Source organism: Ceratotherium simum, chromosome 10 (assembly GCF_057802395.1).
Source record: "Ceratotherium simum simum isolate JZ-2026a chromosome 10, ASM5780239v1, whole genome shotgun sequence".
NCBI classification, from domain to species: Eukaryota; Metazoa; Chordata; class Mammalia; order Perissodactyla; family Rhinocerotidae; genus Ceratotherium; species Ceratotherium simum.
The window spans coordinates 32,316,813-32,388,901 of NC_141909.1; positions in this window are offsets into that span (position 1 = coordinate 32,316,813).

Below are 72,089 nucleotides of genomic sequence, written 5' to 3' on the forward strand. Positions count from 1 at the left end.
TTTTTCCTCAAGGCAGAGGATAGCACTTCATAAACATTAGCTCATTAATCTTTACAACACCTCTATGACACAAGTTTGATGAAAGAAACCAATATCTGCCCCAACTTCATAGAGAAAGATTGAAGCAAAGCATTTCTTTTCGACAAGGAAAACTGTCTTGACCACACTACGGCCCCAGAGGGAACTGGTATTTATAAAAACAAGAACAAAGAATTTATGTTTTCCTCCAGGGAGTAACACCCCTCCTGTGGAGACAGATGTAGCCTTTATCCTTAGTCCTGCAGCATACCGGCTAGAAAATGTCATGTAGGCAGTTTAGAGAGAAGATTGTACTAAAAAAATATTTTAGGAGAATCCAATGAGAAGTTGTGAGTAGAAGCCTGTGGATCCAGTAGGGACAGGACATAATTCTTTTCTTTGTTCTCCTTTTGTAGAATATCAAATGAGCAAACAGGAAGAGATTGGGGGTCATCCCAGGACAACCGGTAGGTCATACCTTGCATGCTAACTCTGAGTGGTAGAAACCTGCTGCCTGAAAGAGTGTGACAAGTACTCCAGGCCACAACTTGACTCAACAGGAACAGCAATGCTACCACTGGAAAAGGAGAGTGGAGTCAACACACATAAGCTTCTCTTGATTTTTCCAAGTACTTCTTTTAAAGACAGATGAAGGAGCTTGCCCCAGGACACTAGCTGGGAAAATCTGGGTCTTCTGGTTTCTAATCTAGCATTCTTCCAAATCAGCCACTTGAAAGTAAGAAATCTGTGTAAAAAATTAATGGCTTAACTATGTTTACAAACATACATCAATTGCACATCCACAGAACAGAATTTACTAAAGCACAAGGAAGGTTCTGCTCTCTTTTACCATTTAGGATGACAGGAGCTGGGTAATAATAACAAGGCTACAAATACAAATAACACTATCACCACTCAGAATAGCAGAGCAACTATTAAGATGTTAATAACCACCAACAACGAGCAACATTTACTAGGCATGTGTTTGCTGTGCAGAATTCTAAGTATTTTACGCATATCACCACAATAAATATGGTGAATAAATAAAATATATAGTACGTTAAATGGTGACAGGTGCTGAGCAGAAATGTCAGGCGAGGATGGGGCAGTGCTTGTGTGTGTGTGTGTGTGTGTGTGCGTGCGTGTGTGTGTGTTGGGTGTTTTCAATTTAGACAGGGTGGCCTGGTCAGGCCCATATTTATTATTTTGAAATGAGCAACTTTAGAGAGACTATTAAGACAAGATATTAACACCAAAAGAATGATTAAACCATATGCCTCCCCACAAGGAAGTCACAGTCTTATGGAAAACCAGAAACACAACATCATAATCATAATCTGATATGGAAAGTGCTAGATAGAGCATTTAAAAAGTGTGGCTGGGAGCAGACAGGACAGAGTATTTAACTGAGGGAGTAAAGATGAGAGAGAAGATTGGAGGAAGGTTTTGAAGTAAAAGATTTTATCTCAGAACTGAGATATGTACAAGGAAGCAGAAAGTCATTTCAGGCAGAGAGAACAGCGTGTGGGCATGATAAAGCCAGGTTTTCTGGAAACAGCAAGAAAGACAACATGGCAAAACACTGGGTGATGGAGGGAGGGGAGTGTAGGAGAGATGAGGCAGGAAAGGTAGGTTGGAGCCAAATCATGAACCATAATAATATCTAGGATTTTCTGAATACTTAATGATATTTAAATAAAGGTACATGTATCAATTCATTTAACTTTCTCAACATCCATATAAGTTTAGTATTATAACTACCCCCTTTTTAAAGATGAGGAAACTGAGGCACAGGGAGTTAAGTTACTTTCCCAGGTGTCTCTTTTAGGAAGGGGGAGGGCCTGGATTCAACCTAAAGCTAGCTGGCTCCAGAGCCCTATCTCTTAGCTTCACTGGCCATGCTAAATCCTTATATGATCTTGCCATCATTCAGCCTCAATGAAAGTGCAGTGTGGAGGAGAAGATGGAATCCTAGCTCATAGGTTCAGCTTTTCCATAACATATAAGAACATTTGTGGTACTCAGTTCCGCTGTCTACAAAGTAGAAAGGTGCTAAGGCTCTTTCCATTCTAGGTTATATGACCCCTATATCAAAAGTCTCACTTGTTCTTGGCTTCAAAATAAAGAAATGCCTTTCTTCTGTATTATATTATTAAGGCACCAGCTCTAAGTGGTGAAAGGATGGGAATTTGCCCTCCCTGCAAAGCGCCCCGCACCCTGCCCCAGGGCGCTCTGTGAGTTTCCCACTCGGTGGCCGTGCCTCCATCTTCAGTCCCCTCAGGTGATCACAGCTCGGCTGACCCCGTGCTGCACTGTCCTTCAGTGGAGACAGGCTCAGAGCCCTACTCTAGCCTCAGGGAGGGAGCCCCTGCCTTCCTTATTCCCTGTGGCAGAGCAAAAATCAGTCTGTGGTTTTTTAAGACACTTTACTGAAGGTTTAGAGTTAAGGAGAGCATAACATGGGGAGTAGCCTTCATTGGATAGCAGAGCCCAAACCCAGTCCCCAAATGGGCCTCTGGACCTTCAGTCCAGGTCAGAAACTCCCGACCCGACCACAGGGGCATCAGTTCCCTCTCACCCCGGTTCCTGTGGGTATCTTTTCTTTGGAGCTCAAATATGTAATTTTCATTACTTTACTCAATATAATATTCTTGGAGGGAAGCTTCAGCTCAGCCTGCCGTGTTTTGACAATCCCTGAATATCTGCGGGGGATATGTTCCAAGACCCCCAGTGGATGCCTGAAACTGCAAATAGTACTGAACATTATATATACTGTTTTTTCCTATACATACAAATCTATGAAAAAGTTTAATTTATAAATTAGGCATGGTAAGGGATTAACAACAATAACTAATAATAAAATAGAACAATTATAACAATATATTGTAACAATAGTTATGTCAATGTGGTCTCTTCCTCTCTCAAAATATCTTACTGTATTGTACTCACCCTTCTTCTTGTGATGATGTGAGATGATACAATGCCTGCGTGAGGAGATGCAGTGAGGTGGGTGACGTAGGCATTATGACGTGGCCTTAGGCTACTATTGACCTTCTGACGATACATCAGAAGGAGGAGCCTCTGCTTCCGGGGTGGTTGACCTGGGGTAACTGAAATCATGGAAAGCAAAACTGCGGATAAGTGGGGACTACTGTATGGTTTTAAGTTCAACCCCACACTCCGAATACTGTTTATTGTAGTTCAGGGGTTAGCAGCTTTATTTTTATTTCATTTCAAATTTTACTGTTTTTTACTTCATTTTAAATTCTACTGCATTAAATGCCAATTCTTTTCACGTAGATAAAGTTATTCTAAATCTATTGAAATACTTTTAAATTATATTCTGCCATACTTTTCTTCCTTCCCCTACCCTCATCCTTAGATGTTCCTGATTTAAGATAATCAGAAAAAATAACAAGAGAAACTTAAATGGTCTCTCCAAGTCAACCAGTCGTGGTGACACTAGCTCTTCTCTCATACCCGGTCTGCTGCAAATTCATCCTTGTGTGTCAGTGACATCTGGACCTTTCCACACAATGTCCAGAGAGCTGGGATGGGGCGCTGTCTTACTGGACCTTGACTGAATCCAACTGGTCATCACAAATGGATCAGACAATGACTATGAGCTTGGAATGTGCTTTTGAGGTTGCTGCTTTGGGCTTGGTTGGAAATAAATGGTTCATGGGTTGAAAAAGTGAATATGTAAGTAAAATGGAGGTATTCTTTGAACTTGGTCTGAGAGCAGAAGTTTGTGAAAATTTTGACAGAGTTTTAGCAGAGGAAGAATGAGAGAAAGAAAACAATTCTAGTGTCAGCTTGTTGAACCTTCCTCTGATTCACAACAAGGAAAACCACCAGCCCTTTGTCAGTGTTCAGAAGACTCAAGCATCTGAGCTCTGTGCAATGCTGAGGGCAAGCAAGCACTCAAAACTAATATTTATTAAATAATTGCATTCCATGAATTCTCACTGAGTGTCTTTTATGTTCTAGACCCTGTGTGAGTTGCTGAGAAAACTGTGGTAAGAAAAAGAGCCATGCTTCCTGCCCTCATGGAGTTTGAGTCCAGTGTGAGAAACAGACATGGACAAAATGACCATACAGATGTATAACTCACCCAGGAGTTAATTCTCACAATTTGGTGACTATCAGAGAAAGGCATCATCCCGTGTTCAGATCCAAAGACGACTCTACATTTCTCAAGAGAAAAATTTAAATTTAGTTTTTAAATATTAAATTCTGAGTATACAAATATAAATGGAGAAAAAGAGAAAGCCAGAGTAGCACAAAGGGCACTCTATTAAGTAGACTGATTTTCAAAGCACATTTACAAAAGATGGAAAGAGAAGTCCACACCCAAGAACAAATACACAGGAGTATTGTGATACTCTGAGCTCAGTCTGAGGAATGTTAAAACCCAGAATGAACTAAGTCTTCAAAAGAATGACAGAGAACTAGAAGGGCTTTATTTTAACTATGTTTTGGATAAGAAGAATAAAAAAGGAATAGCTTCAGTGTTTGGAACAGATGGTCTAATGCTAACAGAGGGTAAAGAGAAGACAAAACAATTCTACTTTTCTCTAAGAGAAATATCTTCAATGGAAATGACAAACCAAATAAAATAAAGTGGGGAACAGAACAGTTAAATGGCAAGACTGTCTAGATATTTTAGATGAATTTGTATCGATAGGCCAATTACATTTCAAACTGTATCTAATGGTAATATGAAAGTAATCAAGTCAAGTGTAAGAATATGAGCAAGTGCTATCCCTATTTTGAAAAAGAGGAAATGAAATTTAAGGGAAAAAATCTCTTTTCAACATCAGGCAATATTCTGGAATAGGTTATCAGTGAGTAACCAGATGAGTTGTGTTACTAAGACAAGAATATATTGGTAATTAGGGGTATTAATATTAGTTTAGGAGGAACAAGTTATGTCAAAATAACCACATTATTTTTTTCACATAGTTATAACACTGGTAAATCAGAGAAAGAGATTAGCAATCTCCTTGTTAAATACAGGAAGTAAGAAAAAAGTGGGGAAAAAAAGAAGAGAAGGAGGAAAGGAAAGAGAAAGGAAGGAGGAACAAAGCCTCCTATTTGTGGATCCAGAAGACAGAACTAAAAGTAATCGGTAGAAGTTACCATGAGGGACACTTCGAATACGAAAAGAGAAGGAAACAGCATTTAAGTTTTGACTCCTTACGAGGTGTTACACTGGGCAATTACATAACTTATTTCAATCAGCCCCCACAACTTTATGAGGTAGGCATTTTATGTCTTTTTTCTAGATGAATGATTTGAAGCCCTACAAATTTGCCACACATGCCAAGTTTACACATGCAGAAAGGGACAGAACAGATTAGTAACCATGTCTCTCCAACTTCGAAGTCCCAGCATTTGCACGTCATCACTGTGCCTCAGAGCAAGAAAGTCTTCTCACAATGAGAGATGGCCACCAGAATCAACAGGATCTGGTCACACATTTGATGTGATAGGTAAAGGAGAGAGGGTTCAAAATGACTCCCAGGTTTCTGACTTGGTGACAAGTCTGGTCATCCTTCACAACTAAAAAAAAGATATATCACCATAATCATTTTGCCATACATACGTGTATCAAATCATCACGTTGTATATCTTAAACTTACACAATGTTATGTATTGATTATATCTCAATAAAGCTGAAAAAGGAAAAGAGATGGCCACCAGTGGAGTGGTCAGCTTTCTCAGGAAAGGAACTTACTGGGAGCATTTTGCCTGGACAGCCACCATTCAAAGAAACAAGGAGGAGGGGCCGGCCTGGTGGTGTAGTGGTTAAGTTCACATGCTCCACTTTGGTGGCCCAGGGTTCACAAGTTCAGATCCTGGGCATGGACCTAACATACCACACATCAAGCCATGCTGTGGCGGCATCCCACATACAAAATAGAGGAAGATTGACACAAATGTTAGCTAAGGAACAATCGTCCTCAAGCAAAAAGACAAAGATTGGCAATAGATGTTAGCTCAGGGCCCATCTTCCTCGCCAAAAGCAAAAAAAGAAACAAGGAGGGGCTTTAAGGATTGGGTAAGGAACTGAATTAAATAACATGAAAGAATTTTCTAACTATAAGGTATTACATTTCTATGATTCTGCTTTTATTAAGGTCTATTAGCTTCTTTACTGTCATAACCCTTCTAGAATATTTACAGTTTTAAGATTAGCTTGTTAACCAAAAGAAGTGATACCATTTCAGTAGAGATATTTTAGGGAAGAAAAATCTCACCATCAAATTACACCATGTAGGCTTCTACCTACATTGCCTTCGTTGAGAATGCGTGTTCTGCCATGTTTCTCTGTGTGACTAATGGCAACTTGCTGTATGTCTATTTATGTACCCTCCTCATAAAGTTTGTTACTGACTTCAGAAGGATAAACTAATAATTTAATTTGCAATTTAAAAAAGAAGTCTTAGCGTACAATAGATTTTCTAAACCTTTCTCCCTACGTATAAAATATTATTTAACATATAAACCTATACCATCTACTGTATGCTTAATTTATAAGTGAAGCTGTAAGTTGCTGAGTGCTAGAACACAAAGAAATATCAGAATTTCCCAAAAGAAAGAAAAGAAAAGGTCAATAAAAGTTAAGCAGCTACAACTAGTGTGTCTTAAAAATCTGAACTTATTTTTCAACTGTGAATTATACTTACCACCTCTTTTTACTAAAGTAACAATTAATCTTCAAATGAAATGAACTCCACATATGTCTATTTGTTCAGCCCAACTCATCGGCTTTCCCCTACCATACTAGGAAAGAAAGGGTTGTTATCAGAGCAAGAAGGTATCAGTTTTGTAATGGCACAACAAGGTGCAAGAGAAAATGAGCTTTGAAGAATGATCCAGGAATGTGACCCACTTCTAAGGCACGTCAATATGAAAATCTGAAGTCAAGATGGAGGTAAATCTTATGTGTGTGTGTTTGGAGGAGGGTGGAGGTTAAGGAGGGAGGCATTGGCTCTAAAATCAGAGCTAAGGCCAAAATAAAATCTATTCCAAATTTACTCTTAGGAAATCCTTTAAATCACCCATGATATATAGTGATACTTAAACATTATAAGTCCTAGACTCACTAAACTACATTAGAAGAGAAAGGAACATTCAGTAATTGGAACTAGACAAAAGTATTCTTGTTTGTCTTTACAATTTATTCAATTTGTTTTCATTTTAACCTCCAGTGATTTTAAAATATGGTAACAGATTTGTTGGTTGTTGAAGGAATTAAATGTGAATGTAGTGTTACATCTATCCTTGTATTGAAGTCTTAAATTTTAAGTCAAATATGTTACTTGTGGTATTGCATCAATATGTCAAGACTGGCTCAGAGACAGATGTGTTGGTGACTTGTGGGAGCTGTCAGGTGAATAGTCTTCAAGGAGCTAGCTGAGGATGGCTATAACATGGAAGATGAGAAGTTCCTGAAAAGGGTGGATGCTAGATCAAATTTGTGGTGATAAAATTCGGTCACGATCTCTTTGAAGCAAGTAGGGAGTCTTTTGGCAAAAAAGTCTCTGAATCAAGAAGCAGTTCCCTGTAGTAATAATCATAGGATGCATCACTCTAGATATATTTGTTCTCCAATAATTATGTCATCTACCAATTTCTCATGATAGACATATATAAAAATAAGACTATAAAGTAATGGTAATAGGTGAGTTAATTAAATGCCAAAAGATGCACCGTCCAAATGAACATAATAACATGATAGAAAACGTACAAGTTTTTTTTTAATGTCATATTTCATTAGAGAACTACTTAGTTTTTAACCAAAAACATTATAATGGCTGATATAATCAATATTTGGTTCAGGTGGATTTTAGTTAAGAAAAAAAATCAATCTTCTTTCAAAGATTAAAGATATGGCATCAATTAGGATAGTCCAAAAATGTGTGAAGGCATTTCCAAAAGAGGAGTCCCAAAAATGATCATCGGAATTGATGCTCTCAAGGAGAATACTTTTACAGAGCCCTGCTTCCTATCTTAAGAAACAAATATATGATTTTATAAAACACTGTTATGATGGCAAGTAGCAAAACTTCCAAAAGCTTTCTCAGATCAAACCACAGGTGAATTACTTTCTTTCCTTCATTCAAGTCCTGCTACAGGATTTTGAACGCTGGGAACGATACACTTCCAACTTCTAGCAGCGATTGGACTCAATGGCTGTCAAATCACCACCTTCGGCCAACCACAATGGGCAGACAGAGATGAAATCATCCTTTCCCTTTCTGTCCCCTTCTGCTCTCTTCACTTTCTTTGCACCATTCTTCATAAGGTCCTGTCCCATGTGCCACTGTGAATGGGATTACTTCTTTTTCTGAATTCCTACTTCATTGTTTACATTCATTTGACTTTTAGCTTATTCTGCTTTACATTAGAGGTGGATTTTAATTTTCTTTCTACTTGATCATATACCCTAGAGAGCAGGATATAGAACTAATAACAATAGCCATCATTTGTTGAGTGCCTACTATGTACTAGTCATGATGCAGAGCAGATCATGTGAATTATCTTCTCCTTTCATCCTCTTAACAAGCTGATAAGATGGTATTACTATTATTTCTTTTCACGTGTGGAAACTGATACTTGGTTAACTCTCTTGTCCAAGTTTACATAGATGGTCAGGAGGAGCAGCGGTTGGAACTAGGACTTCTGTCTGGAATAAATGCACAAATGATAGAAAATTTCCCTCTCTTCCAACCTCGCCTTAGGGAGACACTGTGAATATATTAGATAATAAAATGTGATTACTGTAGAAATCTACCTTTCCTTGCTTTTTATGAACAATTTCAGCTAGAACCAGCTATGTGATAATGGAACAAGACCAGAGTCTGGATTTTGTCTGAGACAATCAGACACCTTCAATAGTTAAGCTCTATATTTTATAACAGTATTCTATTTCCAATTTTTAGGTATTTTAAATAAATCTTTTAAGGCATTGAGTCTTTTTCACAGACCGCTGCACTCAAATATATGGTTCTTGGTTCATTTCTTTCTTCCTTTACTCTCTGAGGATTTTCTAGGCTTTTGGCAATTCTGAAATTCTGGCTTGGCTTTGCTCATGCTGGCCTGGTATAATTTTTCTTTCCAATTTGCAAGTGGTGGCTGTGTGATGGTGAGTGGGCATGCTGACACCCTCCATTCCTACTTTATAGCTCTAATTAGCACACCAAAAGCTATCCATCATTCATACAGAGTGATCCCATTTCCATACCCTGGCCCCTGTACACACACTTAAAATTAATTGAGTTACTTTAAGATAACTGCAATCACGGACTTGGTATTTATCAAAGTCTTAAGATAAATCTTTTAAGATCTAAATGACATAATCCTTATTACTGCTTAGACTTATCAAAGATCAAGTAAAAATACATTACGATATACTGTATTCACTGCTTAGAACATTAGTCCACATTTCCAATCACACTTTTTTTAATATATTTTCTATTTGATGATCTAAAAAAGACTTTAAATTTAGTACTTGGCCATCATATTAATGACACTCCCTAGTGCAGTATAGTGGCTAAGACTATAGCCTTTTGTACTTCTCAACATAAGAGATCAGAGCCTTACCCTGTTCAACTACGATATATCTAAATAGCATTTTGAGGGTTTGCATGAGACAATGAAGCCAAAAGACCCAGTGCTTGGAGTGCTCCAGGGCTATTTCTTCATCCTTCACTTTTCCATGTCTATATATCTCTCCCAGACCTGTGGCATTATCATTTGACTGCTGTTGGCCCTAGAATTTATATCTCTTGCCTGAGTTCAAGGTTCACATATTTGCCACCTACTTGACACTCTGGTGTTAAAGGGACATCTCAAATTAAATATCAAAACAGAACTGATTTCCAACCTCGACTCCCCTTTGTGAATCCCCTTCCCCCAAATCTGCTCTCTAACTTACCTCCTCATCTCAGCAAATTACGTCATTCACCACTGCTCAGGCCCAACCCCTAGAAATTACCCGCAGTTTCTCTTTTTCCTTCTACCCCTCCTTCAATTCCCCGGTAAATCCTGTGGACAATACCTCTAATATATCCCTAATCCTGACCACTTCCCACTTTTTCTGTTGCCAACATTTGTTGCCTTGGAGAGCTGTGACAACTACATAACCATTCTCCCCGCTTCTCCACAGAAGAAAACAGAAGAAATCTGCAATGTCACTAAGCTGAAGCAAAGAGAACAACAACCTCATTGCTATGGCTTAGGCCAGTGATGCTCAGAGTGAGAAATGCTATATTTAAAGGTCCTGGACTCACAGTATCAGCATCTCCTGGGCACTGAATAGAAATGTAAATTCCAGAGCCTATCCCAGACCTACCAAATGAGAAACTCTGAAGGTGGGGCCCAGCAGTCTGAGTTTTAACAAAGCTTGCAGGTAATTCTGATGCATACTCCAGTTCGAGAACAGCCAGCTTACACTACAGTGATGAGTCCCACTACCACACGAGAACAATGCCACAGAGGAGGTGAGCACCCCGGAGTCCAAGTCAGCCTCCATGCAGTGGACCGTGTGCAGCGTAATGAAGGATGTGCCACAGAGCTCCCACCCAGCTTTATGTCCTGTGTGGTAGAGTCTCAGATCTAGTGCCCAGGCCACAGGGACAGAGACCACAGAAAGGGGCAATGCCTTGCACTGGGGACACAGAGATCACCAGCTTCCCACTGTCCCATCATTAGCAGTTCCAAAGGGGGAGGCAAACTGGCAGGTTGGAAGAGAGTCATGTGGTGGAAACAGGAACAATGTGCAGCTATCAGCTCACAGCTGTGAAGAAAGTGGTTGGCAAGGTTGACAGCTGCCTCAGGAACAATTCCTGAGCCCCACAAGAAGCCCACTGGAGACAAAATTGTCTTGGGCAAGGCAAGAGTTTCACCGATTACTCTGATTGAGGCTGAAAGAGTAAGTTATTTACCCAAGGAAATAGCTTTCAAATGTTTCCCAAGTGCCCCTATGTATGCTAGCTCAAGCATCTGCAACCTTCTTCCCATTCTTCCTTTACTGTCTCTCTTTCCTTTCCATCCTCCTCTTCGTTTCATTGCTCTTTTTCCTTCTCTCCTGACATTATAAAGTTGAATGTCAGGCAGAGAAAATGAATGCTTGGTATTAAATGATTCCGTTTGGCGTTGCTAGGAGATGGTCTCAAAACTTCCTTTCCTTGAAGGGTCTCAGGTGGTCTTACAACAGCACCACCAGCAGACATCAGTGCTGCTTATAAACCTGATCTGACAGCTCTGTTTATAAATCTGATCTGTTATCAAGGTGAGATCTTTCCTCCAGGCCAATAAAACAACTTATTGAAGATTTCTCTTCTACCACATCCTCAGTTGTTTTTATGGATGGAGAAGGAAACACCAAGAGTTGAAAGAGCAAGTTATTCTTGATATTTAAGGGATGGGGGGAACCTCACGATAACCCTGAAACCACAAGGATCATTTCCTATAGGCTTAATGGGAGAATGTTTAATCTACACTCCTTTTTTTTTTTTTTTTTTTTACTGTGGTAAGAATATTTCAAGTTGCTTTTTTCAATATACTTCTATCCTAACACTTAATTGCATAGTCTATTGCAATGGTCCGAAAGAAGCCTGCAGGTGCTCTAAAGGTGCCTCTGTTTGACCCCACAGATCATGTGGTTATCCCCTGATTCTCTCACTCCTCCACTAGAATCTTCTGGGAAATGGACCACGTCTTGCTTATCTTTGAATCTTTAGCCCGGTTCCTGGCAAATAGTAATTGGTCAATAAATATTTAAACTTAGAGGTGGTTTTTTATAAATTGCAAAAGTGGTTGAGTGCCTGGAGGCAGACTATTTGACTTTGTCATCATTTTGTAACTTCTACCCTAGACAGGTTGACATCCACCCTACTCAACAAACATGATGCTCATTTTCACATCCTGACGTTCCCTCATATTTTTACCCCTATGAAAAGGATTGTGTAAGGAATTTTATAATTAATTCCCTAGTCAGCTATTTTACTTATAAAGTAATTTTGCAAAGAAGGACTTTATATACGTACTTAAATTTAAGGTAATCTATACGATTTTTTTTACCATTTGAATTTGTTAAAACAAAATCAGTAAGATCATAGTAATGAGGGAAATTTTTACATTGGTTATACTTTATTAAAATTAAACCCCTATGGCAAAAATAATATGGTGTATTATTTACCTATTTTTTGCATTATGAATTATCTCAAAACTTAGCAGATTAAAACAATAACCATTTGTTATCTCACACAGTTTCTGAAAGTAAGGAATCTGGGAGTGAGGGTTTCTGGCCCAGGGTCTCATGTGAAGTTACAGTCAACATGGTTGCCAAGACTGCAATCATCTGAAGGCTTGACTGGGGCTGGAGGATATGCTTCCCCAGAATATTCCCTCATTGTGGCTGGAGACCTCATTTTTTGCTGACTATTGGCAGGAGGTCTCAGTTCCCTATCAGGTGGACCTCTCCATAAGGCTGCTTGAGTGTCCTCGTCACATAGCAAGTGACTTCCCCCAGAGTAAGCAATCCAAGAGAGAGAGAGAGAAAGAGCACAAAGAAAAAGCTACAATACCTTTTATGATCTGGTCTTAAAAACCACACTGTCATTTCTGCTGCAGCTTATCCACTAGATGTAAGTCACTAAATACAGCCCACTCTCAAGGGAGGATAATTAGTTTCCGCCTGTTGAAAGGAGGAGTATCTAAGAATTTGTGGACATATTTTAAATCCTACAATTGGTTTACAACTTTAACTTAAAAAACGCTTTTCTAAAAGAAACATTCTAACAAGTGTAGATTCCCATAATAATTATTTGCGGTCTCAAGGTCACAAGTCAACAGATGGCAGAAAGAGTAAACCACATACCTCTTAATAATATAGAACACTCTTTGTTTTCCTTGGTAATCAGTCTTAGCCAAAACTTAACTTTATTATGACAAGATTCAGAAGAGTATTGATTTAACTTAAATTTATGGTAATTGGTATGTAAACAAGTGAAACAGCAAGCAAAAAGTTGATGAATAGCTTACTTGGTGTCCTCAAGTGATAGAAAGAGAAAAGGGGCTGAAGCAGTGAGTGGTAAGTAGAAATGAGACCAGAGAATGAGAAGTGAGTCAGATGATATGGATCTTGTCCATCCAGCTAAGTAAGGACTTTAAATTCTACTTTGCATGCATTAAACAGCCATCGAAAAGTTTGGGGCAGAGGAATAACCTAATCTGATGTATTTTTTAAAAGATCACTCTTGATACTATATGGAAAATTGACCGTAATGGTATAAGCGGGGAAACAGAGTCTATTGCAAAAATCAGGCTTGGACCAAATTGGTTGTGGTTTACGTGCTGGTGTAGGTACTCTAAATCTGGAAACACTTTGAAGGTAGAGCTAACAGGATTTGTTGACAGACTGAACATGGGTTATGAGAGAAAAAGAGGATGATTTTGACACAGACACTGGAGGATTGGTGATACCATTTTCTAATATGAGGAAAATTATGGGCAGGTCGTGTTTGGAGAAGAAAGGCAAGAGTATGTTTAGAATATGTTAAATTTGAGGTGCATAGAAGAAATATTATAAGTCAGGATAGGTTAGGTTAAGATGCAGAACCAACAGTCTCAAAATATCCTTGGCTTAATAAAATGGATTTATTTCTTATTCTTGCTTCAAGTCCAGCAAGAGTCAACAGCAGACTCTGCCCACTACTGTCACTCAGAGAGCCAATCTCATGGAGGCAGTATCTAGACATGTATTTGCCCTGATAGCTAGCAAGATAGCAAAGGGAATATGGCTACTATGCTCCGGCTCTTAAGGCTTCTCAGGTAAATGACCTAAAACACTTCCTGTTCACATTTAATTGGGGAAAAATATGCATATGGTTAACTACATGGGGGAGGAGGTTCATAGAAATGCAATTTTGCCATGTAGCAAAAGTAAAAGAGTATTTGTGAACAACCCTAACAACCTCCACAATATCTAAGTGGAAATGCTGAGTAGGCTGATGGATACTTGAGTCTGGAATCAAGGAGAGAGGTTGGGCTGGAAATATATATTTGTGATTAGTCAGTATGTAGATGATATTTAAACCTATGAGACTAGGTGACATCACCCAAGCAGTGAGATACTAGGATTGAGACTCATCAACATCTAGAAGTAGGAGGAGGCAGTTGATTGAGGAGTGAGATGAGAAGAGAACCAAGAAAGATTGAGTACTCAGTAATAAATGCAGGTAATTTTCTAGATTTATTTGAAAGAGAAGTAGAAATTTTTGTCTGGTAATGTCTATTTTCTCTTTGAAATAAGAAACAAAGTTACCAGCTAAGAATTAGAATGAGGAAGATGTGGTAGAGATTAGAAAGAGGAGAATAGGTGGGTACTGTTGATCTATAAGACTGGGAGAGTGGATATCATGGGGAAGTGGAGGAGAATACTTAGGTAACACTGGGAGCCTACTTGAGGTTAATCGTCATGGATTTAAAGATCCAACACAACAGTTCTGTGACTTTTCTCGCACCACAGCCACTTGCTCAGGTTCAGGTGCAGAGTAGATGAGAGGCCATATTTATCTGGGTTGTGTTTGTCAATCCACAGTGAGAGGGAGGGAAGAAGTTGGGGATATATATGAGATGTGACTGTGATGACTGACCATGGGACGTAAACTGAATAAGCAGGGAACTGAAAATACAAGAGGGATGAGGAACATTGAAAAGTAGGGTAGGACCAATGTTTGTGGAAAGGTTCTAAGGGCTTTGGGAAGGTTGGAGCAGTAAAGAAAGAAAGCTAGAAGGATGAGAGGTGTTCATTAAAGATGAGTAAGGTCTAGTTTGATCATGGGAGTGGAGAGTGGAGTGGAGTCTCGGAATAGAGGACAAGATCTTTGGAGGAAATGGTCAAGGATCTGGAAGCCAACGTATTTGAGGAATCATTAGTATGGATGTCCGAAATCCTCAAATCGAATTTTGGTAGTGAGGATGTCAATGGTGAGAGAGAGGGGAATATTGACAAAAGCACTTAAAATTCAGTGGGTCTCCTTCTTGGCCACACAGCTGGTGGTGTCTAGGCCATTGGAGGGTTTGTTCTCTTTTAAAAGAGAAGGGTAATACACAGTGGGAGGAGGTATAGTGTTCATCTTATCACTTGTTCTGATGAGGCACCTGTGAGACATCCAAATGGAGGTGTCTACTAGCAGTTGGATAAACAGGACTGGTGTTCAGAAGAGATAATCACGATGGAGTCATATATTTGAATATCCACAGCATAGAGACAGCAGTTGCCGTTATGAGCATAAACGAGGTCAACATGGAAAAATATACAGACTTGGGAGAGAAAAGAACCAAGGGAAGAACGTTGAAAGACAAGAACATTTAAATGATGTGCAAAGGAAGAGAAAAAAACTGGGAAATATGATCAGAGGTAGGAGAAGTATCAGAAGAGGATAGTTTCATACAAACCAACATTTGGCTCTTTAGTAGATGATTCAAAACTAAAAGGCAAAGGTGAGTTTGAGAGGATAACAAGGAAGCCAAAAAAAAAGTAATTGAAAAGAAACTTGTTCTAAGTATTTAGCAGGGACTGAATAATAAGTAGATGGATAATTTGAAAGAGTCTCACCATCTTCATTTTTTCCCTGACCTTTCCTTTGCAAAAGCTGAATTATAAGCCTGTATTAGACATGTGATGAGGCTGGCTTTGTCACATTGTTTTAGCCATGGCTTGTTCCATTTAGGGACCAGGTAGATTTCTGTACTGCTGTCTAGAAATGTTGTGCTGAATGTTATCAGATCATGTCACTTTAGCAAACAGTGATGCCATCATCATCTTACCAGAGGATTGCACTTCAGTGTGGGTTACCTTAAGAATCCTGCTAAAGGACTCTGAAATGTCAGCATGAGCAGACGATAGAGTGCCATAGAAATCCGTTCCCTGCTATATGTCTCATTTTACCAAAGAAAGAAATTTCATGTGCTGTAACATATTTTGAATTATGGATTAAAACCTAATAAACTTCAGGTTCAAGTTGCTGTGTATACTAATGTTTAAACATGGATGTATAACATTCTAAAGAAGGTACAAGGATACTGTTAGAGGTTAATAGGCAAAGCCGGCTTGTTTGGGGTCTATAAGCACCATCTTTCTCAAGTTTCATATTTTATCTTAAACTTTCACATTTTTCTAGTTTACTAAAACCATTCTCTTGGAATTCCTGTTAAAAGGTACTTTTACGATATATAAACAAATATGGCTTTAATTTGCAGTCAACCCTAAAATATCTGGAAAAATCCTGTGAATTCTCCAGCAAGTCCCCAGACAACCAAACTAGTTCAAATTAGGACAATAATCATGTTAAATTTACTCTTAAACCTAAAGTAAGTAAGAAAACATAGCCTGCAAATTTGTTATGTCATTACCATATGAACCGTTGATAATTGCCTTCCAGATAAAAAGTACACCATAGGATAACATCCTTAATGAAAGAAATACCAAATATTAAAGTGTTAATATTATTCAACAGATACACACATAAAAACAAGGAGTTAGTAGCATTTATAATAAATAAATATAATACGTTTTAAAGTAGTACAGCCCACAGAAAATATTTCTATTTTAAACTCTTGGAAAACCATTTCTAAATATCAGAGAAAACAATTTGACCCACTTTCTTTGACATATTGAAATTGAACAACATATCTTTCCTTTTTTAAAAAACATTCACTATTTTCTTTACTCAAGAGAATTTTTTGACCCTGAATTTTGCTCAGTTTTTGAGTGAATTCTCAACATATAAGCATTTCCCTTACAATTGCACTGATTTTTCAAGACTAAATTTCTTGGAGTCTGCAAATTTTCGTCTGCACAGCCATAAGACTACAATTCAGATTCCCTTTTTGCTGAATTTTGATGAAAAACAAAACGTTTCTATGTGAAGAGTTGAAATAAGCTGTCTCTACAATACAGTTTTACTAAAAACAGTCTGTATTCCCGAGAACAATATTATCCTTGATTAACATATACAGCTGTCTCATTAAGCTGGTTTCTTGAAGTCAAGCTCCTCTGTGGTAAGATTTGGCATGTGAGACATTTTCAGAGTGTATTGCACACTCAAAGTGGATAGAAGGATAGACGAGAAACAGGAAACCCAAATGGTGGATCAATATAATGACACAAAAGTGATTTGACACACATTTTCTTTAGAAGCTCCAGGAATGCTCTGCTATTTATAGGATAGAGCTCTAATTACTGTCCATTAACCTGAAGAGCCTTACCCTGACCTATCCCCGGTTCAATGGTGCTTGTTTGGTCACATCCTCCACTTCATCACAGCTAATCTTCTTTGTCCTTTAAGTAGCTGGCAGAGCTTGAGAGTAGCATTTCCCACTTTACAGAGTATTTATCTGCTTTTATGTCTATCGCCCTGACCAGACGGAGATCCCCCGTACAGAAAAGATGGTCATACTCATTTTGTATCCCAAGTGCCTAAAAGGGTTCACATTGAGAAAACCTCCATAAATGCCTGTATGATGAGGGAATGCATGGATACACACACAAATTGTGTCTGCGTGTGTCTGTGTATGCGTGAGAAAGGGCGTATACACACATATACATGCATACACTTATGCACCCATAACATAACAATATATACAAATGTATTCATAACAGGATATTAAAGTACAGAACTTTCTGACTCAGTTTTAGCTGAAGCCTTAAGACAATAGCTGGCGACAACCTCCTATGCTACACCACCTTAACAAGACATTCAAAAACAGCAATCAAAAATTATAATTTTCTGACCATGGCCCCTTACAGCCACATTAAGGCTATTTAAGAACTACAACAGAAGAGTGTGGGAAGGTGGAAATTAAGGAGAGGTTTACTTTGGACGGAGTTGTAAAAGTTTTCCATTCACATCCTGGGGGGAGGGAGGAGGGAGACTGTTCTCTCATCTCACACATTGTAAGGGAAACTTCAAGGAAATCATTGGAGAAGGGGATATGTGGTGCCTGGGTTTTGAGGATGCAGTGGAGGGATGTCTGACTCATGGGTGAGATGCTGGCTAAAGAGATATGTGGCATCCCAGCGGAGCACTCCATTTGGGGAATAACTGTATCTCTACGGTGGCAGGTGTGTGTTGACCGGATGTGTAATCTGCAGGAGGGATGTCAGTTCAGGGTTGTTTGAAATAATATTCTCCAGGAGGGCTTCCTGTACAGGGCAAGGAGACTTCAGCAAAAAAGGCATGTTAAGAGTGAGGATCTTCTGATGCCAGCCAAAGGCACAGCTCCCCCATAGCAAGACTACCGAAGTCAGAGACACCAAGAGGGAAATCTGAAGGAGCCCACCAACAAAGACAAGGTTCAGTTTAAATATCAGCCATAGCCAAAGACATCCAATGCCCAGATTCATGGGTTTCAGGCAAGTAAAATCTGTCTTTGCCAGGCTTCAACCAGGAAGGAGCCAGAGGCAGCCAAAGGCTGGGTAAGCAGAGTTGGAAGCAGTATGCAGGATGCAAAGGCTTAGAAACGAAGCTTACCAGGCCCTCTTTCCCACTTACAGGAGTTCAGCCCGAAGCAAGCCCTAGCTCAAGGCAGGGAGAAACTTGAACTTGCAATCAAGTTCAGAGTTTCAATTATCACTCTGGACTGCATATTTTAATTACTAAATTGAGACTGGGGTTTTTTTGCTTGTTTGTTTTTGGCAACTGACGTGACCAGAGGACTCTGATTTTCCAAGAGGCCACAAAAGTTGTGGAACCACTCCAAAATTTTCTGTAAGGGGGAAATAAAACAGTCTCCCAGGGTGAGTTTTAACAGTCAACGGGGGAAAAATACATTTGTATTCTGATTGTATCCTATGAGTCCTGATTGTTCACTGTAAACTTTACACATCCACTTCCCACTCAGTGTAGGGGGGAAATACATTCCTGTTAGTACTAGAACTTTGGAAATTTGCTTAAACTATGTCTCTTCCAAGAAGCTATTCATAACTAACTTTAACCTATCCACTAGCCCTCTACAGACAAACTCTTCTTGTGTTTGTATATGCATGCTTATAAGCATCTAGAGCGTTACTCTCATCCATAGAATCTACATCTGTGTTTATTTTATTCATAAATCAAATAATATAATTTATTTTTAAATAAAAGTTTAATTAAATGTTAAGTTCACTGGAGGACAAGAGCATTTTCTAACCAAACCTTGGTCCCCTTCATCCTCAATAAGTGATGGCTTTAGATGATTACAGGGTGCTCACAGTAGGAAACGCTTTGCAGAAAATTATTCAGGCTGAAGCATTTGCTAAATAACTACTTTCCTAGATTCTGAGCTCAAATGTCCTTATCACTGCTTATCATCCCGTGCTTTTTTTCCCCTTCATTCACACGTTGTTATCATTTAATGAAACAAACATGTAACTCCAAAACATTTGAGTTAAACAACATTGGTAATTTCAGAACTTAAAAAAAAACTCCTTGAATTTTAACATGTGATTTTAGGATATAAATTCTGATTCCTCTAAAATGTATACACGCACACATACTTTGCCAGAGAATGTAACTACAAACATTTTGTTTTAAAGTTTTTCTCAAAGAATTTGTCTCATAAAGAAAGCATCTACTTTGCCTATGTCTTAGCACTGAGGTTTACATGTCTTCCCTGGGGAAATAATTCTAATATACAATTCACTTCCAGACACATTTCTCATGGTCTGTCTTTTAATTTAATCTTTCTTTTATCTGCCCTCTTGTCACAATGCAAATCAAACTTCTCCTGGTTTTTTATATCACTTAAATTAATCTTACAAATTGCTTCATAAAATTTGTCATCTCTACAAACTTTCTCCAGCCCATCTCTATTTATTAAAGCCATCTACCTCCCATTTCTAACTAAAGTACAAAATGAAAAATAAACAAAAATTTACCTGCAAGCAGATAGAAATATAGTTTAGCCACAGAAGAAATACATAACCTAAACAAATGGGTTAAATATTCTCGAAGGAGGAGCTTATCACAATGCTAAAAGACTCACCCTAATTTCTTAGGGGTTCCAGCTCTGTGCAATATGGGACTGTACTAATACATCTGAAAGATTTACGTCTCTCAGTTATTTCTTTGTCAAATGTTCTTAGATTATATCGAATCTCTGAGTTTAAAAAACTATTATTGTTCAATCTTTCCAGCTATTTATAACTATATTGTCATTCTCAGTTATTAAAAACGATATATGTTCATGAGAGGAAAATTAAATTTGCTCTTATTTTATTTTATATATTCAGAGCATAGCACAATGCCTGGTGTATAGTGTTGCATTGTTCGAATGAATTTCTAAAAACTAAAGAGAAACAAAACATGTGATAAAGAAAGTAAAAGTACTAGAATTCCAACACACAAAATAATCACTGTTATATTTTGGAGAATTACCCTCTAGGTATCTCTTCATGTATTTATATGATATTTATATTTTATATCATGGGTAAGAATGAAATTTTATGAACTTTATACACATTTATACTATTTTCACAGTTTCATTTAAATGGGATCACATTATACATGCAAGCCATTTTTCACTCAGCAATGGATGAATTCAAAGACTTTTATATTTATGAAACCAGGTTGGATCTGGGCAAAATGGTAAAGCAGATCAAGTTCTCTTTAGATTTTTCAACTTCTCTCTTTTCCTTCTTTCTCAGTTGCTCCCTGTAAACTACTGCCAGAAAAGGCTGTAGTATAGACACTGTTCCCTTGTTGCTGTTGTTTAGAAAAAAGAAGTGATGTCAATACTCTTTACATGACAAACAATAAAATGCCCGTTTGACTCTCATTTTCTTGGGCCTCCCACACTTCTCATAGCCCACCTTTTTTTGTCTTCTAAGTTACATGCAATTAATGTTCCTTCCCAATTAGTCTTTAAAGATGAGAATATCAATTTGTTTAAGCAGATGAACTTTATAAGCAGAATGTCATTTTAAAAATGAGGTGTCCACATGCCTCACAGTCATTAAAAGCAAATAGACTGTATATAGGTCATCCATTCCTTAGTTTGAATAAAGTTGTTGTTATCTACGTGACCTTGGACATGCACATTTTCAGCCTTATTTAATGAAAATGTTAAAATCTCCAGCCACCACTGCCCACCCCGTTAAAGGAATGTCAGGAAACAGCAGCCTTTTTTCTATTCTTAGGACACTTGGTACACACACTGTTACTACAGAAATATTACACAGCATGATGGTTTCATTCAGGTACCTTTCTCCCTTCACCACAGCTCTCCACGGCAGAACTAGCGCCTTAGTCATCTTTGCTTCTCAGCACCTAACACAACGCCAAGTTCATAATACACACCAAAAATGTTTTTGTTGAGTGGGTGAAATCACCTCCCATGGGTGTATACACTTCATGTATGAGGCTGATTATTTTCAATGAAATGCTTATATTCTCTCATCTTTAACCTGAATATCTGTGCAAAACATGCTACTGTGTTGCACCTTCCATTGAGAGTATAGATATATTCCTTTTGGCGAACAGATAAAATGACAAGCTAGGCAGAATTTCTGCAATAATTTGAGAGGTGATAAATATTCACAGAAAGAAAGAAAAAGTAATTCAGGAACAGAGGCAAATATGCCATGATTAAAGTGAAAGTCAAAGGTGTTTTAAGGTGACCTCAAGGGAAACATGAACCCTTACAGTGGGGAAATTGATCTTTTCTGCACTGAAGCTGAAAAATCAAAGGGAACTACAGAAAGTTAGATGATTCAAAACCACAGCAATCCTGAAATAATCATCAAGATAGAAAGTTGGCTATAGAAAAAAAGGTGCAGCATTGATTCTTCTGAACATTAATTAGACCGATTCAGAAAAGATATCTGTAGCATTTCTATCACAGAAATGTGGCTATAACTAAAACATTTTCACCAAAGTGAAAAGTTGGAGATTAGTTCTAAGAAACGCAAAACAAAAAGCATGACCATTTGCTCCTTGGAAATTTGTTGCCTGAAGACTTGACCCATACCCACAAGGAAGGCAAATCTACTCCCAATGGAAGAGTCTTGCACCTAGGACCTTCACCTGGCCATTCTAAATCTGAGACAAAGCAATCGAGGGCTCCAGGTATCAATCATTTTTCATCAACGAAAGGAACTGAAATCACACTTGTGAGTTTGCCCTCAACACACTATGGTCTCTAGATTAGTTTCTTATCTTTTGAGATTTGCTTGGAAAATTTTTTTTATTTTAGATTTACTCTTAGCTATGCAAATCCACATAAGTGAAGAGGTTGCAAACCTGACAGAAATTAGATGAGCCCTAATGAAATCAAACTACAGGAAAATCACTTTGTTTTAAATGACACCGAAGGCACTGAGAATGTACTTTTTCAAAATTCTCTGCTTCCTGCCAAGAAATGCACCATGATGTGAATAATGAAAATGAATAATGCAAAGCAAAAGGCAGTACAAAATTTGCACATCACTAATGGTTTTCCTCCTCAGACTGATCAACTTTGGAAATTACAAACAAGGCTGTTTAAAATCCAGACCAACAGTAGCATTAAATTGGAAGAGAAGCCACCTGCATACAGAGCCCATGAGTAATGGCGCTGCGTTTAGTCATCTGAAGAGAAACAATAATGGAGATCCATAATGAATGACGGCAACATACACAACAAGTGATTGATTTGGAAGATGTCATGACAGACAGCAGGGAATTTTCTTGATTCACGCCAGGACAACACATTTTGGAGGTGCTTTGAGCCTAACACTTGAGTTAGCATTTTCAAAGAGTTTGGAACTAAAAAGTTGAAGAGAGTTTTTGATTATGAATAAGACGTTTCCTGAGGATCACAGTGTGATCCCCTGCATTGTAATTTGGTCAACCACTTCAGCAAGGTCACGCTCTTAACGTTCTTTTTGTGCTCAGGTGAGAAAAGGGCTTTCACGGCAGAGATTGTTTTAATCTCACTGAGAGAGCCAAGAAATACTCATAAGAACATTGCAAAAAGAGAACGGAGGTTAAGGCCTTCTCTAAACAAAAAGAAAAATCCAAAATCTATTTTCCAGTTAATCATTTCATCGACCTATAGACTTATAAAATGATAGCTATCCCCAATTGCTTTTCCCTGCATGTCCTTTCAAACATACACCATATTCCATAAAGAACACTGCACATCTGCTTTTTAAAAAAATGACTTTAATTGCTGAGCTGCTAATGGGGCGTTTTCTCCCGTAGAATTTCCACCCACTTGCACACTCTGATTATCACATCCTCTTCAGATCTTGTCTATTTCAACCTTTTTTCCTACATGATCATCGTTAATCCTATCTTTGGTATTTCTAAACGTGGGAAATGAGTCGGGAGTAATAATGATGCCTGATTGTGTTGCCTTCTTCCCTTGGGAAAGAAAAAGATTGGAGTTTCAAACTTCTTGCCCAAACAAACAAACAGCAACAACAATAAAACCTCCAAACTAGATGGACAAACACTGGAAACTGGTGAAAAAAAATCTACTGACAGCTTAAAATTGTGAAGATAAGTATACACTTGATAGAGAATTCTAGATTCTAATGAGAGGACATTAAACTATTTTCTGGAATACTAGGAACTTCTCTGAAACTTGTGGCAGAGAATTACATAAACAACATACACAAGGGAATCTCCCCGCTTCTTTTGGGACAGAAAGTGCACAGATCAAGGTAAAATAAACACTATTTTAAATTCATTATATCCTTATTTGTCCTAGCCTTTAGTACCATGGATAAATTTTGAATCAACTGGTGTTTATAAACGTCACAGACAGGAGAGAGAGAGAAAGAGAGAGAAAGAAAAGGGAAGGAGGGAAGGAGGGAAGGAAGGAAGAAGGAAGGAAGGAAGGAAGCAAGGAAGGAAGCAAGGAAAAGACTTTCATCAGCTTCTCTTTGACATATAGCTTTGTTTTCACAGCAATTATTAAAGTGAGAGTATTTCAGGGGAAAGAAATCACCCTACTCATGTGCAACTTTTACCCAGACTAATATAATTTTTCTCTGTTGATAATGCAAATAATACATTTACATGGCAAAAAAAAATTCAGACCACACATATCAGGATTGAGTAAAGAAATCAGAAGCTGCTCTAAGAATTCCAATGAAAAAGTACACTGATGCAAAAATGTAAAGCTTGCACACTATTAGAAGAGCTAAGGGAGCAAAAGTCAGTGAAGCTACTACCAGCAATGCCAGCTGCCTGCAGCACCAAAGTGATGATCCTCACCAGCTCACCTGGAAGTTTCTGTGAACTTGACTTCTGCTGTGCACCCTCGAGGCTCTGGGCAACTGCTGCTGGAGAATAATGACTTCTTCTCAACCACTTTCCAAATCTCATGAGAGTCTATCTCACTGGCAGAGTCTAAACCAAAAATTTAGGAAGAGATTCTGGTAAATGGAGGTACAGATTCTTTCCCTGCAATCCAGAAAAGGATATGGAAAGATTTGACAATAAATATTTGTTGTATGAATGTGTAAGCGGATGAGTAAATGAACAAAAGAATTCTTGTTTTTGCAGTTTAGAGCATTTCCAAGCTACATGGAAAATAAAAGTAAAAGTAGAAAGAGAAGGAGAGGACTTAGTTGTATTATTTGAATGCTAAACAGCTGCAACTTAATGTAGCCTGAATGACTGACTTCATAAAAGGGTTCCAACTATCATGAGCTGGGACTGGTAGTATCTTGAGCTAAGTTCCGTTTTTTATCATCTACGTTGACCACCCCTTTTCTGATCACATAGTCTTTCTCTGAATTCTGAAGTGATGTAAAAGTTTTGCCCTTAACAAATTGAAGTCACAATCTAGCTTTTCTTCCCTAAGATTGTTCTCCCTTATCATCTTGATTGAAATTTTAGGTTCCCAATCTTTTCAGTCAAGTATCTATACAGTGCCTTTGGTCTATTCTAGAGACGGCTAGTCACATTCCTGAAGATGGATCTTAGCAATTTAACACTCAAAGAGCAGCCTGACTCTCCTTATTTCTTAAATTATTGCTTCATGTGCACCAAAAGCTGTTGATTGGTTCTGCAACATTCCTAACGTTTCCATATTTTTACTGGTTTTCTTAAATCAGCAATTACGTTCTTAAGACATGAGCAATTGATAGAGTCCACAGACTGAAAAAAAAAACTGTGTTCTAGTTTCTAAACAAAATGTAATAAAATTTCTTGAACCGTGATTAAAATATCCTGCCACCAAGAAACAGTGACAGTTCTAAAATATTACCAGAGTCAATTAACTTTTTTAGTGTAAGGAAATATCATTGTTTTAATACCATAATAATATTTCCATGGAAACTCCACTGTATATTTTATTGCTGTATAAATTTCAGCTAATATGGTGCTTAGGATGAAATACGAACATAGCATAATAATTAATTTCAAGTACCTCTGATAGATATTGGAAGTTTCTGTTAAAAACTATAGCCATTAATTAGATATTCAAATGGCAATACTTTTGGCAGGAAAGAATGCCACAGTAAGCACATCCAAGGACAACCTGATATTACTTGGTTTGGAGCTCACAGAGGTCATGATGTCACTCCACATCACTGGTTTTCCTTTACCTGGCTAAAAATCGCTTCAGAACTCATGGATATATGGCCCTTCAACAAGAATTGTGCCAATATGCTCTGCACAACAGCATAAAGGTTCACAAGGTACAAAGTTGTGTGGCATTGCTTCTAGCCAACCACATAATGTAACTAGCTGTTGCCAGCTGTAGCTAGTACCTGTAACTAGCTCCTTCATTCCTCTTTTCATTCAGCACACGGCAGGTACTGAGGACCCAGGAGGTTTGTGAAATATGGAATTAGACACGGACTCTAGAGCCACCAATGAAAAATTGCTTATTATTTTTTTAAACCTCACATTTGTTTTTCTGAATGTTCTTTAAACAGAAACAGCAGTTTTTGTAAGGATAAGAAGAAAGGGCATCTGGGAGGTACTCCTTTGGAAAATGTAGCCCGTTATGTGCATTTACAAGACACACAAATTTCTGCCTGCATTTACACTTCCCACCATTTGGTTCACTTCTTTTTCTGAGAGCATGCTCTATAGGCTTCTGTTAAAGAGGTTCTAAAGGCCACAGAAGCAGATTTCTAGAAATTGGGATCCCTTTGGGAACAAGATTTAGCATGGGTGACTTTTAAAACGTCATGAGTGTCTCAGCCACAGGCCAGCGCTGGAGGACACAAAGCTTGAGTGGATCCCCGGAGTGAAGTCAGCCTGAGAACTAGGGCCACCCACATGTGCTGATTTAAGGTAAGAATGGAGGAAAATGGGGGCTGAAGAAGAGTTCAATTCACATTTCTACCGAGGGCCAACCCTGAGCAAAGAAAAATAAGACAAGCTGAGCAAAAAAATGGAAAGGACAAGTTGAATGTGACAAAAGACAGGATATAAGAACAAGGCTATGCACGAAAACACTGTGCCCCATTTTCTAGAGCCTCTAGTTTAACCATCTCATGTTTGCAGATGTCAACCTGTGATTCAATGCTTGTGATTCTAGCAAGATTTCAGAGTATATTGGTTGATAAAATATTATTATCCACCAGGTACCGTTATCTAATAATAATTTTAATAAAGTAAATGGCATTATTTATATCTTGAGTACATTTTGATGCCTTTTGTAGGGACAGAAAACATTTAATTATGAGCATATGGCTATGCCATATAGCTATACATATATATATATATGCTCATATACATAAATATTCACTTCTAGAGTAAAATATATATATCAAGAGAGCATTGCCATTGATTAACTAGTTAAAATGCAATTAAGTTTCTATGCTTCCTAATTAATTATACTGATCAATATCTCATTAATGGTTCCAAGCACAGCAAACCAGTACTCTTCTAGGGAGTGGAGTTGGGGAAGGGCATAGGGTGGGTATTAAACAGATAAACATCAAAACCTTGCCCACATTTAAAAGATAATCGGCATCCCCATCAGGCAGCTATCGTGACCTTAGAGGAAAGGGCTTTTGTAGTAGGAAGAGTCAGCTATGTCTGGGCTTGACTGGAACACAAAGTAGGTTTTTTTTCTTTTCAATGACTCCTCCTGTTGATAGGGCCAAATTTACAAACATCAGAAAATAAATCTCACTACTTTCAGAAGAAAACCTGAAACTGAGCACAATGAGGTTAAAAAATCTTCCCTGGGCTAGAGGAAGAGAACAAAAGCTCTTAGATAAGCTTTGCTCACTGCAGCTGTGCATATGCAACATAATCAACTGTTGTTTAAAACTAACCAGGTCTTTCTGTCGCTCCTTAGTTATGAGTGAGCTTCTTTCCCAGGAAGTCAGGTTCTAGACATCAAGATTCAGCCTCACAAGGCCAAACACAGGCTGAAGAGGAAAACTAACCAGAAAAGTCCAGACAGTCAAGGGAAAAGAAATTGTCTTCAAGGCCAAACACAGGCTGGTGGGAAGGTGCCCACAACAAGGCCATGTGCTCCCCCTCCCCTACCTAAAACCCCAGCACATGCTCTCCCTCCCCTACCTAAAACCCCAGCTAAAAACTCCTACCTTTTTCCCTTCAAGGAGGTGGATCTGAGTTCTAACTCCCATCTCCTCAGCCTTTCGATAACAGTAAAACTCTTTCCTTGCCACAAGCCTGGTGTTTCAGTTTTTTTCTTTATTGGCCCTAGTATGCAGCAGGTAAATGAACCCATGTTTGGGTTTGGTAACAAACCTATTCTCACAGGAGTCGTGCAGCAGGGTCTCACCCTGTTTTCAGTATTGTGATGATTTGTGTAGGTTACATTAGAATCAGAAAGAGCAGTGGTCCTGGAAATGGGGTTACTCATCTCTGTTTCATCAGCGTGGAGCTCCTGAAGCTGTGAATAGGGAATCTGAAATATAAAAAGTCCCATGGTCTCATTGACCTCCAAGGGTCTAGCTATCGTCCTAGCTTCCCAACCAGGGACACCTAGTTACACTATAGTTACCTCTGGATATTATTTTAAATTAGATGGAGAAAGCCCAAGGTTCTTAGGAGTTAGGATATGTAAATATAAACAAATAAATATTACATAATATGGATTCTGTTCTTTTAATATATGTCTGCGAAAACTAAGGTGAAAAGAACTCCTTATAGTTTCAGTTAAGGAGACTCCTATTAACTGGGTGAGCCCGACCTGGACATTGAGTCATTATCTTGGTGACCTAACTAGACAAGCAAAGTTTTTAAAAATAGCACCCAAACTAGGACAATTCCCACCTAAGTGACACAGTACTGTTTGATGTGTGTTAAAAAGATAACAGCAAGAAAAACTGACAGGAGCAATAATTGTCTGAATTACAATTATATTTTATACAAATGTGTCACAGTTACTGTTGGACATGATCCATCAGCCTTCCAAAAAGGTCTAGCCTCTAGACCAATAATCTGACCCGTACCAGCCCGAGCTCACCCGGTTGGCATCTCATAAACTCCTCCTGGCTTTCCGCAGGTTCTCCTCCTTTAACTAAACACATCTGCTTTGGAGGAGATGTGTTTCTTAGTTGTGATTCTCCAGGATCTGACCCTCAGTGGCCAGGCTTGGGCCCTCTCACAATCTGGCAAGCAATGATGGTCCATTTCCAAGGTTTGGCCAGGTTATTCTCAGTTCAGCGCCAGCAGCGCCCTCATCCCACTTCACACTGACACTAGGAAATAAACTCCACTTTTGCCAGTCAGCTTTCAAGACAGCATTGTTTTAGTATCTCATCACAGTGGCATTACTTTTTAAAATGTTTAATATAATCATACTGTTGACTCTTTGAGGACTTGGCAAATACATAGAAATATGCATATAACTATCAAGGCTCACCTGCTGTTAATTTAACTGTATTAACAAGCTTGAGTGATAGAATTATTATGCTTTTGTACTAATAAATCCTACCTGGCAATAGCAAAGTACATATTAATTAGACTAAAGCATAATATTGATTTAGATATTCTGCTCCTAACAACCCTTATTTTGCTGCTACTTTGTCAGCATCACAATTGTTTTGCTAGTCTAACTTCCAACATGACAGATTGCTTTGTAGTCAGGAGAAAAAGACTTTACAACGCATTTATTTCCATATAAATAACCCCTTTGTGGTTTAAAAATTGGACTCAAACAGCAAGAAAATAATGATGTCTCTCTTCTAATTGGCTTCAGGTGCAGCATTTATTTTAAACTTGAACTTCGTTGTATTGAACACAGTAATCAGTTATAAAAAGGTGTGGAATTATGATCCTGCTGGCTTTTTTTTATTTTTATATCCTTTTTAAGAATGGTTCATCTTGAAAAATGCAGATACACCCCGTGGAAGTAGTCTGAAGCCAAACTCCTATATCTCAAGTAAATCACAGACTAGAACATTTAATTGTAGGACTGGATCCTCAGGTCGCTGCCGGAATTCATCTTTCGTCCCCTCCCAAGCAGAAGTGTTTAGTTAAAGGACTCTTCCGTAATTATGAGCCAATTTAATAGACTGATATTCAAAATGCGTGGGGAATGGTTGACCCAGCCTAAGTGTCTTCCCCTGTGCAGACAGAGCACAGAGTGTTCTTCAGTCATTTTCTTCTCTAGGCTTCCTTCCATCAGGACTGGAGATAACCCATCCTCACTCTTTCAGGCTTAGACTGTGTGTCCCAGGCATGGATGGGGACAGGGATTTTCACTTTCTTATAACAACCTCTTCCTAACCCCTTACTTTCCAAACGCAAAGAAAATATCAATTCTTTTATGCCTCTTCTAGATAATGCAACTGTGAGACTAAGGGACATTCCATTTTATATGACAATTCAGAAATACCCTCCCCATATGCATGGATATTATAATAATACTTAAACTTTCTGTAAATGTTGCAGTGAAAAAATTACATCTATGAAAATATGAAAGGCAAGTTCTCATAGCAACATTAGGGTGAATATACTCTATCATATTAAAGGCTCTTTTTAGTACGTTAATTGGTGTTGAAAACCCTATACATGTGCAATGTGGGCGAGTTCGCATTGCTAAGGGAACTTGAACAACCATATTTTCCAGACTTGCTCAGTTTGACATTAAGCAAAATTCACATAGAATCATATGAATCCATTTGGATGTATTAGTTTAAATTATTTACTTAACCAGTTGATCCCATTAGCTCACCTAAGCTTCAGTGAGTTCTCAAGGGAGAGCTCTGTTGCCACTATGGATTTCAGCATATGATCTAGTGCTCCATTTGACAAAATGCTTGACCTAGGTCTGCTTTGAAAGTTATGTAGGGCATCTAATGATGAAGGAGACATAGACCCTGTCCTTAAGGACTTTATAGTCAAGAAGGAAAATATGGTATACACCTCAGTGATTTCAGTATAAGACAGTATAGTCCCTTGGAAAATATAAAATCTTACAGCTATATCGCACAGGGTAAAAACCTAAATCCCTTAGCAAAGAATACAAAACCCTTTAGGATATTGTTTACTTCTACCCTTCTAGCCTTATTTTCACCCACTTTCTGCTTTATCTTACATCAAGCCCTAAAGATAACAATTCTGAGAGTCTCTTTATTAATTTGTGCTTATCTCTAATATGTATGTGACATTTAATAAATGTTGTTTGAATAAGTGAATGACTGATGTTTAGAGAAGTGATCATTTTCATACTGTGTGAGCTGAGAAGGGGTAATGGAAGGGTGTGTGGCATTTGGGCAATAAAGGGTAGGACTTCATAGAGATGGGGCTGGAGGGTATTTAAGATATGGCCCAAATGGCTGGAAATTTCAGTTGCAAAAAGTAGACCAGGTTTGGTTTCTGCAGCAGAAGAATGAAGGCCAGCCTGAGAAGGTAGATTGGAACCAGAAAGATATCATTTATTTTGAAATGCTGGAAAGCATCATTGTTGGTATAGCTGCAATATGAGATTAGTATTTAAGTGCAAAGATCGTAAGCTCAGCTAAAGATTTTGAAAGATTAGATTTTTCTTCTATCCTCAAAAAAAAAAGGACTCACAAAAAGTGCTATTCAGTATAAGGAAATGGATTTCATAATTGGAAAAGTTGGTCAGGGGATTGCAGCAGCTAGGCTAGGCATTGCTTTGTGAATTTCTCCCTGGATATTTCATGTGCACATCCTGCTTCCCCTCAACATAGTTTGTAATTGCTTCAAGGGAAGAGCCTTTAAATTTCCCATGATACCCCACCCAATAAAATAAGTGCTTGCCTATAATAATAATTGTATATAATATATAATAATATTATAACAAGTCATAAAAATAAGTTCTTGCTTAGTACAGCAAAACATCAACTCTCAGAGAAGGCATAAATTCTATGACCATTAACATCAGAGAGAAAGGATGAATGAAGCAGGATAAAGACACATGCAAATTCTCATTTTTTAAATTTCTTCTTTATGGCTTCTTCTCAAAAGATGGGATAGAACTGGAGGTGACAAGATTGTGCTGGACTAAAAAAATTTGCCTAGACTGGAGGACTAAGCTGATTTGGAGAAAGCTGAGGTTTCCATCCTTCCAAACTGTCCTGATATCCTCAGGAAGAAGGTCATCAATTCGGAAATGGATTTTCACAAATTCTAGAAAATAGCCAAGTATGCAAAATCTATCTTTGTTGTCCGACCACTAACCTTTCTGAAATATTTTCATTTCTTCTGTCTTCCTATTGATCTATATGTGTTCATGTTTCTTCTGGTTTTGAAACGTTCTCCTATTCATTCATTCCTACCTTTCCATTCCAAATTATCAGTAGGTGTTTCTTACTTCAATAAAAAAAAGTTATACTCTGATTAAATAGATGGATACTAATATGAAACACCAATCATTCTTTCCAGAAGACTTTGTATTATAAAAGACCTGCCTTCAGTGCATTTCTACGGGGGATATATGAGAACAGACAGATCAGATTTTCAATGCCAATTCTGCTACTTAACTAGATGTATAGTTTTTGTTTGCTGTTTTGTTTTACCTTTTTGAGCCTCAGCAGGATATTGTGAGGATTAGAGATTGCATTTGTGTATATAAAATTTGTCATGGGTATATAGTAGGTGCTCAATAAATGGTAACTATATTGTTATCCTGAGTTTCAATGTTATACTTACCCATTATAAAAGAGGCTGTACAGTGTAGTGATTAAGAGGTGAACTTTGGAGCTATACTAGATCGGCTCACATCCGAGAGTTACTACTTAATAGCCATGTGATCTTTGGCGAGCTTCTTAACCACTTTGTTTTCTAACCTATAGAGAGAAAATAAAATAATAATATCTACCTTATAGTGTTGTTGGAAGGATTAAATGAGTAAATGTATGTGAATAACTTAGAATAGTGCCCTGAACAATGTTAATACAAGTATTAGCATTATCTCCTTTCCTTTTTTTTTGGCAACCCACTTTCCTGATCACTCTTTGAACAAATTTATGCCCCAGAATTGCTCCCTCTCTAAACTCTTGAACTCCAATATCCCATTTTCAAAAGACAACTTTTTATTCTTTCAGCCCCCTTATTCTATTCACATCCTACCTTCTTATAGATCTCATTAGAGGTCTCTTGAACTTCCTTTTTCTTTTAGTCTCTAGGTTCCTACCTAAGTTTACTTTCATCTTATCATTGCATGACTCCACATAATTCCTTTCGCCTCTCCCAATTTATGCAGTATGTAAGCAACAAAATTCAAGTTCTTCTTTTGTCATTAAAATGGTTCTATGCACTCTTTACATCCTTTTTCCGTTCCCCATTTTTCAGTAAAACCATTTTTTAAAAGATTTATATTTGTTTTAGATAATCATCATAATTTATGTAGATGATACTTTTTTTCAAGGAAAAGAAATGAGCTTTCCCTAAAGTTGCAAGAAGGTGAGTCAATAACATGCTAGCTTTTATTCGACCACATACAACTGATACATATTTATCAATACAGACGACCCCTCCACCTTTCTTTCCTTGCTAATTCCTTGATGGAACAGCTGGTGAGGGATGGAGCAGCCAGCTCCACTGTGTCTGCCTCTTTGTAGCTGCCTTGTTGCTTTCTGTTGTCCACCAGCCTGGAGAAAACTGGGGGCCCATTGATCCTGGACACAAGACGATACACTTCAAACTTTATGATCTTGACTCTTTTCCTTCCTGCCTTTCTTTAGAATAGTTAAGTGAGGGAGGTTGTTTTAGGGTTTTTTGGTTTTTTTTTTTTGGTGATAGGGGTTGAATAGATTCTTGAAGGTCTTTTGTGTATTCTGAGGAACACAAAGCTATTGTATTTTTTAATGTTCAATTTATTAAACTCATATATCTAATACACTAAATGTTGAAAGTTACTTATTTTGAGCATTTAACACTGATTATAGATGTGATTAATTAATTCCCATTAATATATTTAAATTCAATAGATTTATTATGGCTGGTCTTTTTGATCACTTCAATGCCTTAATAAGGATCCAAAGTTATAACACTACAATAATTTCAAAACATATTACCTAAACTTGAACTTATGTTAAAACATCCACATTGTGTGTTTATTCTCTTTGCTTATTATTTATACATTTCTAAAATACCTTCCAATTTTTGTAGCTATTTTTATTTTATCTTCCTCAGGTTGGGTTTCAACAGTGATATTTGGATGCCATCCTAGGATGGCAGAGTCTTCAGATCCTGAGAAAAAGAAAACCTTTTTACAGTGCCTGAGATTATAGGTTTATCAAGCAAGTGATTCTTGGCTGGAGTATATGACATGATTGCTACTCTAGGTGAAAATTTTGCACCTAGTATCTAACCCTAAAATTACATATAATTATAACCTCACCTTGAAAAGTTGGTATAACTCATTGACTTGTTATTAGGATATATTGGCCTTCTCTGTTAACATGATTAAAACATATGTATTCCTTACTAATACATTATTATAATTAGTAGGGCCATGTAGAGCTTCTATGAGCTAAGTGATAAGAGATGGGAACTGCACAGCCAGCTCTTCTCTTTAGCTCGGGTACCACATGCAGCCTTTGGTACTGATCAATCCTGCCAGGTGTTGGCACCTGAATTGTCTCAGATGTTCAGTTCCACACAGTTCTGTTTATTCTCTCCTGCTTACACAGATAGAAATAAGCACAAAAACATGAATTTAAATAATAGATATAAAATATAATTATATAAATTACTATATTATATTAACTATATATATAGTTAGCAGAAAAAAAATCCATATATGTTAACCAGATCCTACAAAATAAATTATAAATATATCTTATTGTATTCACCCTTTTTGCATATTACAAGTAACATTTCCTTCAATATCATTTGATTTTTATAAATATTGCATAGTTAATAGCAAGACTTTTTGGTTAAAAGCTTTGCATGTTTTGTAATTGAGAAAAGTTATTTTTTTCCTAAAATGTATTTGAATATACTTTCTGTTCCATTTTCTCTGTTTCAATATGAACATATTAGCTATATATCTAAATATCATGTCTCTTTTGGCTCCATCTTTCTTTTTCTTCTGTATTCTGGGTGCTTTAAAAAATGGATTTATTGAGGTGTTGTATTGACATACAATAAGCTGCACTTAAAGTGTGTAAGTTGATAAGCTTTGACATATGTATACACCCATAAAATCTTAACCATAATCAAAATAATGAACATGTCCATTACCCTCCAAAGTTTTCTCATGTCCCTTTGTAATTCTTCTCCTTCCCCTCCTTCCCCTTTTCCTCTCTTCTTCATGCTCAGGCAACCACTGATCTCTTTCTGTAATGATAGATTAGTTTTCATTTCCTCTTATTGGAATCACATAATATGTACTCATTTTTGTCTGGTTTCTTAAACTCATCATAATCATTTTGAGATTCATGCACATTGTTATGTATATCAGTAGTTCAATTCTTTTTATTGCTGAGTAATTTTCATTATATGAAGATACCATAATTGGTTTATCCATTTATGTGTCCTTTAGGACTCATTATTGGCTCTGTTCTCGTTCCATTCATATGTCCTATGGCATATATATTGATCACCCCCAAATCTGATGCCATGGCCCAGGCCACTCTCCCTTGTCTCAGCCCGTCTATTAAGCATCTCTTCCTGAATGCATAATTGGCTAATCACACTTAACATGACCAGGACTAGCATCTCATCTTCCCTTCAAAATTGACTTCTCTCCCTCTGTTCCCTTACATTGGATCATGTCACCACCCAGCTTAAAACCCCCAAAGTTTTCTCATTGTCATTGGAATAACATCCATACTCCTTACTTTTGACTGTACAATCTGGACCCTGTATATATCCCTTAGATTCATCATGTCCTATCTTTCCTATCTTCTCTTCTCCTTCTACATTTTTAACATCCTCAAATAAACTCTATTTCTGGACCAAGGCATCTGCCCTACCTCAGGTCTTTTTCCCTTACTGTTTTCTTTGTCTCATTCCCTCTTCCTCCAGCTCTTCACATGAGCCCTTCTCATCAGTCAGTTTTAAGCTCAAATAGTCCCTCCCCAAATAGATCTTCATCCCTGCCCTGCCAACTAAAATAACATCTCCTTTACTTTCTTACCAGCCTGTTTATTTTTTAATTGCACTTCTCACTGAAACCTTTGTTGAGTTATTTGTTTACTTTGTTTTATGCTGTTTCCCTTCTCTAGGACGTAAGATGCTAAAGACAGAGACTATGTCTGTTCACTGTCAGATCCCAACACTTTGTACAATGTTTGCCACATGAAAGCTCTTGATAAATATTTGTTGCATAACTGAATGTATGGATGGGTACCTATCACCACTATCCATTCAACAATCCTAGACTGCTATCTTTCCCCATATCTGATTTGTCACTGGTAGTCTGAGTCATAAATTCTAAGTCTTTAACATATTCTATCCATCTTCACTTCCTCCTCTACTTAATTCCTACCTTAATTCAATGCCTCTTCTCTCCAAAGTGCCTTAATTCAGGAATCTGCTCATTGATTTCTCTGATGCCATTTCAACTCCTTGCAGTTCATCCCTGTATGTTTCTAAGACACAAAATGGATGAAGCTCTGCCCTACTTAGACTCATTCAAGGTATCTGCATTTCTTGTAGATTAAAATTCTATTTTAGTCCCATTATATACTGCTTCCCACCATGACTATGTTTTCTTTCCATGCTTTCCCATCCACCTGGAACTCGCCACTTAGTTCATATACAAGTGCTTACAGATTGAAACCCAAGAAGGTTCTTTAATTCTCTTTTGCCTTTCTCTTGCAGCTTTCTCATCCTGAATTGCACTTGTTACCACGTTATCTAGGAAAAAGAACTATCTCATCATGAAGCCTTGCACACAAACACACCGTCAAGCACTAGAGCCTGATAATGTAAACTCAGCCCTGGGGTCCACTAACCTCGGTTTATTCACAGTTCTAATAAGCTGTGTGGCACGCATTAAGATCCATATACTCTCTGAACCTCAATTTCCTCTTCTGGAAAATACAAATAAAAAGACTACTGGCTTCATGAGATAATAGCAAGCATCCAATATATGACAGTTATTATTATAAATGTGACCACTTCCTCCTCTGTGTCCCCGCCACATGTGCTTTCATAGCATCTGAAGCTTCTTCCCACATCATTTGCTCAACTTGCAAGACAGCAAATGCTTCAAGGACAAGACTCCTATTTTTCTATCTCATCATGAAGGCATGCTCAATTAGTGTTTGTTAAATAAGTGGATACATCACTTAACAATGAAATTGCTACCTAAATCTAACTGGTTTGATACAGAGGGAAGGATTCCCATCACCCCCCTGCCCCGTCCCCTGCAAAAGGATTGCCTAAACTTCTTGCTTATTCCAAGTAATCCCAATTACCTTGTCTGTCCAGAAATAGAACTCGACGAATCCATCTTGGAGGAACATATTTAGCATGTTCTCACTCTGCACATAGCCTATGGAACTATTAATCCATGGGACTCAAATGTATAGGGTTTCATATATGTTCTTGATGAATGAATAAATTTGACAAATGAAGTGGGACTAATGGCTGTGGGCGGGGGCGGGGGGAGTGTCTATTTCTGTCCCTATTTTCCCCCAAGTTTCTCCCTTGGCCCCTAGAGGATCTTGTACTTGCCAGTACTTGGAGCAGTGTGTTGTTGGAGGAGAACTTTGGGGCCCTTTCTAGCTCCTCCCCTCAGGAGGAGGGGTTCCTAAACTGATTGGCCAGACCCAGCCAACAACCAGATCCATTTAAATAGAGATCAGAATCACTGTATCTAAATGGCAGAGTCTGAGGCTGAATTCTCTCCTTTATCTCCAGCACCCAGGTGCAATGTGAAATTCACTTGTGCAGCAGTGGCTAAAGTCTTATTCTTGCTTCTGGTTCTTGCTTTACATAGGTAGCAGGATAAACTGAGGTAAAATAGTCATTCTCAACATTTGCTTCATATTAGATTCCCCTAAGGAACTTTAAGAATTCCAAAGCCTGGGCCACACCCCAGTCTAACTAACTCACAGTCTCTGCAGGTGGAACACAGGCATCAGTAGTTTCTGAAAACCCCCCAGTGATTCTGATGTGCAGACAAGTTTGAGAAACACTGCCCTAAGAGAAATTAAAAGGTCTCGTCCAAACCAGAAATACCATGCCAACGTGGTAAAATTATTTTGTCATTCAAAGTTCAGGAATTGCTAAACCTCCAATGCCTTAGCCATCTACTGACTCAGGTACAAGAAGAGCACCTTCAGTGTGTTCTCCATTCACCTGACTCCCCCAGGGACCAGACAAGCCCTAATAGCACTGTCTCTGCCTAAATCGAAAACAGTGATGTCTTCCCTCCTTCTCCTAACACAGTGCAGGTGGGAAATGGTGCAGCAGCATCCAGTGTGTGGGTGGGCAGAGAGAAAACAGTACAGAGATTCCTCAAAAAACTGAAAACATAACTACTATATGATCCAGCAATCCCACTCGTGGGTATGTATCAAAAAGAACTGAAATTGGGATCTCAAAGAGATACCTGCACTCTCGTGTTCACTGCAGCATTATTCACCATAGCGAAGATGTGGAAACAACCTAAGTGTCCCAGATGGATGAATGGATAAAGAAAATGTATATACACAATGGAATATTATTCAGCCTTAAAAAAGGAGGAAATCCTGCCATCTGCGACAGCATGGATGAACCTGGAGGACATTATGCTAAGTGAAATAACCAGTCACAGAAGGAGAAATACTGCATGATTCCACTTGTATGAGGTTTCTAAAATAGTCAAACTCATAGAAACAGAATAGAACGGTGGTTGCCAGGGGCTGGGGGAAGGGAGAAATAGGAGTTGCTGCTCAATGAGTATAAAGTTTTAATTATACAAGATGAATAAATTCCAGAGATGTGCTGTACAACATAGTGCTTATAGTTAACAGTACTGTATTTGCACTTAAAAATTTGTTAAGAGGATAGATCTCAAGTTAGGTGTTTTCACCATAATAAAAAATAACTAAAATATTTAAAAATGAAGTAAGTGTGTCCATGTGTATGCTGTCTACTTGGATTCCATGAAGTTTAAATGAGGTGTGTATAAAATCTGTCTAACAGAGGTTTGTTTTATTTTTCCAAAATACTTAGATAAGATGCTGGCCCGTTACTAAAAGAAAGAAAATCTAGTTGTATCATTTACTTGGAGGGAACAAGCCTGAGAAATAAATGAGGAACAGCTGGGGCAGACATGGTACGTTATCTGCTCCCTCTTTAAGAAGCAGTTGGAAATACTAGGGAGAAGCAGTGGAGAAAATGTCTAGAGAAAGAAGGATTATATTGGGAGAAACAAAGAATCACTTGAGGGACTCCTATGCTCAGAGCAGTAGCTGAAACGTGCTAATGATCAATTTAACACCTGCCATTTTAATTAGCACCTAAGGATAAGCTGAAATTGAGAGAGAGGGCTGGAAACAGTAAAATGGCCTGAGAGGTGGCCCAAGGTCAGAAGGAAAATAAAGAACCACTGTTTACAGAAAGAGGTGATTATAGTTTTCTAGTCAGAGGGAGCACAGTTTGTTTTTGGGAGTGTTTGTTTTGTTTATTAGTATATCTTTATGATGTAAAAATTGGAAAAGAAGCTAATTTGTGAATTGTCTCAAGAATATTTGAGACAGTTTATATAACAGTTTTAAAACTTTCCCTTGTAGTTTAGAGGCTTTAAATAATCAAAAGCAAAGAGTGCATGAGTTCCAGCCCAGTTTTTCACGAGTCACACTTCTCTTAACTTGAGCCACTATCCAGCTGGTTAGTAGTAGGTAAATACAAGCTCCCATCACTTATAAGCGTGGTGGCCAAGATGTAGCAAAAATCAAATTTAAATAAACAAAATCCCATGTAAATAATTATGTGTGGGGGAATGTATCATAGTAATTCAAAGTCGCATCATAAACATCCCCAATGTCACAGACTTTGAGAAATGTTACCTCATACTACACCTACATTTCTACCTAATTTCTGGCTGATGGGGCTGTCTGGTCTCTGATTTGCTCCAATCTTCCAGGGTCGATGCAGTGTAGATCTGCTCTGAGCTGGTCCCAAGTCCATTCTCACCTCTGTTTGTTAAGTCTCTCCATGTGGAACTGTGCCTGAGGACAGGTATCTGTCACCAACTGTGAATCCATGCTCAGGAAAGATCATCAAAGTAATATCATGGTTCTCAGCCTTTCCAAGTTCATGCAAATGGAGCTTAACCTCTAAGTGGGGTCCGGAAACTCCCTTCTAAGCGGCACACAAAAAGTATGATATGTTCACTGAGAAAGTTAGGAGCAGAGAACAACATCAGAAATATCAGAGGGCCGCATCCCTGGTGGAGCTGTTTTCCATGTACATTCCTAGGAAAAATAGAATTAATAGAATGATAGATGTTCATATACCCAGATAAGGAAAGTGAGACGTGCAGTCACATGGCCACTAAGGATAGAGCTAAGCCTGAACACTTACCCCCAGGCCCAGGCCATTTCCTAATTCAGAGTCTGTAGAAACACATCCAGGAGGATGTACATGGCAAGATCTCTCAATCTATCACCAATTAACATATACATTGATCAAAAATATTCCAGAATTTTAGATATCTCAATAAATCATCACTGCAATTATTTTTCAAGAACAGTGTTTGAATAAAAATCAGTTAAAAATCGAGGCTACTCTCACTAAACCTAGTTCTGCAGAAAAGAATATTCTTGAACATGTAATTAAATGTGACAAATATGTAATGACTGTTTGTGCTTGATATCAATTTTAATCTTGTTCTGTAGTTGCATTGTAATTCAGATTTTCAGTCTGGTAATACATAGTGTGATGATGATGAGATTCTGCACATTTACATGACAGTCGTGTTTTAAAAGTTCAGTAAAGGCAATAGAAGATTGTTCCTTGTAAATTATACTGATCCTCCGTTTACAGGTGTTGGGGTCTACGTGTTCATTTGTTGGCTTGTTTGCTTATTTGTTTTGTGATCAAAATAAGGCAGAAGGCCATGACAGATAAAATGAATATGTACTAAGCAATGAGAAGAAAGAAAAGCCCTCTGTTTTCTGATCCAGGAGAAACCATAGTGCCAAGTATACTAAGGTTAAATTCTGGCCCCTCAACCAAAAGAAAATAAAACTCTTTCTAAAACCCTGAGATTAATTTTAAAGAATATAACTATCTGGGTGAATTGCACCGTCTCCTTTTCTTGGGCCTTTTTAAATACTGAGGGCGTGTGTTAGTCACTGTTCCTGTGACAGAAGCTAATCACAACCTGATTTGTATTTTAAGGTTTGGGAAAGAGTTATTGAGAAGATTCAATACTACTTCTTGTTCTAGTACCTATGAGAATCTCGATAATTGCCAGAAGTTTCCTTGTAAGAAAAAGAGTGAAAGCATTAGGACTTCAGAGTTTTCAAAGGTGTTTCTCAGGATATTCTCTGTGAAATGATGCCCTTGTTTGCTTTGGCTCAGATCCAGACACATCAGGAATTTAGGAGAACAATAAAAATCAATTAGTAGAGTTCCTTGTTTTTAATTTATTTTGGTTTAGTTGTATTTTTCAAAGACACTAAGTGAATGAGCAAAGAACTTAATATACAGAAACCAAGAAGTTCTGTCAGTACAATTTTATATAATAAATATTGGTGAAAAATTAATTGGATGTATATATATATATACACACATATGCCAGTCCTGGTGGTCTGGTGGTTAAAATTCGGTGCTCTCACCATCACTGCCCCGATTCGTTTCCTGGTCAGGGAACCACATCACCTGTCTGTCGGTTGTCATACTTTCATGGCTGCGTGTTGCCGTGATGCCGAAAGCTATGCTACCACTATTTTAAACACCAGCAGTGTCACCCGCAGTGGACAGGTTTCAGTGGAGATTCTGGACTAGGGCAGACTAGGAAGAAGGGCCTGGCCACCCAATTCTGAAAAGAATTAGCCATGAAAACCCTATGAACAGCAGCGGAGAATTGTCTCATAAGGGGCTGGAAGGTGAGAGGGTGGCGCAAAAAGACCGGGCAGGGTTCCACTCTGCTGTACACAGGGTCGCTAGGAGTAGGAATCAACTGGACAGCACTCACAACAAATATACACATATGTAAACGAGTATATAGATATATGTATATGTATATACACATATGTAAACGGGTATATAGATATATGTATATGTATATACACATATGTAAACGGGTATATAGATATATGTATATGTATATACACATATGTAAACGGGTATATAGATATATGTATATGTATATACACATATGTAAACGGGTATATAGATATATGTATATGTATATACACATATGTAAACGGGTATATAGATATATGTATATGTATATACACATATATAAAACCTGTTACAACATAAAAGTCCTTCTCCACCCCTGTGATCTTGAGAAACTCTTCATGTCCTTTGATTCATTTTGGACTGCAAAATTCTCACTTATAAAAAATGAGTCTGGTGGGAATAAAAAATTCCTTTATTTGAATTATCCCAAAAAATAAACTTAAAAAATTATCTTAAAAAAGCAATAATTGTACACAACAAAGACTTGTATAGCACATGTTTTTACTTAGGTCAAAACGCAGCTAATTTTTTGCTAAGACTTGAGAAAGAACAAGTTTAAAAAAAAAAAGAAAACTGGAGAGAAGAGCCCTGGCCTGGCGTTTATGTGCTCTGTAAATATAAATATCATATCTCATCTTTCAACAACAGAGGTGCCATATGGATTAATACATCTCAGAAAATTTTGAGTAGCCAAAAATATTCCAAAACTCTTTATTGCTCCAAGATATTAATTAGTAAGGGATAAAATCATTGAAATAGTATTCTAAATCCATAAGTATTACTTAAAATATATAAAGATTACATTTTGTTTAAATTTAGAAAGTTCTTACAACAAACATTTTATGATACTAAACTTGTAGTCATGAAGATCTGGTTTAAGTTTTCTGCTATTAAATGTTGTAAAGCTGGCTCAAAGTTACTGGGGATTTTGTAAGAAAATAGTTGAATTGTTCTTTAAAATTTTTATTTAAGTTCAAGAAACCTATTTGAAGCATATAATATAAGAAATAAAGATCAATAAGGCATGGTCTCTAATCTAAAAGATTTAAAGTCGAGTAATTAAATATATATAACAAAAGGAATCACAAATATATTATATATATATCTGTATATATTTATACATAGAAATGATTATATATTAAATATATGATATATATAATTACTATAATAAAAATAATATAATAATGTAACGTTTAATGCAATAAATAAAAAAGTAGTAAAAATATATATAAAACAATAATATATAATAAAAGGAAACAGAAGAGTGGCACAAACAAACAACAATGGAGCTGGTGGAGAGAGAGTCACATCTGGTTGAAAGAAATCGAAGCAGGCCTCACAGAGGATCTGATAGTGATCACAAGATCTTCCAGAATGAGTAAGTTATCAACAAATAGAGATGAGTCTAAATTTAGGTGCAAAAAAGGAAATAAATAAGGCACACATTAAACAGCTAAAATTTGCAAATACAGAAAATGAAAATGCACAACAGTCCAATATGGCAATGACAAGAGAGTATAGTGTGATAGGGACAAGCCTGGGCACACAGCTAGGCACCAGTGCATGGGGAACATTAGAAAGCCAGGCTAAGAGGTTTGATTTTATCCAATTGGCTGAAAGCACAGCAGGTTTTTGACCAGGGGAGTGACAAAATTAGGGCTAAGATTTGGGAAGTTTCTGTTTAAAATATGTGAGAGAAGAGAAACAGGAAACGGGATTGCTACTCACAGAACCTTTGTACCATAGTCCAGGAGAGACATAATAAGGAGCTAAACTGAAGTGTTGAGAGTGGGAGAGGGAAGGAAAAGGAGAAAACAAACCTAGGAGATGTTTCATGGGGAGCTAGTGACTAAAGTATGTTTGGAGCCAGCAGGTGAGACATGACTGACTTTGCGAGCCAAAATGGCAGTATAAAGCATTTGAAAAGCACCCTAGTCAGCACAACAAACAACTCCCGATCATTTGCCCCACAGAAGGTCCCATGAACCCTGATGGGTTCTGGGCCCACAAAGATGAATAAGACAATTTAGACGGTGTACTCAGGGATTGGTAAACTTGTGACGGAGGAAAGCAAGTAAATAGCTATTCCTACAGTTCAAACTTAATAACTGCTTAACAATCAGGAGGGTGATTCTTGTGGTGGGGCCTGTGGTGAGGAGTAGGAGCCAGAGATATTGGGGTGAGGGGAATAGAGAACATTTGAGAAGCATGGTACAAAGAAAGAGGAGTAGATCAGCGAGGAGGAATGACTGAGCCAGACAGATATGGAAAGCATAGGAGGAGAGGGCAGGAAAGAGGTTTGCACTCTGGATAATATGGAAGGTGGGATGAGCAAAACAGGATGTGGACAGAAGTAGGCTGGAGGCAAAAATTGTCCATATAAAAGAATAATGCCAAGTAGGAAGAATTTTGTTATTGAATGAGTATGCAGTGGAAACCAGCCAAAAACCAGTTTCATTTGGAATGATAATTTAAATGTGGGTCTTCACCTGACTGTTCCCCTGCCCAGCTGGTGAAGCTAAAGACTTCAGTTACTTCTGGGGGCGGGAGGAGTATGAGCAGTGGAAGTCTCCAGTGTCTTCCTGTAACATGCACAAGTCTAATTAGCTTCTTAGTGTTGATGGCTGATGTGAAAACATGCTTCTCTAAGTTTATCTTGTTGGTGTTTGAAATATAATTATTTTGGTGGCATTTGGAAATTAAAATTATTTTGCAGGCACTAAAAAATGTAATTATTTTGGTGGCATTCCCCCAAGAAGAAAGCAAAGTATGGTAACCTTGAATTTATATCCACACCTTGAAACATAATGCAGTCATTAAAATGAATGGATCAGAAGGAAACCATTTGACTTCGAGTGATTTCCACAAAGAAATAATGAATGGAAAAACAAGATAAAAGAATGTGAGTAGTATGATGCTGGTTTTCATGCACAACAAACCAGTGGAAAATTCCTCATCTAAGTATATTTGTACATATGCAAATTATGATTTCATGAGCTTGCAGAAAATATGGAACAAAACATACTAGGTGTTCACAAGGATTACTCTGAGTATAGGGTTATGTGGGTAGCAGGAATTGAAGTGGTGGTGGTGGAGCCAACAAAAAAAGAAAAACAAAAACAAAGGATTGCACTTGAAAAAGCACATGTGCAATAGTTACGAATGCATGCAAAGTACATGTATATGTAAGTGCACTTGGGATATATTTATAAAGAAATTCGGCTTAATAAAAGGGTAAAAGCACAAGCAAATTTAGTAAGTGGGTGTATTGAATTTCAAACAAGATGAAAGGGGAGAAAAAATCTGGATTGGCTTTCAATTTATTACCCCATCAGAGACTATTTCTATTTCTTCTTATGTTCAAAGTAAAGTTTCTGGAAACTGAGCTCCCTGAACATGCCAATTTCGTTTCATGTATGAGCCCTTCCTATGAAATCTCCTCTACACATCATCTCCAATTGAAGAACACTGGCATTTTTCCAACTATCACAGAGTAATCTTTCAGAGGAGCTGTCATCTCTATCTGACTAGCTCAATCATTATTTGCTTTCTTACAGCACCTGAGAGGCAGAACAACTCTAGTGGTGGTCAACTTCCCTACTTAACTGCAGATTTTCAAAGATTTCCTCCAAAACTAGATGTTACAGTGATTTGTATTCTTAGCTATGCTTCTGTGATAATATAGAGCCTTCATTAACCTGCTTTTTTCCAGCATTTATCGGCAAAGTAGTTAGAAGCAGCAGACTGCGTTAATGAGGAATTCTCCTTGGCCTCTGCCGCCATCGCCAAGCTGGGGCCAATCCATGGGAGAGAGGACAGAAGCTGAGTTAGGACAGCAGAAATGACATGCAGCTTATGAGGAATAAACGAACATTGTGCTAGAGAGTTCCGGAGATCCTCTATATTATGCCTTTGCTCAGGTGTACTGCATCACTGCATATTCAAATCCCTCTCATTCTCCAGGCTCAGCTCAATGGCTTTTCTCACATCAAGCTCTCCCTTATTCCTCCCCAGCTAGGAGGAATCTTTCATTCTATTGCCCCTTTTCTGTTGTGCAATAAAAATCAACCTGTACCTTTTTCTGGCGTGTATCACCTTCTACCTTATATAACAATTAAGTAGCTTGTTGTCTGCATTTACAGAGTTAACCTCTGAAAGAGTAGGAGTCCTTTCCCATCAATTGTGTTACACCACCAGCACTCTGCCAATAGTAGCTACCTGATCAATATTTGCTGACCAAGTCATGCCTCAGCTGAGAAGAAATGCTGGGCTACCATCTTCGAGAGGATCTTGGGGGTTCCACAGGCAGCTGGATTTGCACTCACAACAATGTTCCCTACCCAGAGATATTTTGATTGGAACTTTCCTCTTGATCTTCAGTCAATTCTATCCATGCAGAGACTTGATTAGAAAAGGCCCACTCTTCCTTCTCCTGGAGCAGAAGATTCTGTTCATGCTGTGTCTTTCCCAACCTAGCAGCATAATCAGTGTTGTGTTTTTACAATCCGTTGGTATTCTGAAAATGAGAACAATGACCTTTGTGTTAATTAGTTGATACAAGAGCCTGCTGGGAATAGAAGAATAAGACTTAATGGGACTTGAGATTATATATTCCAATCATAATTGTGGAGGTAATAACTAACTTTAATGATGAAATCAAATAAACATGCATCCATACCAATGTGCTTTTTAATCTCCTTCCTCTGACTTGGATGTTCTCAGGATTACCTAGCAGTATAAAAAAAACACTAAGACTGCTCAAAAAGTCTAGAAATATAAGGAAAATACTTCATTGTACTTTTCTAGATAAGCAAATAGACAATTGCTTTAAATTTAGAAGTACATCACCTGAAAGGTGTTTAAAATTTAAAGGAAAACATGTTGAGCATATTATTTGAAAAAATAACTAACATAATTTTAAAGATAAGTATAGCCCATGCTTCCCAACTTTTTGGAGACCCTTTCTATCTCGTGGTAGTAAGTGTCCGTGAAGAAGAAATATTGAAAGGATAGAGAGTCATAGGGCAAGAGAGAGGTTCTATTTTAGGCAGCGTATCTGGGAAGAGAAAGCAAACATAGAATGTTTATGATTTATAAGCCTCTAGATGGTGCCTGCTCCAACACCATGCACACCTCTATCAGAGATATCTGATATCGCTAGCATTGCCTGTCCTAAGCAAGGATAGCTCACTCTATCAGGGTTCTTGACCTAGGATTCATTGGACCCATCTTCAGCCCATCCAGAGATCTCTTGGAATTGTGTGGGAGATTTTCCATAACTGTATATGGGTATTTTTCTCAGGAATATAAAAAAGTTCAAGAAGCAGTAAACTAGATGATGAATTACTTGTTTTGTATCCTCTTGTATATACAAGGGAAAATGACCAGGCAGCCCACATACCAAGCCTTCTAGAACAACTTCCTTGGGGACAATCATGGAGACAAGATAATGTAGGTGTCTCCCATGGCCCCTTGCATTCTGGAGCTGTAGACAGGGATGTTCAGGCTCTGGAGGGGAGATATAATCCTTGTGCTGTTAGCTTTCAGTTACACGATTAAGGAAGCATCAACACTCCCCAGTGTAAGCAAGGTTTGGGGTCCAAGCCTTATGGTCATAGCCAAGTGTCCTGATAAATCCATAGACTCCAGCCCTACTCTGCTACTGTATTCTTCATTTGTTGGGAGAGGTCAGGGAAGACTGATCCCCCCTCTAATTTAGTCAGATGTAGTCAGGGATTCGGGGTCCATGCCTTATGGTTGCAGCTGTAACAGCACCTCTGGCCTGAGCCACACCTACTGATATGGGTTTGGAAAGAGCAGGGAAGGCTGTAAAATGAATCAGGAACTGGTTCCCAATTTCTCACTCTGAAGTTTCATACCTGGCTGGGAATAAATAGGCTTTTGGGAGAAAGCAGATGGTCCAATAAATCACTTGAGTTATTACTCATTTTGGGTAAACATTGGTTGTCCTCCTTTCTCTCATTTTGATGCTATGAGGAGTCAAGCATTCACCAACTTAGAGAGAAGTCACGCACTCTGCTCTTTCCACTCCCATAGTCACAGTTCCTAATGTCAACACCAAGGAAGCTGTTGGTTATTTATTCATTTGTCTGATTCTGTTTGTTTATTTCTATCCTGATTTAGTTCATGAAGAATTCATGGTGCCCCAAGGGAGCTTTGTGATAAGAGCTGGCGTCCACGAGTCTATGTGCTCAAATGAAAAGGATGAGAAGAGGCCGAGGAAAGTAGGAGGGGCTTCTGGAGAATGGCTGTGGGGAGCAGAATCCCAGGAGAACTGAATGGCTGTAGTGGTAGCCATGTAACTCTGCTCCTATCCTCTCAGATTTGCCCTTCACTTTGTTCTCTGCCTAACATGCTAGTTGGAGGCACCTTCTTTTCAAAATGAGTGAGTATCTGAAGGAGCGTTGAAGATTAAATCATTCTCATTTAAGCATTAATTATGTCTCTCCCAACTTGCAGCTGAGTTCAGATGTGTATGTAGTTGGATTGGGAGAGAAAAGAGAGGAGATTTGGAAGTATGGAGCCTTTTGGGGTAGGCCAGACGGAGGAGGGTGGGAAGATTAGAACATCAGCTAGACGTTGTTCATCCAGACCTCTGGAGGGAGAAGCGTGGGAGCTGGGAACTGAATGAAGGAAGAATGGTGAGAAGTACAAAGACAAACTATACTTATTTCAGAATTTCACACGGGGCTGGTACTGCACCATGACATCTAAAGGAATTTTCCTTTTCCTTCTCCCTCTTCATATTCTTCTCTTCCTCTTCTTCCACATCTCCTCCTCTTCTTCCTTTCCCCCGCACCCCCTGAACCACTTGACCTCTACTAGATCTCAGAGAAATGTTGATACTATAACCCTGCTACATTATTGATTAAATAAAATCATTAACGTGTTAACAATAGAAGGAGGAACCAGAGAGCATCAGCTCCTTCAAGTGGCAAATAATGAGCATAAAGTTCCAAGAAAGGAAGTCACCCAATTAATACAAGGTCATCCTGGGACTAGAATCTAGGTTTCCTGATGCCCAATTAAGTGTTCTTTCTTCTCTACAATAGAATTTCCTAGGTACACAAAGAATTATATACCACATATAATATTATTTTACTCATGACACAGACCATTTAAGTGCCTGTTTTGTGCCAACTTTGTGCTAAAAGCTGGAAATTAAGATGGGCATGACTTTAAATTTAAAAGAGATTTGTTCATAAAATTATGGAATTGGTTGTAATTTTTCCATTGTACAGCTGTAGAAACAAATAGAGGTCAAAGACATTTCACAGATGACCCAAATATAATTTTAGTTTGGATGACCTAGATTTATTTTTCTATTTGAATTTGTCTGTTCTTCCTTCTACTTAAATTTCAAGATGAACCAATCACACCTGTGAAAGTGAAAATGCTAGAGGGAGAAACAGGAACACAAAATAGAAAAGCCTATTGTTAACTCTTGGAAATCATATAGTTTGACTTAATTATCCCATCTTTCCGTCTTATATGAGCTCTATGGCCAAAACAATGGCTGTACATAAAATGCCTGAGGACAGGCTGCGATGTAGAAATATGTAACAGGTGTTTCCTAGGCCACAACAGCCCTGGGTATATAGGGCATAATAGCTAACATTAATAACAGTCAAAATACATTATTTATTTGGCTTCATCCCCATTTGCATTATATCCTCCCTGCAGCTAAAATCCCTCCCAAATATTCCCAGGAATGGGATGCTGGGTTGGTTGAGTAGGGATAGCTAGAGTTTTACATGAGCTCCTGACAAGTCCTTCTGGTTAATAACATAGGCTGACCCCAGTTTCCTCTTATCTGCTCAGCTCAGTGTACTAATGTTGCTAGTGGCAAAATTAACAGTTATGCAGACAATGCCCGCCTGGCAGGGTGGAGTCGTGGCTTCCAGCAAAGTGTTGAGAGTACTACATATCTATGGTACCCACCATCAGAACCTAATATTCTCTATCACCAGTCTATGGGATAAAAATTAGTATCTCTGTTTTCAAACTGGGCTCAGAGAGTTTAAGTAACTTGGCCAAAGTCACACAGCTAGTACAAGGGAAGGATTTGAAACCAGCCAGCCTGACTCCAGAGCCTCTCTCCTAACATTACACTAAATGTTCTGGGTTTATGAGGCAATTGGACACCAACACCTGTCTGGAGCCAGTCTTCCTCTGGCAAACTGGCTCTCTGGCTCTCTGGAGAAGGACTGCTGGTGCTAGAAAGTTAGAACAGTGTGGATATTTGTAAGCTTTGCTGGGTTAGCATGAAATTTTTTTTTCTCTTTTTTTTTTTTGTGAAGAAGATCAGCCCTGAGCCAACATCCCTGAGCTAACATCCGTGCCAATCTTCCTCCACTTTATATGGGACATCGCCACAGCATGGCCTGACAAGCGGTGCGGTGGGGCACTCCCGGGATCCGAACCCAGGCCGCCAGCAGCGGAGCGCACACACTTAATCACTATGCCACGGGGCCAGCCCCTAGCATGAAATTTTTTGACTGAATGAAGCACTAGTGAATAGAATTAGCGTCTGCAGAAGAACGGCTAAGAAAAGAAAATCTCCTTAATACACAAGTTTGGGGCAAGAGGAGGTGACTCAGCCCCAGTTATATTGATTAGGCAAGATAATGCCACTTGGGTTTCAGTAGAAACATCTTCATTCTAACCAGACAGAAGGATTTGAAAGATTTCTAACCACACAAGAGACCCCAGGTCACTTTGGGCATGGTGCTGGACCAAATATAGCACTGGTTATAAGTAAAATAGTTTCCTATTCTTCCCCTACCCCAGAGCCCTCCAGTGTAAGCCAGTAGAAAAGTACCCCCAGATTTCCTGTGGGAAGCCCCAACTCTAGCTCCCCAGCCAGGGGATCCAGCAACCTGGCAGGCTATTCTTGGCCAGTCTCTGGGCGCAGTATGGCCTTTCCAAGGCTCAATAAGCACACTGAGTGCTGTGTTAATTAGAGGATACAGGAGCTAGAAGTATTCCTTCATCTCCACCCCACGCCCCAACACTGGTGAGTATGTGGGGATCCTAGAATCTGACACATGAAGCTTTGAGAATTCATTTTGGAAGGTGAGAATGATTCTTTAAGATATCCCAGATAACACATGTATGTAACATACTGTGGTCCACATCCAAAATCAAGGAAGCAAATGTTGAAAATTTCTAACGTTTTTCACTATCTGGCAGATACATCTCATCTCTATTCTGAAGCAAGACAACCATAAAAATAAATTCTTAGGTTATAAGTTTCACCTTATAAATTACATTTTCCAGGCATGACTTTAGATCCTCTTTAGAACACTAATGAAACCTTCCACATACCAGCTGCTATTCCACTCTGCTCTGGAAGTCATTTTAATTTGTCACCATCACCTCTGTGCCCCAAAATGCTTCTCTCCCAGTGTGCCAGGAAAATCATTTTAGCCCGACTGTCACTGGCCTAGGCTTTTGGCCAGAAGTGGCAGATGCAAGGGTGGCATCTGTTTGCCTCCTGACAGCAGGTTTCTCTTTAAGTGTGGGTATTAAGTCTATAGATAAAAAGAAAAGGGAGATGAAGCAAAGGGCAGAAAGGGACTAGAGTTACTGGCTCTCAATGAAAGGAAGAATGTCAATGATTTGCAATAGGAAAGCCAGGTGGGTGGAAACGTGAAACCAGTGATTATCTGATGATGATGAGAAGGCCCGGACGTATGATAGAGCTGGCAGGTCCTCCAAGGGTTAACATGCTAAGCAGCCTGGCAGAAGGCAAAAGAATGCAGAAAGAGAATTCTGGCCCTCTCTGAAGGACCGTTGTTTCTGTTACAGGCTTCTATCACTTTTCTGTTCATTTCATTAATGAGCAGTGATCACATTCAAATATCTCAATGAAAATATTATTTTGACAACAGAGTTTACAACTACAAAAGGACTCAATAAAATCTGGTTCTCTTAAGTAAGGAAAACAGAAGAAGTCTCTGTCATTCATTGTATAATTAGATTAAAATAAACCTTTCAGAGACACTACCATATCACCCTTTTTGGTGTAGTGGAATGAATTTGGACTATAGAGTCAGGCTGACCTGGGTTTAAACGGTTGTATGACAAGTTGGACAAATAATATAACCTCCCTCAGCCTCAGTTTCCTCATCCACAAAATGGGACGGTAATCACTACTACATAATGGAATACTTAAGAAGATTAAATCAGATGAGATCAGGAATGTATTTAGCAATATGCCCGGTACCTTGTAGAAACTCAATCAATCTCTACTTACCTCTCTATCTTTTGAAGTTTAAAAGTACCTCTTAGTTCAATGTACATAGAATGTTCCCCAACTTTCCCACAAAGCTTAAGATGTGATCAAGAACCTTATAAAATTAGAAACCTGGGAACAGAAAGGGGAAAAGAGTAGAGGAAATCGCAGTATCGTGGGAAGAGCCATGGACCAGAGTCAGAAGTCCTGGGCTACAACCCTGGCTTTGCTCCTTACCAGCTACAGGATTGTGCACACATTGCTTAATGTCTTAAAACCTGTTTTCTTATCTACATCAAGGAAACAATAATATCTTCTTTATAGACATCTATTTGACATCCTTCCTATGCACAGACATTGGGCTTTTGATTGGGTTTCCCACAAGGATACAAAGACACATTCAGTGCTCTCAAAAGAGCTTGCAGCCTACTGAAGGAATTAGTCACTTGTCCACATAACAAAAGCACACTCATTGAACATGAGATCAGCTTTTGAATTTCTTCTCAGAAACAGTAGAATATAACAATGATAGGTACAGATTTATGCTAGATAACTTTCAATCCAGGCTCTTCTACTTTCTAGCTGTGTGAACTCAGTCAAGTTATTTAACCTAATTTTGAAATAAGGAAAATAATGGAATTGTTGCAAAGATAAAACAAGATAATGTATGTAAATGTGGGGAATACAGTAAACATTCAAGAAAACGTCAGCTCTTTTTAGTTTGCTATAGAAATCCCTTGCACCTGGGATCAAAGGCGACAGGTTTCAGGGGCCCCCTTGTGTATCCAACATGCCTCCTCACACCAATAATCCATGTAGGAATATCTCCTAGTCTCTGCTCTGAGAAATGGGATGAGTTGTCTTGATACTGTTAGATATGTCTACAATTTCAAAGCCCAGACTTTAACACCTGAAATTCATTCCTTGAAAGAACATAATAATGGAAGCTACTTCTTCTCCCATTTTTTTATATGAATGCTCTCTTGCATACTTTATCTTGCCACTTTTTATTTTTTAGAGTCTTCTATTTTCCATAAGAAAGTTTTTATTAGTTACTGAGAAAAGCATAAACTTTACGTGCTACAAGGAAATTATGAGATGACAACAAGCTTCAGGGATGATCGCCATTTACAGAGAATTGGTTAGGAAAGGAAAATGTTCAGGATTTCATTTTCAAGGTCTTTGAAAAGAAAACCTTTTCCAAAGTAAGAGGAATTCTTTTCCCAAACAATAGTTTCAGTCCCTGAATCCTATGCTAACCTAAGTCCCAGCTGTGTTCATTTTATTTCATTTTCCCTCAAAGTGAAGATAAATAAGGATGAAATACTGTGCATATGTAGCATCTTGTTTTTAAGGAGTCCAATAGGCTTTAAAAATATCACCCCATTAATCTTCCCAGAGGTCTAGGAGAGGGAAGTGACAAGTGTAATGTTCCCACTCTTGCAAATGAGGAAACCAAGGAATGACGAACAGAAATGAATGGCCAAGAACACAGTAGAGTGGGTGACAAAGCAGGGAAAAGAAACAGGGTCTTGGAAATTGTGATTATTTCAAGGGCATAAGAATATCCATAAATTAAAAATAATAAGATAAAACCCAGCTGCTGATTATTTAGAGTTTTTTTTAATTAAAGTAGGAAATATGTGGGCTTTGTTAAAAATACAAAATTCAGCTGAGTAAGTTTGAAGATCTAATTGGCTTTATCAAACAATTCATGCATTGGGCAGCATCTCATCTAACAAGCAGAGAGATACTCCAAGAAGTTACACAAAATGACAGGCTTTTATAAAAGAGAGAGTGGAGCAAGAAAGTTATTAGCAAAGGAAAAATGAAAGTTCACTGGATGAAAGTAAGACTTCAAAGTGACAGCAGCTTCTCATTGGCTGGGCTGCAGCATTTTCCATTGGCTGGGCTTGTTGCTGGGCAAGAAGAAAATCTTCCTTTTTCCTGCCAGGGGAAGTAAAGTAGAGACACGTTTTTTGTGTGAGGGAGATCAGCCCTGAGGAGCTAACATCCGTGCTAATCCTCCTCTTTTTGCTGAGGAAGACTGGCTCTGAGCTAACATCTATTGCCAATCCTCCTCCTTTTTTTCCCCCAAAGCCCGAGTAGATAGTTGTATGTCGTAGTTGCATATCCTTCTATGTGGGACGTGGTCTCAGCATGGCCAGAGAAGCAGTGCCTCAGTGCGTGCCCGGGATCTGAACCCAGGCCACCAGCGGCAGAGCATATGCACTTAACCACTAAGCAACGGGCAGGCCCAGAGACACCTTCCTATTGGAGATGCAAGGTATGTCTCTCTCCGTAGTTGACAATGAGTGGTAGAGTGTGAGAGCTCCCTCTACAGGCCTTCCTGACTCCAATTTTAGTTGAGGTTTCCTTTACTAATTTTCGTAGCTTCCCAATATAAGCTATAATACAATAGACCTCACGCTCCTCTAGGTGCCTGGGATGATGCTAGCAGACGACCTATTGGGTTTCTTCCCTTTTGACCCCTACAATTGTATGTCACCCTCATACTGTGATAAATTTTGTAACACCTAGTAATTGGCTACAGATTCCCAAGTCCAACTTCAGGGTCTTATTTTTTTCATTTTTGTCTTCTCTTATACTCCAAGTCAAATCATGTACCTATTTTCTTTCCTTTCCAAAGTCTACCTATATAAGGGCTGATTAAATTCCTGTCATATTCCTTTAAAAAAAGAAAGTAAATGGGGCCGGCCCAGTGGCGCAAGAGGTTAAGTGCGCACGCTCTGCTGCAGTGGCCCGGGGTTTGCTGGTTTGGATCCCGGGTGAGCACCGATGCACTGCTTGGCAAGCCATGCTGTGGCGGCGTCCCATATATAGTAGAGGAAAATGGGCACGGATGTTAGCCCAGGGCCAGTTTTCCTCAGCAAAAAAAGAGGAGGATTGGCAGATGTTAGCACAGGGCTGATCTCCTCACAAAAAAAATAAAAAATAAAACAATGAGAAAGTAAAATGGTCTAGAAGACCAAATTTTCTCAATATGGGCATTGGCAAAACTGAATTAAATATAGTATATAGCCTTCTAAAGCCATTTTTCAACTAATGAGGGTAGTTGTTTTTTTAATGCACTTGGAGTCATATTTATATGTGAGAATATTGTTATAACTTGGCTGTTAGGAAAGTGGGGGTTAGAGTTTTTATACATCACCAGCCAGTTAAGAATTTCAAAGTATGCCTAAAACCGTTTAAGAGAGTAGATGAGCAAATTACTTTGGTAACAAAATCAAATTCCCAAGAGAAGAGTGGGCATGACTTAGGGGTGGACACAATAGGTAGCTGCCTATATAGAGTGGATTCAGAGGTGCATGGAAGGAAACCTTTGTCCTCAAACAACCCTCTGTGCCTGTTCATTTGCCAATGACCAAGAGGCCTAGACCAAGAAAAAGAAATCCTTAATTTCCACAGTTAGTAAAAAGGCATAAATTGTCAACCATCTTGTAAGACAGCATTAGGCTCATCCTGAGAGTGAGTGTTAAGAGAAGGGAGGAGGCGGAAAGCACATTATCAATAGGCAGGTGAAATGCATGTCCAAAAATAACTTTTAGAGGCATCAAAGTGTAGTCAAAAACATGCAGAATAAAGAATAGGCCAGAACTGGGTTGAATCCTAGATCAGCCACTTTCCAGCTGAGTGACCTTTCAGGGTTGTGTGAAGGTTCATGATAATGAACGTAAGTTCCTGGTATATAGGAGATCCACAATAAATGGTATTTATTAAAATTATCATAATTTTATCTTATTTTCCCCTTCCCAAAATGCATTTATTATCTCTGTCACCCCAAATTTTACCAATCAAGTTTTAATGTTTCAGAGAGCACATTATTAATTGCAATTTTATTTTCAGTTAAAATGAATTTGATATCTACTGCAGAAAAAGCATGGCCGATATGTTCTATTTTAATGGCTTGAGGTCTAAGCAAGGTACGAACAGTTGTTTTTATTATGGTACAAAATATCTAAATAATTGTGATTACTTATATCTAATATATCTACGTATTTTACTCATATATAACAATATGTCAAATATTGATATAACAATCATAATCTTCTTTATGCATTCATCTTGTCATTCTTAATTTAAGATTTTATCAGCCATATTTTGAAGCATCCTGCAAATGATGTGACCAGGCAACAAAACATGGCAAAATGTAGACATCATGCCTATAACCTAGCCTGCCTGTGATAGCTTTTTTTTTTTTTTTTTTGGTAAGGAGGATTGGCTCTGAGCTAGTGTCTATTGCCAATCTTCCTCCTTTTGCTGAGGAAGATTGGCTCTGGGCAACATCTGTGCCCACCCCCCTCTGTTTTTTTGTATGTGGGATGCCGCCACGTATGGCTTGATGAGCGAGCGGTACATAGGTCCAAGACTGGGATCCAAACCTGCAAACCCCGGGCCACTGAAGTGAAGCACGTGAACTTAATTCTATGCCACCAGGCCAGCCCCTGTGATGGCTTTTGATGTGTCCACTTGCCTGAGCTGAACAACAGTCCCCAGAATTCCCTTTCTAATATGTTTCTAGTTAGGTTGGGCTGCAAGGGACGTTCTCTCAAAAGGGTTGGAGAAAAGAAGAGAGTAGCAGTCATTTTGCAGCATGACTATTTATTCAACCAAACGGGAATCTAGGTGTTGCTGTGATGAGATTTTGCAGATATGATTAAAGTCCCTAATCAGTTGACTTTAATTTAATTAAGAGAGAAATTATCCTGGATAATCTAGGAAGGCCAGACTTACTTGGAAGATCTTTAAAAGAGGGCTTAAGCCTTTCCTGAATTGAGACTCCTGCCTGTGGACAACAAACCTCAAATTGTGCCCATGGGCCTCCAGCCTGCTCAGGATCTTCTCTTCCTGACCACCTGCTCTACAGACTTTAGATTTGCTTTGCTAAACAAGCTCCCACAATTGCGTGACTCAATTCCTTACAATAAATTCAGATAGATAGACAGATAGATACATAAATACATAGGTAGGTAGGAAGGAAGGTAGGTAGGTGGATAGATAGATAGATAGATAGATAGATAGATAGATAGATAGATAGATAAGATAGATGGCTAGATAGATGGATAGATAGATATTCTACTAGTTGACCTATTTGAACTTGGGCAAATGATTTAACCTCTCTGTGCCAATTTCACCAAAATGGAGATAATAATAATATTTACCTCATTAGATTGTTGTAAGAATGAAAATAATTAACATATGTAAAGAATAAAAGAGTGCCATGAATACAGTAAACCATATATGTGTTACCTTTTATTATTATTCAATCAAATTATTTTCACACTCTTTACTTAATTTTTCCAAAAATTACTTATGGAGGAAGGTGCCAATAACAGTGACAATTCTTTACACTATGATTTTCAGGAGACATTTTAAATAACCAGAAATAATTGGCCTGAAAAATAGAAGACTAATGTGTCTTCAAATATCCAAGGATGGTTACTGGAGCAGACTGGTTTTCTTTGCCTCCAGAGTTGCTCAACACGACATAAAGGAAGAAGACAGGGGCTGGTGTCAGGCACACTCAGTGGAATCCTAGTTCCACCACTCACTATTTCTAAGTTCCAACACCTTTGGCGTGAACAAACACTGTAGTCCCTACTTTGCACTGTAGTCATAAGGACTGGAGGTTACCAACTATGTAATAGTCTATTATTATGGCATTTGAGGGAGAACTAGAAGATAGGAATTTTTTTTTAATCTAATACTGGATGGCAGGATAGTACAGATATACACGCCACTTATAATTTTTAGATTCTACAAATATCATTAAGTTCTTTATTCCAAAGATTTAATTCAGTAGCATGTATTGAATACCTATTTTTTGCAAGCTCTGCTGGATGCTATAAATATGTGAAACAGTCCCTGATCTCAGTCCTCTTCACTCCCTGGAACATTTAAAAATGTTTGACTAGCTTTCCATGAAACTCTCCATGTTATATTTTCTTATATTTGATTCCTCCTCCTTTCTAAGAACCTTTTTTGGAACTCTTTAGTTATTTTTTTCCTTCCTATCTTGGATACATATGTATTCTTTAAGATTCTGTCTTTGAAATTCTTTCTCTGCTTATATTTTAATAGTGTGTGCCTTTTCATTTCCATAGCTTTATCTCTGCATAACTGTCTCCCAAATATATATCTACAGTTTGAACATGGACCTGTTGGTCCCTAAAGCTCCAAGAGTCAAAACAGAATGTACTGTCTCTTCTGCTCCCCAAAACCAGATCCTTCTCTTGACATGTGTGTGCACGTCATAGCCCCAGCATATAACTCAGAGCCAGTGTTGACTCCTCCTCACCCTTTGCCTTACTTGTCCAATTAACTTCCAGGTCTTCTGTTTTGTTTTTTTCCACCTTGAAGAATGTTATAGTACATTCTGCTATTTTTTGCATTTTTGCTGACATTACTTTTGCCCAAGTACTTTTTACTTCTTTTTCAGATGTTTCAATAACCTCTTAATTCATCTGCTGCTTTGAGTTTTTCCTTCTTCCCACCTTTCCACAGTCTTATTTCCTGTTTAATATTTATAAATTTCAGTTAATAACTTGATCAAAAACATTTTTGGCTTCACAGCTCTGACTGAATGAAAGAACATGTGTTAGTGCACAAGAACTTTCCAAGGATATCTCCAGTCTACCATCACAGCATCGTCTGGGATGAAGAAGGAATAACTCTTGCTGAATACTAACTGTTGACATACATAAATGGGCAGTTATATCTCTATAGATGTATATAGGAGTGTGTGTGTGTGTGTGTGTGCGCGCGCGTAAGTAGGGCAGGGTTAATAGAAAGAATCAGTGAACTGTGCATAGGTAGATAGTTCTAGTAAAACTAGTTATAGTAGCAGAATCAGGAAAGGAGTGGAAAGAACCACTATGAGCTAGTGGTGGTTATTATTATAGTTCATGGTCATCAACCATAGAGTCTAGCAAACTATTAGAAAGATACCTTGAGTATGAACTTCAAAAGCAGAAGTCTTGTGTTAGGTAGTTGTTTGACACTGGGGCTAAAATAATGTTATCCAGGGAACAGCACTGGGGAGCAAGGAGCCCCTTTCCTGCTGCCTTCGAGTTTAGACAAATAAGAGAAGCAGCCTATTTTCCCTTCTCTATGGATGGAGTTTCTACAGCTGCCCTCTCTTTATGAAAAGTCACCTTTGATGAAATGTTGCTGTTTCACTGTCTACAAAGTGATCAGCATCCCAGATACCTGTAGCAACTTGAGCAATTTCAGGTGTCATGGGCCTATAGTTTCCAAAATTTCCACCAGGTAGAGAACTTGCATTGTTTCAGTGCATAAGATTTGTAAACCAACTTTTCCAGCTGTATAAAACATTAGGAATCACATTTCCTTAAAAAAATTAGCTTTATTGATAATGCATTGTTGTGGGTTGAATTGTGTTCCCTAAAAAAAGTATGCTGAAATCCTAAGCCCCAGTACCTCAGAATGTGACCTAATATTTGGAAAGAGTGTCATTACAGAAATAATCAAGGTAAAATGAGGTCATTAGGGTTGGCTCTAATTCAGTGTGACTGGTGTCCTTATCAAGAGGGGAAATTTGGGCACAGAGACAAACATGCATAGAGGGAAGACAACATGAAGAGACAGAAACACAAAGAGAACACCATGTGAAGACAAAGGATTGATGCATCCACCAGCCAAAGATAACCAGCAATCCGCCAGAAGCTAGGAGAGTGGAGTAGAAAAGATTCTCTTAGAGCTCTCAGCAGGAACCAACCCTGCTGATTTCAAACTTTTAGCCTCCAGAACTGTGAGAAAATAAATATTTGTTATTTTAAGCCACCCAGTTTTTGTTACTTTATTATGCAGCCCTAGGAAACCAACAAACACATTAATATATAATTTAAATTACTAGTTTTTAGTATAAAAGAAACAAAGAAATAGATCTAGAGTAAATTTTCCAAATATCAATGTTTTTATTCCAAACAGGAGCGATTGCTTTTAGTCTCTCAGATAAAATATGTTTGAGTAAATACCTTTATGTTTCCACAGGTGATATTCATAGTAAGAGTTTTCACCAAAATCTCTCTAGAAATCAAAACCTCTCACCAACTTCTATCTCAGCTGCAAACCATCATACATTAATTCCTTAATTAGGTTCTTAGCCTATATGAGTGAGTAATCCTTCTCGCAACAGATCTCAAAACAGCAAGGATATAAATATCCAATTCAAATTACAGTGACTTTGATATCCTTATTTCCAAATTTTCTGTGGAGATTAAGGACAAACCCAAGGAAAGCCTCCTTCATTTTAATCTGTGACTCCTCCTTTTCAACGTTAATTATTCCCAGTTAGACCCAGATGGAAAGTCACTAATTGTGACTTCGGTCAAAACCGGAAGCAGTTTTGCCAACTGGTAGCCAAATGAATTTCAATCTACTGAAAGAAATGTTTTCATTTCTTGCTGAAACGTGTACTCTATTCTGAGCAAAATGTGCAATTTCCCCTATATAAGAGTAGCCAATTTTTTTCCCTTGAGAGTAACAAGCGTATTACCAAAAGTATTGCCTGAATGTTTCAGATCAAAATATGAGAAAACTAATTCCTCTTTCTGAGTGGCTTATTTTTACTATCTATATATTTGTCTCACTATTGTTTGCCTTCCCCAGGGCTAGGAAGAGGAAGAAATTTCTTTCGGTCTTAATTGAACCACAAGAGCATCTTTGTTGAGCCAACCAGAGCCAATTACTATTGTGTGAGTGGTGTGTGTGACAGTTGAGTGAAACTGAAGACATTCGACACTGTTGTGAAGTCTTTATTCAATCTCTTGCCAACCACTAAGAGTAAATGCTTGGCAGGGAGAGTTTTCTTTCCCAAATTTGCAATTGCAGAGCACTCTTTGTGCAAGAAACCTTGGCTTCAGTGAAGGAAGGTGCATCTGAGCCCATATTTTCTTTTTATTTTCTATGGATGTTGTCTCTTTCTATGTCTCTACCTCTCATGCATATTTGATCACTCTCTCTGTTAAAAAAAAAAAAAAGTAATATTTCTTTCTGGAATTTTGAGTGCATCTATAAACACTGGCAAAATTCTTTTTCTTCACATTATTTTCTAGGCATGTTAACTTGGCCTTAGCAAAAACGAAGTTCTCCAGAGAGAAAAAAAAGAATGATAAAATACTGAAAAGGGGACAGTCTAAATTTAAACATGTTATTAGATCAAATCTACAATTTATGCAAAATAAATAATAGTTTATTTGCAAGATGAATTGCTACATTTGCATAATTTGTTAAATCTCAAAGTTTCTGTTCTTGATCTGATACAGATATATGAACTAACCGAAAATATAATACACAAATTATTTTTCTGCTCTTACAAGAAAAAAATTGTTTCTCCAAGTCTTTCTAAAGTTTTCTAATACACAATGCACAGCCACAAGCAATGTAAATCAGTCTATCTGAGAGCTGGAGAAATTTATACAAATTAGTAAGTGGTGAGGGGAGGACACAGCCGAAGTCTGGTCTCAGGTAGCAACATAGGATTGAGGCGATTGCATATTGCAATCAATCCACTAAAATTAACTAGCCAGTACATACTGCACGCATTTGTGGTACAGGACACACAAAAGATACAGTCATTATTCTAAAGGCTCTCTTACTAACTTGAAGTGCTGACCTCTCTCTCTCAGGCTAGTCAAGATTTTACGACTGTCAGATTTGGAAGAGGAAAGGTTCTATTGTTTTTCTCCAGAGGAAGAGAAACATCGCAGGGTTCCGTTAAGATCCTACACAGGGGAGTTGTAGTGTAAAAATGAATACCTTGAGGTCCCCTCTACTTACTAAGTACATTTCCAATTATCTAAGTTCTCATGAGAGAGAACATTTCATATACGCTGGTATCCAACTGTGCTGAGTAATGTAGAAATAAGCAAAAGATACCTGAAAAGTATTGCTAAAAACTTTTAATCCCTGGCCAGTCTGGGGCTTTGAGAAAAAAGACATAGATGACAAATATATCTTAGAAATCAAATGGTCTTGGATTCCAATCCTGCCTCCGTCACTTATAAACTGTATGACCTCAGGAAAATTTTCCTTTTCTTTTTGCACCTCAGTTCCATTGCCTATAAAAAGTGGAAAATATCACTATCCACCTCGTACTTCCTGCTGATTAAATGAGTTAACATTTCTCCAGTACTTAACTTAAAATCTGACTCATAGTAAGCATTAGATAAATGTTAGCTCTTATGTACTAGTGAAACACAATTATCATATGTACTATGCATAATAAAAATAGATATATTGACAAAATTCAGTTCTATAATTGAACAGGTACAGTTCAGTGAATTTCCAAAAGGCAGTTTGCCTGAAGCAGGTGATCAGTTACCCTAATTCAGGTAAGTAAATCCCTATTGTTAAGAATAAATCCTCTCCTTTTCTGCCAAAGGAATAGATAAAATCCTGGGCTTGTTTGAGTCACACAGATCTAAGTTAGAATCTTGACTCAACCACTTAATACATATGTGACTTTGAGTGTAATGCTTGTTCTCTCTGTATCCCTCATTAGTGAAATGAAGATAATAAAAGTGTTTCTCTTGTAAGACGTACATTTTTAAAAGAGATTATATATATACAGTGCTTAATCCAGAGTTCAGCATATATCTAAGTACTCTATTTTAGTTACTATTGATTGTTATTATTATAAAGGGTCTTGGTGTATCAACTTACTAGGTTTGTGACACAGGTGTTTCTTTAGCTGCAGCCTCTCTTAGCTGAGATCAAAAGTCTGGGACCACATACATAAATGGAATTAGTGGGCTATAGCCAACTAAAACACAATATCAATGTCTATGGATCAATGAGAAGAAAGGAATGTTATTTCCAAAATGTTCTGATGAGATGACATATGTTTTATAAAGTGAGACAAAAGAAGACAGGTTGTTTTACAACTCACGTCAGCATTCTCCACTTCTCTTTGTAGCAGAAGTAGCCAATAAAACATGTGTCTCTTTCAAAAGCAATAATTATTGGGCAGGTACTTTGTGCTAAGTGTAGTGCTAGGCACTGGAAACAAAGAGATTGAAAAAATAGATACCACCTTCCTTATGGAGTTATAATCTAATAAGGATGGTAGGCACTTTAAAAATATCACACAACTAAATATACAATTATAAATTATGTAGGTTCTGTAAAAGAAAAGTAAAATTTGTAGCTGGGGAGGAGATAGTGTGATAGATCTTCCCAGGTTTCCTAGGGCTGTCCTGGTTTTATCATTGAAAACCTCACTTTCCAAGAAACCCCTCAGATCTGGGCAAACCAAGGTAGTTACTCGCCCTAGAAGTAGAGCAGGGCATCCTGATAGAAGTGAGAGAAAGAAAGCCTCTCTGAGGAGATGACTACTACACTGGGGCCTGAAGAAAAAACAGGAGTTGGGCAGCCTAAGAATCAATAGGAGAGCATTCCTTTGAATGGATTGAAGGATTGAATATAGCTATGTAAGCTAAGATGGGAAAGAGCTCAGTGAAAGAGAACCAGAGAGGAAAGACAGCCTTGAGATGAGGCTGTGAAGGCTGGTAGATTATGCTCAGCCTTGTAATCAACGTTGGGGGAGTGGGGGAGAGGAAAAGAAATGGATTTTACCTCAACAGCAACAGAAAGATTCTGAAGGGTTTTGGGCAAAGGGGCAACCAAGCTCAAAAATCCCAGATGGGATAATTCATCTTTTAAGAACATCACTCTAGCTACTGTGGGAAGAAATGATGAGAGGTGGAAAAGGGATATGGTGAACAGTGGGTGGATTTGAGGGCGATTATGATGTTTTTACTTTTTTTTTTGTATTGAGGTCACATTGGTTTATAATGTTATGTGAATTTCAGGCGTACTTCATATTTCAGCTTCTGGATAGACCACATCGTGTTCACCACCAAAACCTTGTTTCCATCTGTCACCATACATATGTGCCCCTTTACCCCTTTTACCCTTTAATCCATTTACCCCTCTGGTAACCACCAATCTAATCTCTGTCTCTATGTGTTTGTTTGTTTTTATCTTCCACATTTGAGTGAAGTCATATGATAATTGTCTTTCTCCATATGACTTGTTTTGCTTAGCATAGTACCCTCAAGGTCCAACCATGCTGTTGCAAATGGCACAATTTTGTCTTTTTTCGTGGCTGAGTAGTATTCTGATGTATATATATAGCACATCTTCTTTATCCGTCCATCCATCCATTGGTGGGCACTAAGGTTGCTTCTAAGTCTTGGCTATTGTGAATAATGCTGCAATGAACATAAGGGTGCAAATACCTTTTCAAATTAGTGTTTTCATGTTCTTTGGATAAATACCCAGAAATGGAATATCTGGATCATATGGTATTTCTATTTTTAATTTTTTGATAAATCTCCATACTCTTTTCCATAGTGGCTGCACCAGTTTGCATTCCCACCAGCAATGTATGAGGGTTCCCTTTTCTCCGCAACCTCTCCGACACTTATTTCTTGTCTTGTTACTTATAGCCATTCTGATGGGTGTGAGGTGATATCTCATTGTAGTTTTGATTTGCATTTCCCTAATAATTAGCAATGTTGCACGTCTTTTCATGTGTCTGTTGCCCATCTGTATATTTTCTTTGGAAAAATGTCTGTTCATATCCTTTGCCCATTTTTTGATCGGGTTGTTCATTTTTTTTGTTGTTGAATTGTATGAGTCCTTTATATATTTTGGAAATTAACCCCTATTGGAAATAAGATTTGCAAATATTTTCTCCCCGTTGTGGATTGTCTTTTGGTTTTGTTCCTGGTTTCCTTTGTTGTGCAGAAGATTTTTAGTTTGATGTAGTGCCATTTGTTTATTTTTTCTTTTGTTTTCCTTGCCTGAGGTGACATGATATCGGTGACAGATATTGCTGGGTCCCATTTGCAACAACATGGATGGACCTGGAGGGTATTATGTTAAGTGAAATAAGCCAGAAAGAGAAAGACAAACAGTGCATGATTTCACTCATATGTGGAAGATAAACCAACACACAGACAGATAGAACTGTTTGGTGGTTACCAGGGGCTAAGAGGGTAGGGGGTGGGCACAAGGGGTGGAGGGATGCACTTATATGGTGACTGATAAACACTAATGTACAACAAAAATTTCACAATAAAAAAAATAGTAATAATAAAAGATACTGCCGGGGCCAGCCCCATGGCTTAGCGGTTAAGTGCGCACACTCCGCTACTGGCAGCCCGGGTTCGGATCCCGGGCACGCACCAACGCACCACTTGTCCAGCCATGCTGAGACGGGGTCCCACATACAGCAACTAGAAGGATATGCAACTCTGACATACAACTATCTACTGAGGCTTTGGGGAGAAAATGGGGGGAAAAAAAGGAGGAGGACTGGTAATAGATGTTAGCTCAGGGCCGGTCTTCCTCAGCAAAAAGAGGAGGATTGGCGTGGATGTTAGCTCAGGGCCGGTCTTCCTCACAAAAAAAAAAAAAAAAGATACTGCTAAGACAGATGTCAAAGAGCGTACTGCCTATGTTTTCTTCTAGGAGTTTTATGGTTTCAGGTTTTACATTCAGGTCTTTAATCCATTTTGAGTTAATTTTTGTTTATGGTGTAAGATAATGGTCCACTTGCATTCTTTGGCATGTGGCTATCCAGCTTACCCAACACCATTTATTGAAGAGAGTTTCCTTTCTCCATTGCATGTTCTTGGGTCCTTTGTTGAAAATTAACTGTCCATAGACATGTGGGTTTATTTCTGGGTACTCAATTCTGTTCCACTAATCTGTGTGTCTGTTTTTCTGCCAGTACCATGCTGTTTTGATTACTACAGCTTTGTAGTATATTTTGAAATCAGGGAGTGTGATACCTCCAGCTTTGTTCTTTTTTTCTCAGGAATTGCTTTTGCTATTTGGGGTCTTTTGTTGTTCCATACAAATTTTAAGATTCTTTGTTCTATTTCTGTGAAAAATGTCATTGGGATTCTGATCGGGATTGCATTGAATCTGTATATTGCTTTAGGTAATTTGGACATTTTAACTATGCTTATTCTTCTAATCCATGAGCACAGAATATCTCTCCACTTCTTTATGTCTTCTTCAATTTCTTTCACTAATGTCTTATAGTTTTCAGTGTACAGGTTTTTCACCTACTTGGTTAAATTATTCCTCAGTATTTTATTCTTTTCGTTGCAATTCTAAATGGAATTGTATTCTTGATTTCTCTTTCTGCTAGTTTGTTGTTAGTGTATAGAAACACAACTGATTTTGTATGTTGATTTCATACCCTGCAACTTTACTGTATTCATTTATCATTTATAATAGTTTTTTGGTGGATTCTTTAGGGTTTTTATATAGAGAATCATGTCATCTGAAAATAGTGACAGTTTTACTTCTTCCTTTCCAATTTGGATAACTTTTATTTCTCTTTCTTGCCTAATTTCTCTGTCTAGGATTTCCAATACTATGTTGAATAAGAGTGGCAAGAGTGGGCATCCTTGTCTTGTTCTTGTTCTTAGAGGGATAGCTTTCAGTTTTTCACCATTGAGTATGATGTTGGCTGTGGGTTTGTCATATATGGGTTTTATTATGTTGAAGTACTTCCTTCTTTACCCGTTTTATTGAGAGTGTTTATTATAAATGGATGTTGAATCTTGTCAAAGGCTTTCCCTGCATCTATTGAGATCATTGTGTTATTTTTATTCTTCATTTTTTTAATGTGATATATCACATTGATTGATTTGCAGATGTTGAACCATCCCTGTGTCCTAGAATAAATCCCACTTGATCAGGAGTATGATCCAATGTATTGTATTCAATTTGTTGAGATTTTTGCATTTATGTTCACCAGTGTTATTGGTCTGTAATTTTCCTTTTTTGTACCGTCCTTACCTGGTTTTGGTATCGGTAATATTGGCCTCGTAAAATGAGTTAGGAAGGCATCTCATCCTCTTCAACTTTTTGGAAGAGTTTGAGAAGGATAGGTATTAAATCTTCTTTGAATGTTTGGTAGAATTCTCCAGAGAAAATATCTGGTCCTGGGCTTTTGTTTTCGGGGACGTTTTTGATTACTGTTTCAATCTCTTTACTTATGATTGGTCTATTCATATTCTCTATTTCTTCTTGATTCAGTTTTGAGAGGTTGTATGATTTTAAGAATTTATCCATTTCTTCTAGGTTATCCAGTTTGTTGGCATATAGCTTTTCATAGTATTCTCTTATAATCCTTTGTATTTCTGTGGTATCTGTTGTAATTTCTCCTCTTACATTTCTGATTTTATTTTTTTGAACCTGCTCTCTTTTTTTCTTAGTGTGTCTGGCTAAGGGATTGTCAACTTTACCTTTTCAAAGAACCAGATCTTAGTTTCATTGAACCTTTCTACTATCTGTTTTAGTCTGTATTTCATTTATTTCTGCTCTTATTTTTATTATTTCCTTCCTTCTACTGACTTTGGGCATCATTTGTTCTTCTTCTAGTTCTTTTACATATAGTGTTAGATGGTTTATTTGAGATTTTTCTTGTTTCTTCAGGTAGACCTGTATTGCTATATACTACCCTCTTAGTACCAATTTTGCTACATCCCATAAGTTTTGGTATGTTCTGTTTTCATTTTCATTGTCTCCAGGTATTTTTTGATTTCTCCTTTGATTTTTTTCATTGATCTAATAGTTATTCAGTGGCATGTTGTTTAGTTTCCACAAATTTGTGGCTTTTCCAGCTTTCTTCTTATAGTTGATTTCTAGTTTCATACCATTGTGGTCAGAAAAGATGCTTGATATGATTTCAATTTTCTTAAATTTATTGAGGCTTATTTTGTTTCCCATCGTATGGTCTATCTTTGAAAATGTTCCAGGTGCGTTTGAAAAGAATGTGTATCCTGCTGCTTTGGGATGGAATGTCTATACATATCTATTAAGTCCATCTGGTCTAGTGTTTCATTTAAGGACACTGTTTCCTTGTTGAATTTATGTCTGAAGCATCTATCCATTGATGTAAGTAGGGTGTTATAGTCCCCTAATATTATTGTGTTGCCGTCAACTTACCCTTTATGTCTGTTAATAGTTGCTTTACATACTTTGGTGCTCCCATGTTAGATGCATATATATTAATAAGTGTTATGTCTTCTTGGTGGAGTGTCCCTTTTATCATTATATAATGCCCATCTTTATCTCTTGTTATATTTTTTGGTTTGATGTCTAATTTGTCTGATAAAAGTATAGCAACACCTGCTTTCTTTTGGTTGTCATTTTCTTGGAGTATCATCTTCCATCCCTTCATTTTGAGCCTCTGTTTGTCTGTAGAGTTGAGAGGGGTCTCGTGGAGGCAGCATATTTTTGAGTCTTGTTTTTCAATCTATCCAGCCACTCTGTGTCTTTTGATTGGTGAATTCAATCCATTTACATTTAGGGTGATTATTGATATATAAGGGCTTAATACTCCCATTTTATCTTTTGCTTTCTGGTTTTTCTATATTTCCATTGTTTCCTTTTCCTTGTGTTTCCGTCTGCCATTTCACTTTGGTGGTTTTCTGTGATGCTTATCTCAGTTTCCTATTTATTTATGTTTTGTGACTTTGCTCTGATTTTTTGTTTTGTGGTTATCATGAGGTTTCTATAAAAGAACTCATAGATGAGATAGTCCTTTTTCTACTGATAGCATTTTATCTCCATTAGACTGTGCAGAGTCCATCCTTTCCTCTTCCCTTTCTATATTTTTGTTGTCAAAAAATATCCTTTTTTGTATGGTGAGTTCATGACCAAATTGAAATGGTTACAATTATTTTGATACTGTTTTTCCCTTTAGCCTTTATGTTATAATTAAGTGTTGATTAACCTATTCTGATATAGAGTTGCAATTTTTGATTCTGTCTCTCTATTTCTCACCTTGCTCAAAGTTTTGTAAACCTTCCCCTTTTTGTTTCAAGTAGGAAGTTCCTTCCAACATTTCTTGTAAGGCAGGTCTAATGGCAGTGAACTCTCTCAGCTTTTGTTTGTCTGGGAAAGCCTTTATTTCTCCTTCATATGTGGAGGTTAACTTTGTTAGATAGAATATTCTTGGCTGATAGTTTTTGTCTTTCAGTATTTTGAATATATCATTCCACTTTCTCCTAGCCTGCAGAGTTTCTGCTGATAAATCCGCTGATAGCCTGATGGGAGTTCTTTTGTAAATTATTTTCTTCTCTCTGACCACCTTAATATTCTTTCTTTATCTTTGACAGTTTTAATACAATGTGCCTTGGAGAAGATCTTCTTGCATTGAGATAATTAGGAGTTCTACTAGCTTCAAGTACTTGTATATCCAGTTCCTTCCCCGGATTTGGGGATTTCTCAGCTATTATTTCTTTGAGTAAGCTCTCTGCTCATTTCTCCCTCTCTTCTCCTTCTGGGATAACCATTATCCTTATGTTTCTTTTCCTAATTGAGTCATATATTTCTCATATAATTTCTTCAATTTTTTAAAATCTTCACAATCTCTCCTCTTCCACCTGAATCATTTCTAGATTTCTATCTTCGAGCTCACTAATTCTCTCTTCCATATGGTCTGATCTAGTTCCAAAGATTTCTACTTTATTTTTCATCTCATTAACCATGTTCTTCATCTTCAGAATTTCTGTTTGGTTTTTTTTTTAGAGTTTCAATCTCTTTGGTGAAGTACTCCTTCTGTTCATTAATTTTATTCCTGGGATCATTAAACTGTTGTTCTGAGTTTTCTTGTAAGATGTTGAGTTCTTCATGACAGCTATTTGAATCCTCTGTCAGTTAGATTGCAATCTTCTGTGACTTCAAGTTTGGTTTCTGGAGAGTTGTCATTTTCTTTCTGATCTACTGTGTTACTGTAGTTCTTCATGGTGCTTGATGAGATGATCCTCTGCTGGTGCTTTTGTGGTAGTAAATACCTTTCTTATTTGGGTAAGGCTTCTGTTACTTTGATTCTGAGCTGCTTCTGGTTGCATTAGAGATCCTGCACGTTTTACTCTCCACTGCCTCTGCCAGAGGCATTGTCAGTGCCCTCTTTGTGCTCCTTGTGCCTCTAAGGCTGCTAGTGCCTTGCTACTAGCAGTTGTGGGTGTCACCACCAGGGTCACCAGGCTGCGAGCACTTCTGTTGCTTCCATGTCACCCGGATCTCATGTTCCCCCAGTGGCTTTCCTTGGGCTCTCCACAGGCACCAGTGCTGCTGCCCTGTGCACCATCTGCACTTCTGCTCCCAGGTTATCTGGTGATGCTGGCAGCACTGGTGCTAGGGGCACTGGGTTCACATGTGTTGTTGTGGCTGCCAGGGGCCTGGAGTCTAGCATGCAGCCCCCACTGCTGATAGAACTGGTGTTGGGGGTGCTGCCACTGGGGGCTGGGTCACAGGTTCTGCCATGGCTCCTGAAGCCTCAGGTCTCAGGTGCCACCTGCCACTGCTGGGGAGGGGTAGGGGCTGAGTGTGAGCACCACTGCTGCTCCTGCAGCCTCTGGTCACTGGCTCCAGTGTGCTTTTTGAATCCTCAGGTCTAGGCATGACCACCACTGCTGGGGATATCTGCATTTTTGATCGCTGTGACCATAGGAGGGGAATGAGGCTGCTCCCCTCAACCCCCTCCCTTCCAGAGGTCCAGTCTACACACTTTCAGGTGTATAGATGTATGGATCTCTCAGGCATTCTGGAGCGCTATGCAAGGAGTCCTTCATTGGTCAATGGTTGTCCTACTGATTGTGACTTAGAGGGGAGAGACAAAGGAAACAACTCACTCTGCCATGATGCTGATATCACTCAATTTTGATGTTTTAAGATCATTTGTTTTTCATTTCATGAAAGCAGAACACCTTAATGGTGTTACTTAAAATGTGGTCACAGCACCAGCAGCATCAGCTGGAAATTTGTTAGACATGCAATTTCTTAATCACTGGCACAGACCTACTGAATCAGAAACCCTGGGGCTGGGCAGCAATCTGTTTTAACAAACCTTCCAGGTGATTCAGATGCACTGCTAAATTTTGAGAACCACTGCTTTAAGAAAATAAAGCTGCTTCCAAAAGCAAGACTTTGGAAGGCACGGAAATGTGGTTATAGCATCACTCCACTCCAAGGTCAGGATTCTGGAAAATAAGAGTAGACATAGAAAGAGAACAGAGGACTGCATTGTTTGTATTGACAAACATAACTCAGGTTTTTCAGATCCCATATTACATCACCAATGATGTACTCCTGGTAGGATAATTAGAAGCTTGAGGGAAAAGTATTTACACTGTAGTTTGAAGGGCAAAGACAATAACCAGTTTAAAATTTCTCAATAATTAGTAAGTAAAATAATGATTATGACATGAAGAGAAAAACCATAAAAGAGATAGTTTCCAGAATACCCAAAACCAAAATTCTTTCAAATCCTGTATTTCTGTGATTCCACGGACAACAAGAGAATTTTAACTCTGGTGTTTAACTCTTTTAAGAGTATTTAGACCCAAATGATTATATCTGAATATTTAAAATCCTGGGCTAAAATTTCTATCTCAGTTTTAATCCAAGAAAGTACACATGAACAGAGAGATTAAATTTGATGTAGTGAGACTCATGATGTGCAACAGCAGAAGGGCATAGCTTATGAAAAATAAACAGTGGTGAAAAAATAAAAGGAAGGAATAAGAATTTAGAGTTGAGAGTATAAACGTGATAGAAAAAAATTTGCTTGTCAAAAAGAAAACCAAATGTGAGAGTAACAATGAAGGACTACTACAAACTTCCAAACCAGAGAGAGAATACGGGTGATGCTTCCCTTTAACAGATAAAATACTTGGAGAGAGTCAAGACATAATAGTGATGGGGACTCGTAATTATCCTTAAAGCTCCTGGAAGACTTATTCAATTCAATAGCAAGTATAAAATATATATTTTCCTGTCTTAATACCAATTTTGTCCTTAATACAGGAAAGGAAAAAACCTGGGAATCTATTACTCCGGGTCTAATTTTGATTAACAGAGACATGGCTTCTTACACAAATCTATTTGAAATTTTGGTAGAAGCCATTTTGTTTCAGGGGATTATAATAATAGACGAATAGAAATATCCACAAAATATTCTTTGGAAGAGCATACACTTTTAGTTGTGGATATTTATGCCATGTCACTCATTACTCTTGGAAGGCTCTTAGAAAAATAAAATGTCATTTAAGTTAATTACTTTATTCTGGTGATGAAAACAGAAGTCCAGATAAGAGGTATATCTGATTACTTGATCAGGTACCTTGGCAGGTCTGAAAAATTTGCGTTTAGGTCCAGTGTAAGGCTTGAAAATTTTGCATTTCTAACTAGTTCCCAGATGCTGA